This window comes from Capra hircus, chromosome 7 (genome assembly GCF_001704415.2).
Source record: "Capra hircus breed San Clemente chromosome 7, ASM170441v1, whole genome shotgun sequence".
NCBI lineage: Eukaryota > Metazoa > Chordata > Mammalia > Artiodactyla > Bovidae > Capra > Capra hircus.
Window position 1 is genome coordinate 99654494 of NC_030814.1, and position 72089 is coordinate 99726582.

General features: G+C 38.3%; 3 protein-coding genes and 1 pseudogene across 3 annotated transcripts; all 4 read left to right on the top strand.

The window, feature by feature from the left end:
• Positions 18097 to 19077, top strand: LOC102186677 (olfactory receptor 7A17-like). The gene has a single exon (XM_013976816.2). The coding sequence runs from the start codon at positions 18097 to 18099 to the stop codon at positions 19075 to 19077; it is 981 nt and encodes a 326-aa protein (XP_013832270.2).
• LOC102186946 (olfactory receptor 7A17-like) lies at positions 21874 to 30181 on the top strand. Its single transcript, XM_013976817.2, has 3 exons — positions 21874 to 21913; positions 24414 to 24577; positions 29201 to 30181. Exons 1-3 carry the CDS (start codon positions 21874 to 21876, stop codon positions 30179 to 30181), a joined length of 1185 nt encoding a protein of 394 aa, XP_013832271.2.
• LOC102187207 lies at positions 34230 to 37555 on the top strand (annotated as a pseudogene).
• On the top strand, positions 44544 to 51403 carry LOC102187473 (olfactory receptor 7A10-like). The gene is made up of 2 exons (XM_013976818.2): positions 44544 to 44621; positions 50390 to 51403. The coding sequence occupies exons 1-2, from the start codon at positions 44544 to 44546 to the stop codon at positions 51401 to 51403; spliced, it is 1092 nt and encodes a 363-aa protein (XP_013832272.2).

Genomic DNA, 72089 nt, shown 5'->3' on the forward strand with positions numbered 1-72089 from the left:
TTGGAAGGATAGTCATGAAAGCATAAATGCTTGAATTAACATTAATAGAATATAATGGGGAGGGAGGTGGGAGGGGGTTTCAGAATTGGGAACACGTGTACACCTGTGGCAGATTCATGTTGAAGTATGGCAAAACCAATGCAATATTGTAAAGTAAAAAATGAATAAAAAAATAAAGAAAAAAATGAAACAAAAATATTTGCAACAAAGCGAAAAAAAAGTTTAACAGGAAGATATAAAATAGAATGTGTTATCTTAATTTTGATAATGATTTACTTTTTTTTAATCTTAAATTCTCCAAGATCTTAAAGTCAGAACTATATTTACATTTGTTGTTATTGTTTAGTCCCTAAATTGTGTCTGACTCTTGTGACACTGTGGACTGTAGCCCTGTAGGCTCCTCTGTCCATGAGATTTTCCAGGTAAGAATACTGGAGAGAGTTACCATTTCCTTCTCCAATATTTATATTGGGCAATGTGAAATTCCCTGTACCAGCTAATGGGGCAAAATTTCTCCAAACTGACTCTAGTTGTCTTATATTTAAAATAGGAATTCAGCACAGAATGCCTTTTAAGAGAGGCTCACTGACTGTATTGAAAAGCTTAAACTCAGAGCAGAGGGACAATATCTGATTGAACAAATATCTGTATTAGATTCATCTTGCTCCTGTAATAAATTACTACACCAGTAGTTTAGAATGAATGTCTATCTTGAAATTCTAGAAGGTCAGGAACCTGAAATGGGTCTCTTTGGCTAAAATTGAAATGTTGGCAGGTCTCTGATCCTCATGGACACCCAGAAGACAAGTATTCCCTTTCTTATTTTATTTACATTGGCCACCAGCATTCCTGGGCTCATGGTCCTTCCTCTATCTTCAAACCTAGGTGCATAGCATTTTTAACTGCCTATCTCACTTCACTTCTTCTTTCACACTTTTAAAGTATTACTGTGATTACATTAGTCCAACTTGGATAATCTGTGCCTATCTTCTTATATCAAGATTAATTAACAATCTCATTGCATCTGCTATTGTAATTTTTCTTGCAGTGCAAGCTAGGATATTTAAAAGTTCTTAGGAATATGATGAGGACATAGTTTTTGAGGATTTTATTTTGCCTGTGTTTTGTCACTCTGACTCTTTACAACTCAGTGAACTGTAAGCCAACAGGTTCTTCTGTCCATGGAAAGAATGTTGGAGTAGCTTGCCATTTCCTGCTCTAGGGGATCAACCCATGCCAGGGACTGAAATTGCCTTTCTTGCTTCTGCATTGGCAGGCAGATCCTTTACCATGAGCACAACCTAGGAAGCCCCTTTATTCTGCCTACTGCAAAGTATTTTTCAGACAGAAATTATTTGATGTCACTCATTTATTTTGCATAAATAAAAAATCAAATAAATTTGTCACTATAAAGTAAGTGAAACTATTTTCTTTCAAAATTATCTACATGAAATATTTCTGGTAAAGCCCTAAGACTACCAACACATGGGTCAAATTCATGACCACTGTCTTGCTGTTCAAATTGTGGTCCACAGACCAGGATCTGCAGCATCAATAACGTTTAGCATCTTGATAGAAATGCAGAGATCCTGGGCTACCTGAATCAGACTTGTTGAATCATGATTTGAATTTGAACTACAACCTTTAGCAATTTATGGAAATAGTGAATTAGAGACATGCTGGTCTAGAATAAATTTTCTCACCTTCTCACTGTTGACATCTGGGGCAGTATAATCATCTGTGTTGGATGCTGTCCTGCACAGATTTTCAGTGGCAGCCCTACAGACAAGCCAAATATCACCAGTTGTAAGATGGTCTTTAGTTAACAATCACTGTCTTAGAGTTTGAAAACTGGAAGCATCCTGAGAGAGTCTAGTCAAGATGCATTTTCTTACTTGTTTAAAACTTTGATCAGAACATTAAACCTGTCTGAATCTCTTTTGTACAATGGAGAATGAGGTGCATAAGAGGACAACATCACAGAATGAACTTCTATAAAATTAAAGCAGACTGTAATTTCCAAGGAAGGTAATGGCATATAAAAATATTTAAATATGTCTCATAATAACAAATATTTTGTAATGAGAGGCTAAATGATGGCTCTAACTTCTGGAACCAAGTATGAAATTTCTAATAGCTTTGGGAAAAGATTCAGGAATGCAAGCAGTGTAGTGCCCAAAGTTTTATATGAAAGGACAATGTTATTCCACTTGTAAAAAGGGGATTAACAGTTTTCTAGAGCTATCAAGAGCTGTCTAGTCAATGATTGGTAGATTCGAGGGACCTAATCAAGAGAGAATTCTCAGTCTTAAACTTTGAGGAAACTTTAACTCAGGCTGGGAAAATGTGCTGAGAGGTTTAGACCTCCAGATGCAGGAGAGTTCATGAAGAAGGAGAAATAAAATCTAAATTCATCCTGCTTGTAACCTGGTCTCCTAGGAGCAGAGAGTCAGCTGGAAATATTTCCTTCTGTCCAGACCTGTGTTCCACAGGGAAATCATGACACAAATGTGGGTTACAACAGAAAAGATACCTCATGAGAATACAAAGCGAGCTATGAAACTCCTCTGCTGCAATTCCCTCAGCCCGAGAAATCTTGGACTTCACAGGATGTGTTCCCTTTGGAGACCTAAGTCTGCCTGGCCTTCGAGTCTTTCCTGCTGTTTCGTGACACAGAGCTTCAGTCTCCAGTATCAACCCTCCAGGAGGCATTTGAACTTCCACACAGAGACCTTTCTCTCAGTTCCCATCCAGGTGAGTCTGAGAGCCCAGTAGCTATGCAGGAGAGGATTGGTGCTGGTGGTAAGTCACCGCAGTCATGTCCGACTCTTTGTGACCCCATGGACTGTAGCCCACCAGGCTTTTCTACCCATAGGATTCTCCAGGCAAGAATACTGGAGTGGGTTGCCGTCTCCTACTCCAGGTGATCTTCCCAATCTGGGTATCGAACCCATGTTTTTTGTGTCTCCTGAGATGTTTTACCACTGCACCACCGGGGAAGCCCATGGGAGAGGACTAGAGAAAAAGAAACCCTTGAACCTCTATCAAAGGTCACTTGTGAGCCAATCCAGTCTAGTTCAGATATCAAAGGTAATTGGCCAGAGAAGCAAATATTGGCCTCAGTAGGGCAGGCTCAGTGTTGACAATTCAATGATAAAAACATGTCCATTAAGAAGAGGGAATGGGAGGCATAAATTGCTCCCAGTAAACCAGAACGTAAGTGCTGTGATATTACTGAATAACAGGAGTAGAAAAATAGCATATTAGTGGTTGAGTGACATACAGTGAAATGAGGGCATTTCATTTTATTTTAAGATGGGCATTTTGACAGTTTCCATATTAATTAGAAAGATCCTAGCCAAGGGATTTATGCAAATATATCCCTACAACACCATTTTTGGTAACGTATGTATCCTGGTATCTCTTCTCTCTCTCTCTGGATACTCACATAAAAAATGTGAAGATGGGCACACTTAAGAGATTTACTTTGCAATTATTTTGTTATCTGTGACGTTGTATATATATTTCCATTTGTTAACCATTTGCTTTCTCCACGAAAAGTTGTCTGTGAGAGCCCTTAGCTTTTGTATAGTATGGCTGGATTATAAGCATAAAAAATAATTTGAGGTTTTATTTTTTTCACAAAATTATTGCCTGCAGTTTACTTATTTTATGTATTTATAGATATATGTATGGGGATATTTGAAATTCTAAACTATGTGTGCTTAAATTATCAATCATATGGTGTTCTTCCCATTGCTTTCAATTTTTAAAAATTTTTTCTGACTGAAATAACTGACCTATCACTTTATATTCTTCATGTGCAAAACCTTGTTTTAAACAAGAATAATAATAAATGTTCTCATGCATAATTACTGTGAATAAATAAACTTATACATATGTCTCTAATTTTATTTATTTTTCTGTATTGTTCCATTCAGTCTTTGTGATTAAATGTATTTCTAAAAGTTATATCACCTTTGGTCATCATGTAGAGAGCATTCTTCTTTATCTTTGGAATAAAAAAGGTCACCTTAATCTTCCATAGGGCTTTCCTGGTGGCTCAGGAGGTAAAGAATCTGCTCACAATGCAGGAGATCCGAGTTCAATCCCTGAGTTGGGAAGATCCCCTGGAGGAGGAAATGGCAACCCACTCCAGTATTCTTGCCTGGGAAATCCCATGGACAGAGGAGCCTGGCGGGCTACAGTCCATGGGGTTACAGAGTCAGACAAGACTGAGCGACTAACACTTCACTTCAATCTTCTGTAAATGTATTTGAATCCATGTATCTTCATATAAGAATAAATTACAACTGGACTATTCTTCTCTCCTCACATTTTTAAATCTGTTCTGCTATACTCTTTTATTTCCAAGTCTCGGACAATTTAATATTGAACTGTGGCCCATGTTAATGTCATTAAATTATTCCCATTTTATATCTTTACATAAGAGAACTGTAGACTTTCATTCAGTTTTGTTATATTCAATTATTTTGAAATCTTCATACTTAATTTCATTCTCATTGACATTTTCCCATAGGCTCTTGGCTTCTTTTAAAATTTCTCTTTCTGTGTTATGTATGCATATTTATTCATACACTTTTCTACAAATGCATGAACAGAGTCCAATGCATATCAAAATGCTCTTTATGTTTCAGTACAGTCTTTTTTCTACCTGTTTCCCATTTTCCTTATTTATCAATATGCACCAGGGGCTTTCTTCCTGTACAGTACTAGTTTATTATTTTCAATAGCTGTTTAATAATTCATGGGAGGGGATGTGCTATTTACACTATGAGTAATCTTCCATAATCTTTCCCTTTAAAGTGCTGTCGTATCATTGCTACAAAAATATCTGAGATTGTTAAGTTCTAACTATTGTTCTGAGTGGGAGCAGCTATGTTTCCAGAGAACAATGAGGAATGCTCGTACAAATGTCTGTCACACTGAGGGATGGCTGGAGGCCAGGGATGCTCTAGACATCCTATAAGTCACAGGACAGATCCCACCACAGAGAACACCTGCTTGAGATCAATAATGCTGAGACTGAGAAACTTTGGGTTAAAAAACTTCTATACTTGTAATATTTATACCATTCTTCAGAATGTTTTCCCAACATTGTAACACTGTAAATTTCTGTCAGCAGGAATAGATAGTACCTGTTTGCTCCCTGTTTCAAGGTACCACTGCAAACAGTGTGACAGCTCTTTAAGTGTTTTCCAAGGCTGTTGGGTGTGGAAAAGATTGTTGTTTTCTAAACTAGTACTGAGTTTGATCAGATTCACATATTTGATCGCCATTCTAGTTTGTCTGTTATTATCATATGAAGTGAAGTGAAGTGAAGTTGCTCAGTTGTGTCTGACTCTTTGCGACCCCATAGACTAGCCTGTCAGGCTCCTCCGTCCATAGGATTTTCCATTATAGCGATATATTATATGTATATTGCGTGTGTGTGTGCTTAGTCGCTCAGTTGTGTCTGACTCTTGCAACCCCCTGGACTGTAGCTAACCAGGCTCCTATGTCCATGGAATTCTCCAGGCAAGAATCCTGGAGTTGGTTGCCATTTCTTACTCCAGGGGATGTGAAATATTTTTATGGCCAAATATTTGTGTTTATGTATACATATACATTATATGTTTATTACTCTACCATTATCAGCCTTTCAAATAAGTTTTTAAAAGCTAGTGCTTTTCAGTTGGCATTTGGAGGATGTTCTGGCCATATAAATACTTCACCTTTTATTTAATTAAATATGGTTATCTTTTTACTTGTCAGTTTCTTGCCTTAATTAAAATTCCTTGCCCCACCTGTAGATTGTAATATGTAGTTTTCTAGATGTTTACCCAAAATTATTACTCTTACAGTGGATAGATAATCCCTGTGATTTTTTGGTAATATGAATGAGGGAGGGGGAATACTTCATTTTCTTCCAGGTACATATCCACTTTTACCAGCTTTTATTCAATAATCTAGCCTTGCCAAGTAAATTGAAATATAACCTTACCATATATTCAGTGTACATCTATATTGAGATCTAATTCCTGATTCAGTCAACAAATAATAACTGAGCATCTACTATATGTCACTATTTCTAGGAACATTGTCTATTATATTCACTTATGTCTATAGCTTTGCCAATTTAATTACTAATCCATGTGACATCATTAAGTCATTCCAATTTTTTCCATCTTTCAGTTAGTTTTTTTAAATTGAAGTATATTTGATTTACAAAGTTATATTCATTTTAGATGCATGACATAATGACAGCATTATAATAGATTATACACCATATAAAGTTTTTATAAAATGCTGGCTATATTCCCTGTGCTGTACAAAGTACCCTTGCAACTTAGTTATTTTATACATAGTAGTTTGTGCTTCTCAGTTCCATGCTTCTATCTTGACACTTCCCTCTTCCTTTTCCTCAATGGTGACAGACAAAGCAAATGTTAACCCTTATATGTAGAATCTGAAAAAAAAAAAAAAAAAAGAATATACCCAACAGACTCACAGATGTAGAGGATGAACTACTGTTTTGGTTAGTTTTTGATGCTTCATTAAATTTTGTTTAATATAGTTGCTCTGAAACTAATCTATTTTACCTGGCTTTATTCTATCTGCCCTTCTTTTTATTCCATAATTTCACATTTACTTAAATGTTTTCTTGTGTAAGTACAGATATAGTCACCCACCTTTCTGAAAATAAGAAATGAAAAAGTAGGTGAAGTCTCTAATGATTAGGATCTTACATTATAGTGGCAACATTAGGCGTGCTAAGTTGCTTTAGTCATGTCTGGCTTTGTGATCCTGTGGATGGTAGCCCGCCAGGGTCCTCTGTCAATGGGATTCTCCAGGCAAGAATGCTGGAGCTGGTTGTCATTTCCTCCTCCAGGGGATCTTCTTGACCCGGGTATGGGACCTGCATCTCTTATGTCCTGCATTGGCAGGCAGGTTCTTTACCACTAGCGTCACTTTATTTTCAGATGGCAACATCATAGTACAGTGAAATAAGCATGTGTGTGACATAGTGTCCTCGGGCTTAAATCATTTGAAGAAAGTTATCCACAATAAGATAATGGATATTCAGGATGTGCTCAAGATTTACAGAGCAGGGTCTGGAAAAGTCTTTGCATTTTGGACAAAGACAGGAACCAGGATTAAAGTGTACCCATGGATTTATAAAAGAAAAATAAGACAAAATATTAAACCCAAGAATAACAGACAAGCAATCGCCTATAGTCTATAAATTCATTGAATGCAAAACAAAAAAAGGGCTTTATTATTCTTTGTAAATCACATCAAGTTTGATAACAATGATGAAAAACCTGGCCTCTGGACTCAGACACTTTGGGTTAAAATGCCAACTGTCTAGCTTTGAGACCCTGGGAAAATCATTTCATTGCTCTGTGCCTCAGTTTCGTATCATGAAAAACTAAGATAATAATGAAACTGCTTCATAAAGTTATTGTGAAGATCAAGTGAAACAATCCATTTAATGCATTGATTCATGTTAAATATTCAGTGAAGTGTTAGCCATTTGTTGTTGTTAGCCGTAAGTCATGTCCATCTCTTTTGCCACCCCATGGACTGTAGCCTGCCAAGCCCCTCTGTCCAGGGGATTTCCCAGGCAAGAATATTGGAGTAGGTTGTCATTTCTTCCTCCGGAGGATATTCCTGACCCAGATATTGAACCCGAGTCTGCTGCATTGGCAGGCAGGTTCTTTACCACTGAGCCACCAGGGAAGACCTAAATATTAGCCATTAATGTCTTTTACAACATCATGCTCAATAGATATTTATTAAACAAATGAACAGTGAAACAGTGAGATATTAAATTCATGTTTCAGGTTTATCTGTATTGGATCAATGTTATTTGAAGATATATAATATGAAAAATATTTATTAAAAATGTTAATTTAAAACATGCTTACAAAAACAAACAAACAAAAAAAGCAGTGCCCTATAAGAAAACTGAGACAGGGCTTGCTTCATTCCCTATCAGACTGTTCTCAGAGAGACAGTAGTCTTGAAGCAGGATCTTATTTCCCTGTCCTTGTATTGAACTTAGCTGTTAGTCCACCAAAAAGTGAAAGTGAAAGTCACTCAGTCATGACTGACTCTATGGAATTCCCCAGGCCAGAATACTGGAGTAGGTAGCCTTTCCCTTCTCCAGGGGACCTTCCCAACCCAGAAATCGAACCCAGGTCTCTCACAATGCAGGCAGATTCTTCACCAGCTGAGCCACAAGGGATGCTCAAGAATACTGGAGTGGGTAGCCTATCCTTTTTCCAGCAGATCTTCCCGACCCAGGGATCGAACGGGAGTCTCCTGCACTGCAGGTGGATTCTTTACCAACTGAGCTATTAGGGAAGCTCTAGACCGCCAAGGCTAGAAACAAAGTTCCCTGATTCTTACCCTATTTGAAAGCAAAAATGTTTCAAGGAGGCAAAAACTGCAAAACAGGCACAGAGTTTATTATTAAGAGACACAGCACAATAAAGGGAAGGACACCCAGAGAAGCAGCTTATTTATTTAAATCAGCGCAGAAATACACCCCCAGGGAGGAGTGCTGGTGTCCTGGATGAGGAGCACAGTAAAAAGGTGATTTAAAGCATATACATAGGACAGTCCTTTTGGGTCTTTGCTTACACTTGGCCAGTTAACTTTTTTCTTTTATCATGCCTGATTGGTCCTAGGACCCTCACCAAGACGCATACACAACTTTTTGCTAAGATGGATCCCATCACAGACCTGTGGGTGCGTGTCCACACTTATTTTGGGATGGCACCCCCTCCCTTCTCGACTCCCAAGGAGCTTCCCTGAACATGTGCAGACACAGAAGTCTTCCTTGACCTCAGGAGTGGGCACTTTATCTCTTTACTTCAGCAGAAATCAGCTTCTGCCTCTAGCTTTGTCCTTGGAGTATCTGGGTGAGAACAAAACTTCAATTTTACTCCACTTGACCAACACCAGCTGTCCAGTCCAGGGGCGGGGCTCATCTATCTCCTACTTCAAGACCACAAAAAAGAAAAAGTCTAAAAATATGGAAAAGTCTCAGGACAAATCTTATACTGCTTAATATAAGACATACTAAACTCTTACTGTGTCTGTATATACCCTTTTGTGAACTGTTGATTTATTTCTTTTGCTTATTTTTTCTTGGAAATTCAATCTGTATGGTGTTTCACATTATACACATATCACTGTCTATGTTATTGGAATAAAGGAAATTTTCCCTCTTGACATCAAGGAGATCTTACAGGGGCTGGAATTTTGCCAAACCGAAGAAGTTATTCTTTGTCACATTGTCTTAGAGAACCTTTGAGCTTACTAGATCATTTTCCGGCAATATCCATTTCATTTCTTTTAGTCTCTCTTGTACTTAAATATGTGTATATATATATATGGCTGCCCTGCATCCTCCTTGCTGCATGCGGGCTTTTCCTAGTTGTGGCACTGCTACTCTTCGTTACGGTGCACTGGCTCCTCATCGTGGTGGCCTCTCCTGTTGCTGAACATAGGTTATAGGTGCACAGGCTTCAGTAGTTGCGATGAATGGGTTTAGGCGCCATGTGGCATATGGGATCTTCTGGGAGCAGTGACCAAACCTGTGTCCCTCAGGTTGGCAGACAGATTCTTAACCACTGGACCATCAGGGCAGCCCCCTCTCTTACTTTTTAATATGGGGAGGGAGGAGGGAGGGGTTCAGGATGGGGAACATGTGTATATCTGTGGCGGATTCATGTTGATGTATGGCAAAACCAATACAATATTGTAAAGTAATAAACCTCCAATTAAAATAAATAAATGTATATTAAAAAAATAAATTAAATACATGGCAGAAAGACTCATACCTAAAAAGAACCCCTAGTTTATTGGTCCATGGAAAGCTTAGAAAGTGGAATTTCTGTGTACTATTTATACATTCATTTTTTTTTAGGAGAAAGATAATCTGATTTGACCAGCCTCAATGTAATGACACAGACAGGTAGTTCTAGGTGAGAAGTGCATGGTAGTAACACAGCCCAGGAGGATTTGGTATGTGTCTGTGCCCTGTGGCTTGAGAGCAGTTCTTAAAGCGGAGGCACCTGGGCTTATGTATTAAGGTCACATAACACAGAGGTCAGAATGACGGATGGTATGGGGAGGGAGGTGGGAGGGGGGTGCAGGATTGGGAACACATGCACACCCGTGGCAGATTCATGTTGATGTGTGGCAAAACCAATACAATTTTGTAAAGTAAAAAAATAAATAAATAAAAGGAAGATGCCTTAAAGACCTCGAAAAGAAATAATTCAGTCAGCAGATAGTATTAAGAAATTTGTTTGAATTCACAGAAAGCCTTGGCAACAAATTAATAAAATGCAAGAAAGAACATACAAAAAGGGATTCTGTGTGGACTGAAGTGTCAGCTGCAGCTACCTTGCTCCTCAGCATCCCTGGCGCCATCTCTAATCACTCCCCATCTTGCTCATCGCTCTGCCCCAGCGGCTTCCTTGTTTGCATTTGAACATGTGGAACAAATATCTTCCTCATGTCCACGGCAGTGGCCATTCCCTCTGCCAGATGCACGCTCCTTCTGACATCATACTACATCATTCTCTTTCTTTCTTGAGGTACCTGCTGAATTATCACCTGTTTGCCAGCCTTATTTGAACACTCAGCACAAGGTAATATCTCCTACCAAGATTTTGTTTTCAATACATGGATTTGTTTCCTTCATAGCATTTGTCACCATCTGACATACTTATTTGCATATCATTTTCACCATCATTGGATGGTGGGGTATTTATTTTTTGAGAGATAATTTTTATTTTTAATATAAATTTATTTATTTTAATTGGAGGTTAATTACTTTACAATATTGTATGGGTATTTATTTTTAAGCACCCTATGCTTATTGCCTATGTGTTCTTGGAACATGGTTGGCACTTGAAATATGTTCCTCAAATACATGCAAGAATTTCTTCTTGCAATTGTAGCATATATGATCTTTTTGAGAATATGGTGAGAATGGGGCAAAATTTCCTATGCAGAGATGAAATGAGTGGGGCATAATCTCAAGAAGAACTTATCTATAACCAATTAAAATCAATTTATTGACAGCAAAATAAAAATTGTCCAGGTTCAGTAACATGGGTAATTCCCATTGGTGTGAAAATTATTCATGTTCTGTTCTGACACCTTTCTTAATAACTCAGTGATGTATTTTGCATCAGTGCTGCTGGCTGGTGATCCCCTTGTTAAGTTGGTATCCTCCATATATGCAATCTCTTCACCTCAGTGAAAGAATAAAGCATTTTCCACCTGTGCATCTCAGCTCTCAGTTGTCTCTTTATTTTATTGTTGGAGCTTAGGACTATACCTTAGTTCTGTGGCTACCCATGGCTCAAACTTAAGTGCAAAAGCCTCAGTGATGTACATAGGTGTCACACTCATGATGAGCCCATTTCTCTAGAGCTTAAGGAATAAAAACATAAATGAAGTTCAGAAGAGTCCCTATGTGATGACAAGAATAAAATGGACAGATATCCTGGGTGTGATGAAGTACTCTCAACTGCACAGTTCAAAGCCTTGGAACTGAAAATTGTGGTTCTTTGATCATTGTAGAATCAGCTTTGCTCTGTCCATTTACTTCCTGGGATTTTTTTTTTAATTAAAATTCTTTATGCAGTGTCAGTAACTCATTTTTTAATATAAATTTATTTATTTTAATTGGAGGTTAATTACTTTACAATATTGTATTGGTTTTGCCATACCTCAACATGAATCCGCCACAGGTATACACGTGTTCCCCATCCTGAACTTCCCTCCCTCCTCCCTCCCTGTACCATCCCTCTGGGTCGTCTCAGTGCACCAGCCCCAAGCATCCAGTATCATGCATCGAACCTGGACTGGTGATTCATTTCATATATGATATTATACATGTTTCAATGCCATTCTCCCAAATCATCCCAAATCAGTAACTCATTTCATTAAGCTTTCTCCTCAGCCTAATAGAAAGCCATTTTTAAAATTTGTATAGTTTTACGATGAACATTGGGGTACATGTGTCTCTTTCAATTCTGGTTTCCTCGGTGTGTATGCCCAGAAGTGGGATTGCTGGGTCATAAGGTAGTTCTATTTGCAATTTTTTAAGGAATCTCCACACTGTTCTCCATAGTGGCTGTACTAGTTTGCATTCCCACCAACAGTGTAGGAGGGTTCCCTTTTCTCCACACCCTCTCCAGCTTTTATTGCTTGCAGATTTTTGGATCGCAGCCATTCTGACTGGTGTGAAGTGGTACCTCATTGTGGTTTTGATTTGCATTGAGGGAGAGGGAGAGGGTGGGATGATTTGGGAGAATGACAGTCTAACATGTATACTATCATGTAAGAATTGAATCGCCAGTCTATGTCTGACGCAGGATGCAGCAAGCTTGGGGCTGGTGCATGGGGATGACGCAGAGAGATGTTATGGGGAGGGAGGTGGGAGGGGGGTTCATGTTTGGGAACGCATGTAAGAATTAAAGATTTTAAAATTTAAAAAATAAAAAACTAAAAAAAAATAAAATAAAAAAAATAAAATTTGTATAGTTTTAAATTTACAAACTCTTCCTATCTTTGCATAGAAACATATGGAAATTTTCAATTCTTTATAGGGTGAGACATCAATTTCTCAATGATAATTTCTGTGCTGACATTTCTCTTAATAACATGGTGATGCATTTTGCTTCCCAAGTAATTTTTTCTTGTTTTCCCGAAAGAGTAGTTGTTGTCGTATTACTCATTTAAAAAATACAATTAAAACCCAAAATAATTTGTAGAATTTTTTACTAGAGGCAAATCTGAGACTGTGATTTTTTTCACCTTTGTGTAAACCATTCCTTTGTATGACATATCTTAACTGTTTTTTCTGATAAAGTGAAAGTGTTAGTCTCTCAGTTGTGTCAAACATTTGTGACCCCATGAACTATAGCCTGCCAGGCTCCTGTGTCCATGGCATTCTCCAGGCAAGAGAACTAGAGTGGGCAGCCATTTGTAGACTTAAATAATAGTGTGTGTATATGTGGGCATTGAGTTTTATTCTCCTCAAAAGGATCCTGTTCTCTTATTCAGCTCCATGTCCTCAGTGCCTGCTCTAGTGACTGTTGAAATGGTCACCAAATACACATCAGCAGGTGGAGTCTACATTGAAACAAATTTGAGTAAATGAAATTTATTTATTTAATGTTACTTATTATACTTAATTTGGCTTTTGAGTTAGGGATAACATGAATACAAAGAAAAATTTTAAATTTGCTTTGTATTACTAACTGAAATATTTATCATGCTATACATCTACACATTGAAGTATGGAAGATTGATGTCCCTGTGAAAGGATGTGTTTCACTGGGGTGATGGTTTGATGTGCTTAAGTTGTTTTTTATTGAATTTTCTTCCTGATTTCATCTTGAAATATTTCAATGATGCCTGTAGATGCTACTCTTTCCATTGCTCTAAACAAAATTAAAGTTTTTATGATCATTAAATGTTCAGTGATTAACAATATAAATATCATTCATTATTACATATAATAGATACATAATATATACTATATAATATACACTACATGTTGTAAAATACATATTCTATAGTATATACACCATACACAATATATACTGAATAATGTATTATATATTATGATATATAATATATATGTATTATATATCGTAATATATAATATGTAGTATTGTTTATATTTGTGTGTGTGTGTGGCGTGTGTGTGCACTCAGTTGTTTATGACTCTTTGCAATCCCATGGATTACAGCCGTGAGGTTGCTATGTCCATGGAATTTTCCAAGAATAATGGAGTGGGTTGCCATTTCCTTCTGCAGATGATCTCCCAACCCAGGGATTAAACCCAAATCTCCTGCATTGCAGATGGATTCTTTACCACTGAGCCATAAGGAAAGCAGAGGCCCTGTGAGTCCCACCCATATCACCTTGATCCTTTATATTTCTGAGGTTTTCAGAATAACTGCCAACAATTACCTCCTAAATCTCTTTACTTGGGGGCTTTACCTGACCAACAGAATTTCTCTGCTTACTTGCATGGTTATCTGACAGTGACAGTGGTACAATAATTGCACCCTCAGGAGAGGAATTCTGAATTTTCATTTATTTTCTTCGGCTCCAAAATCACTGTGGATGGTGACTGCAACCATGAAATTAAAAGATACTTCCTCCTTGGAAAAAAAGCTATGATAAACCTAGACAGTGTATTAAAAAGCAGAGAAATCACTTTGCTGACAAAGGTTCCATAGTCAAAGCTATGGTTTTCCAGTAGTCATGTACAGATGTGAGAATTGAACCAGAAAGAAGGCTGAGCACTCAAGAATTGATGCTTTAGAACTGTGGGGCTGGAGAAGACCCCTGAGAGTCCCTTAGACTGCAAGATCAAACCAGTCAATCTTAAAGGAAATCAATCCTGAATATTCATTGGAAGGACTGATGCTGAAGCTGAAGCTCCAATATTTTGCCACCTTATGTGAAGAGTCAACTCATTAGAAAAGACCCTAATGCTGGGAAAGACTGAATGCAGGAAGAGAAGGGGATGACAGAGGATGAGATGGTTGGATGGCATCACTGACTCAAGGGGCATGAGTTTGAGCAAACTCTGGGTGATAGTGAAGGACAGGGAAGCCTGGAGAGCTGCAGTCCGTGGGGTCACAAAGAGTCAGACATAAGCTGGCAACTGAACAACAACAACAACAACAACAACAATATGAACTAGATTCTCCTGACATCTAACCTGGTCTCCTGGGAACAGAGTATCATAAGAATAATTTCCTGTCTAACTAGACCAGTGCCCACAGGGAAGTGCTGTGCTCAGAGGTGGGAGTAACAGTGGAAACAGTGCCTAATGAGCAGACATGGGGAGCAGTAAGTATCTCCTCTGCTGCAGTCCCTCAGTCTATACAACCTAGAGCTACACAGGACACGGTTGTTGATTTTGAAGTCCTACATCTGAATAAGAACCAATGCTTCCCTCTTTCCTTCTGACCTGCCTGGGAACAGAGCTCCAGTCCGTCATTCACCAGCCAGGGAGAAATCTGAATATCCACATAGGAACTTTCTTCTCACAGTCCCCATCTAGGTGAGTGTGAGAGTTCTATAGGTACTTCAAGAAAGGTTCAGAAAGAATGGAAGTAGAAAACTTTTACCTGAGGTCACCCGAGTGCGTAATCATCTTATATCAGAGCAGAGATATTTGTCATGCTGTTTTGCTAGGTTGACTAATTATAATTTGTTTATTTAACATGTTCAAAGGAGAAGAGTCTGATAGACTCAGCAACGCAAGCGTCTTTGCTGACAGTTAAGCGATGGAATGGAAGTCTGATTCGGAGACATGAATGAAAGAGGAATTGGGAGCTCAAACTGGTTCCGGTAAAGTAGAGCAGATTAGAAGTTTACAATGACAGAGAAAAAGAATCCTAGGTTTGGAGGCATGAGTGGTGAAACATACACCTTTTTTCAGCATTCTAAGATGGGATATATTTGGCATCTTCCTTTTTTCCCCACATCTATTGAATTAGGTACTGCCTTGGAACAGAATTCTTGAGAAACATTTCACAGTATCTTCTCTCACATTGAGTGTTCACATGAAAAAGCTGTATTTGGTATGCAAGATGGTATACTACTGAGCTTTAGTTTGCAACTCTTCATTACCAAGTGGTGGGAAGGCAACGGAGACATTTGTGAGGTAGAAGAAAATAATCAGCCAAACTCATCACAAGTTATAATCATTCACTTAGTGACATGAAACAAGTATGTTAAGTTTTGTATATACATTGAGTAAATTTGTCTACCAACTTAGAGGAATGGATACCTCTCCACCCACTTTTTGTGTAAAGATATTAATGGTTAGAATGAGTCTGTAGTCTCACTAAGTACAAACAGCTGATACATGGTAGTTCTGAGATTCAAACAGGGGTTTTCTGACTCAAAAGTTTTCATTTAAAATCATTTAGAACCTCTATACCACTTACGTTTAAAATTCTCATCTATTGTTGAACATCGTATATTTTCTGTTGTAAATTGTGGGCCAATTCCCTTCGCTCCTTTCTCTAGTAGAGCTCAGTTAGTAAAATGCTTTATCATTACAAAGATAATGATTCATGTTTCCTTTGATAAATTCCTTTAGGGTACCTTATTAAGTATTCTGGGCATCAAGGGAGTATAACTGGGTTTGAGATGCTGCTGGAAGCAAGGAGTCTCTCTTTTTCACTGTCTCCCAGAGACTGCCTGAGCTTATTAGATCTTGTTTTGCAAATAAAGGGGTTCAGCATGGGAGTTACCATAGTGCAGATCACTGAGGCCATCAGACGTATCCAAGAAGATTAAATACTTGCAGAACTGAGATACACATACTCCAAGGACAGTGCCCTAGAGCAAGGCAACCACTAAGAGGTGGGATCTATAGGCAGTGTTTATTTTCCTCCACATGCTCTATTCTTTCTTCTCTCTGTTTTTTTTTTTTTTTTTTAACTTGTCCAGGGATCAAACCTGGGTCTCCCGCACTACAGGCAGATTCTTTACCATCTGAACTACCAGGGCAGTTCAGTATAAATTTTCTTTTCAGAGAGGGCAAAAAAAGAGCTCATATTAAATGGAATGCCACTTCCTCAAGAGGCTTTCCAACTTTAATTTAGGTACTATTTCTACATTCTTTATGGTAAAGATAATTTGCTATTAATAGATAGCACAATGTCCTAATTATTGTGACTGGAAGTAGGAAAAGCCAAGAAGTAACAAACCCAGCAGACCATAATGTGCTGTATTTGTGTGTGTGTGTGTGTGTGTGTGTGTGTGTGTGTGTGTGTTTGCAATGAGTATTTCTCTGGGCAGTGATACTTGAGTTTATGTACTCCAAAATGGACACATCCTGCAATGTTAACAGCAGAAGGGCATAAGGAGTGGATCCAGTGCTACTCAGAGGAATGAATCAAAGCAAACAAAAAAAAATATGAGAGGAATAACATGCGAATTAAGGTCTCACCTGTAGCAGGGAGGTCACCTTGTTCCTCAGCAGCCTCTGACATCATCTCTCATAACTCTCGCTGTTGCTTATTCCCCTAGACACTTTGGCTTCCTTTTAAGTCTAGAATTTGAAACAAGTGACATACTTAGGACCTTTGCACTGACTCTTTCTCCAACAGGGCACACTCTTTCACCAGGTAATTTTGTGTCTCTGCTTTGTCTTTCTTCAGGCTTCTGTTCAAATTTCTCCTAGTTTGCAGATCTTCAACTTGCATTAAAATGTAACACCTCCATTCACTCCATTTATACTTATTTTTTTCCCCTAAAACCTGTCACCTGGTATATGCTCTTTGTTTGCTAATTTATATTCTTTCTTTATTATTTATCATTGGGAGTCTCATCAGCATCCTATAATTTTAGCCCAGAATACAGTAAATTGTTGTAGTTTAATAGTTAATTTATGTCTGACTCTTTTGCAATCTCATGGGCTTCTCCATCCATGGGATTTCCCAGACAAGAATACTGGAGTGGGTTGCCATTCCTTCTCCAGGGGATCTTCCTGACCCAGGTATTGAACTCTCATCTACTGCATTGGCAGGTGGATTCTTCAGCACTGAGCCACCTGAGAAGGAAAAGACACAGTATTCAACACAAATTCCTCAAATGTATAAAAGAAGTTTGCATTTAAACTGTGTAATAAGATTACCTGTTGGTGGAAAACCTGCCTATGGGAATTTCTATTCACTGTTGTCACAGCTTCCCTGGTGGCTCAGACCATAGAGTTTGCCTGCAATGCAGGAGACCTGGGTTCAGTCCCTGAGTCAGGAAGATCCCCTGGAGAAGGGAATGGCAACCCACTCCAGTATCCTTGCCTGAAGGATTCCATGGACGGAGGAGACTAGTGGGCTGCAGCTATGGGGTCGCAAAGAGTAGACACGACTGAGCGACTGAACTGAAATGAATTGATTACACTTATGATGTCACAGAAGGCCATTTAAAATGACCGAATATAATTTACAGCATTTCACTATGTTAAGGTCTATATGTGCAAAAATTAGTCATTTTTCTTTCTGTCCTAGTAGTGATCACTACCGCATGGTACCAGGCAACAATACACAAATTTCAGAATTTGTTCTTCTGGGATTTTCAAAGGAACCAGCATTGCAGCCCCTCATATTTGGCCTTTTCCTATCCATGTACCTGATCACTGTGTTTGGAAACCTGCTCATCATCCTGGCCATTATCTCAGATTCCCACCTCCACACCCCCATGTACTTCTTCCTGTCCAACCTGTCCTTTGTAGACATCTGTTTCATCACCACCACTATTCCAAAGATGCTGCTGAATATAATAACTCAAACCAAAGTCATTACCTTTGAAGACTGCCTCACCCAGATGTATTTTTTTCTACTGTTTGTACAGTTGGACAACTTCCTTCTGACAGTAATGTCCTATGACCGCTTCATAGCCATCTGCCACCCTCTGCACTACACAGTCATCATGAACCCTGTTTTCTGTGGACTGCTGGTGCTGATATCATGGCTAATAGGTGCCTTGAATTCCTTGTTACAAAGCTTACTGTCATTACGACTGTCTTTCTGTACCGTCTTGGAAATCCCCCACTTTTTCTGTGAATTCAAAGAGGTGATCCAACTTGCCTGTTCTAATACCTTTCTCAATAATGCGATGATGTATTTTGCAATTGGGCTGTTTGGTGGTGGTCCATTCACTGGGATATGTTACTCTTACTCTAAGATAGTTTTCTCCATAGCTGGAATCTCATCAGCTCAGGGGAAGTATAAAGCATTTTCCACCTGTGCATCTCACCTCTCAGTCGTCTCCTTGTTTTATTGTACAGGCTTAGGAGTGTACCTTAGCTCTGCTGCTACCCATGGATCACACTCAAGTGCAACAGCCTCTGTGATGTACACAGTGGTCACACCCATGCTGAATCCCTTCATCTACAGTCTGAGAAATAAAGACATAAAGAGATTTCTAAGAAGATTCTTTGGGATGGTGGCTATAAAAGGGCCAATTGTCCTGGGGCTGAAGAAGTGTCAGTTATTACAGCACTGAAAGCATTAGAGGCAGAAATTGTGATTCTTGATCAGATTGCAGAAAGAGCCGTTATTCCTTATATATATTTCCTGGTGTTTCTATTTCTTTGATTTCAACTTCTTCATATAATTTAAGTAAGTCACTTAATTAAGCTTTCTATCCTGTTTGGTATATGTATATCTTTCCTTACTTCTCTAAGTTTTTCTGAAATTGGATAAGAAATATTTGAAAATTTCCATGTATTTCATGGGAAAATTTTTGTTCCTTAGTTTTTCCCTTTAAATGAGAACTATCTTCCCAAGTAATTTTTTTTTAATTTCCATAAAGAATTGTCTTGAGTTGTATCACTCACATAGAAAGACCACACTTAGCAGCTAGAGTAACCTATATAATTCCATTGCAGAGTGAAATTCAAACCAGTTTGTTATTTTGAGTCTTTCATTTTTTGTCTATATCATAACCTTATTTCCATGATATCTTGATAATATCAACTTTATTCATACTATTTGAGTTTTATAACTGCTCTTCTGGGGTTATATGCTGCTTGTTCAACCAGTATCCCTAGTATCTACCATAGTCATCTATTAAAAATCATCATTAAATGTGTATGTCCCAGTAAAATCTATATTGAAATGCAGATGGGAATAAATAGACTGACCTAATATGGTCTTTGTGCTCCAAAATAACTTCTAACGGTGACTGCAGCAGTGAAATTAAAAGACTCTTGCTCCTTGGAAGAAAAGCTATGAAAAATCAAGACAGCATATTACAAAACAGAGACATTACTTTGCCGACAAAAGTCCATATAGTCAAAGCTATGGTTTTTTCAGTAGTTATGTATGGATGTGATAGTTGAACCATAAAGAAATCCAAGCACTAAAGAACTGATGCTTTCAAATTGTGGTGTTGGATAGGACTCTTGAGAGTCCCTTAACAGCAAGGAGATCAAACCAGTCAATCCTAAAGGAAACCAAACCTGAATATTCACTGGAAAGACTGATGCTGAAGCTGAAGCTCTAATACTTTGGCTACCTGATGTGAAGAGCCGAGTTATTAGAAAAGATCTTGATTCTGGGAAAGATTGAAGGCAGGAGAAGGGAATGACAGGATGAGATGGTTGGATGGCATCACCAACTCAATGGACATGAGCTTGAACAAATGCCAGTATATGGTGAAGGACCGGGAAGCCTGGCCTGCCACAGTCCATGGGGTCACAGAGTCAGACATAACATCAACTGAACAACAGCAACAGTATGGTCCTATTGTCACAGATAACTTTAAATAAGTCATAGCAAGTTTTCAACCTTACAGGTAAAAGAATGCTATCTATACATCTACTCATTGAAAAGTGGAAAATTGGTGTCCAAGAGAGAGGGAGTCTAGAAACTGGAGTTAGTGATTGGTTGGTGTGTTTTATAATTGTTTTCCTGGATCACTCAATTTTGGCTTTAAAATTTCCTGTCCTGATTACAGTTATGACTCCTCTGTTGCTCTGAATGAAGGATTTTCACTTTTCTAAATTTCATCATAACCACTAAAGAATCATGAGCAGTGAATGAACAATATCAAGCTGAACCATTTCATATGTCTTTCCTCCTCATGAATCTTCAGTCTTCATGATCAAGGATGACTCACAAGCAAGCTGAAAGTTCTTCTTAGTCATGTGATTCCAGATCACCATTTGCTTTGGCACAATGTGCATATCCTTCCAACCATTCCAAGTTTCTTAGAACAGAACTTGAATTTCCTCATTAAGGAGAAACCAATGAACCAACTGATAATCTAGTTATCTGAAACAAGTTTAAATAATAATCATGAATATTGTCCCCAAATCAAACGTATGCCAAAAATAAAAAGCAGTAGATTGTTATGTGTGCTCTCATTACTGTTTGCTTTGTTGTTTCAGTTAGCTATTGCTGCATAACAAGATATCCTAAATCATATAGTTTATTACAATGCCTTTTTTATCAAGTGAAATTATATAGCTGGATATGCTCTGATCACTATTCAGATGCTCATAAATCCATAAAGCTGAGTACAACATTGTGTACATTGTGTATGATTCTATCATCCCAATGTGCTCACTCCATACCTGTGTGCTCAGCTCACATCAATAAATTCAAGAATAGTAGATTTTCAACAAATCCCCAAGGGAGGAACCACGCTATTTATATTTATATTAGATACTGGTGTGTCCCACATGTATCATCTTGATTCTTTCCATACATGAGATTTATCAGCCCAACTACAAACTGCCAGCTTCTGGAGTCCTTTGCCCAAGAGCTTCATTTGACAATCAGCTTTGTCTGGTCTGCCAACTAGCATCACTATCTAGTAGTTGCAGTGAAATAATACCCCCTGCAATGTACTTCTTCTCATACAGCAAATCCATACCTGACCTCTAGAAATTGATTAATACTTCATGCAAACACATAAAATATTACATATTTTGCTGCTTCTATGTTAGTCTTTTGCAGGCAAGTTGTTTCTCACATCTGCATTCATGACTCTCATTGAGGGTGTCTGCCTTTCTTTATGTTTCAAGTTAGTTAGTTTCTCTGGCATCATGCCTCCCCTGAGGTGGAACAGGTCAATGCCATGTGCAATGTTTCGTCCTGTGATTTCTCCCACAAAAAACGTGAGAGCAAATGAGTGACAGTCCAGCTTCCCCAGCTGTGCAGGAGACTGAGTTATTACATGCCCATCCAGGAAACTGACATAAACTTCATGACAAGGGGGTGGGGAGAGATTGGAATAACAGCAGCCAGGACTCTTGAACGGCATCATAGATAAGCAGATTCTAACAACGGCATCATGAATTCTATCAGGAAATGTTCTAAAACTGTTGACGGTTGTAGGTATCTAAGAATGTGTTAAAAAATTGAATTATACATATAAAATTGGTGAATTGTTGTCTCAGTGCACCAGCCCCAAGCATCCAGTATCATGCATCGAACCTGGACTGTGTGATTGGTTTCATTTATGATATTAGACAATCCAGAGGAATGGTATGGGGAGGGAGGAGGGAGGGGGTTCAGGATGGGGAACACGTGTATATCCGTGGTGGATTCATGTTGATGTATGGGAAAACCAATATAATATTGGAAAGTAATTACCTCCAATTAAAATAAATAAATTTATATTAAAAATTGGTGAATTGTATGGCATATGAATCATATCTCAATAAAGCTATTTTTAAAAGTTCAAAAATCTTTAAAGAAGGAAAAATGAAACTACAGTCCAATATATTGGGTGAATATACATGAAAATTTCTAAACAAGATACTTGTATCCACAAAACCAAGTTTTGTGGAGCATTAAATGGATCATAACCGAGGATCACATGGGATTAATCTCTGGGACACAAGTGTGGTTCAACAAAAGCAGATCAATCAATGTAACACACCATATGAATGGAATTAAAAGTAAACATCATATGTTAATAACCATAGATGCAGAAAAATCATTTGACAAAATTCAACATTCTTTAGTGATAAAAATTGTGCCAAAGTGAATATAGAAAGAATGAACCTCAACAGTAAAATGACCATATATGAAAAGCCCATAGATGACATTATAGTGACTGGTGAAAAATTGAAAACATATTCTTTAAGATCAGACACAGACAAGAGGGTCCACTCTTACCACTTCTATTCAACATAGTCCTGAAAGTTCTAGTTAGAGTACATAGGAAAGAAAATAAGGCATCCTAATTGAAAAGAAAAACATTAATTTGTCTGTTTGAAGAAGATAAGTTTCTCTATCTATCTATCTATATGAAAACCTAAAGGCTCCATCAAAAAGCATTAGAACACATAAACAAATTCAGTAACTTTGCAGGATAGAAAATCAATATGTAAAAATCAATTATGTCTATATACACTACAATCAACAATCTAGAAAAGAAAACTCTCAATTACAATAGCATCAAAAAGGATGTAAAAATATTCAGAAATCAATTTAACCAAGAGGTCAAATTCCTATACACTAAACCGTTTTTAAGACTTTAATGAAAGAAGTGGAAGTAGGCACAAATAAATGGAGCAATATCATATGTCCTTGGATCAGAAGAATTAATATGCATAAATGGTAGACAACAAATTAAATAATTACTCTTCCTATATTAGTATATCAGGGACATCACAATCTAAAGCACATTTACATTTATGAAATGAGAAAATCTCTATCGTCTAGAAAGTGTGAATATCCCCAAATTGAATTTAAATTTCCTCTTCTACTCAAGATAAGATTACAACACAGTATGTCTTTCCCCAGGGGAAGTTAAATGAATAAATTCAGAAATGTAATCTCAATTTCTTGAACCAAATTTTATTGGCTAAATGTCTATGGTGTTGGTGGTGGTTTAGTCAATAAGTCGTATCTGACTCTTTGTGACCTTACAGACTGTAGGCTTCTCTGTCGATTGGATTCTCCAGATAAGAATACCGGAATGGGTTGCCATTTCCTTCTCCACCTGATCTTCCCGGCCCAGGGACTGAACTGGTATCTTCTACATTGTAGGTAGATTACCAACTGAACCACCAGGGAAGCTGAATAAATATCTATAGCAAATTCTTAATGCAAATGTAAAATTACCACATTAATGATTTAAACAAACACATTTGTGCTCCTACAATTCTGGAGGTCAAAAGACTGAAATGAGTCTCATTGGGTAAAGTCAAAATGATTGTGGTACTGGATTTCTTCTGGAAGCTATAAGGAAGAACATAACTACTTTCCTATTCTGAGTAAATATTATAGAGGAAAAAAATCCAAATGTATACCTTATGATTAACAAACATTTCAATGTGAAGGACTAAATGATAATTCTTAACTTGTGATATAATTATGAAATTCCAAATGATTTTGGACAATGTGGCATGAAACTGAGGTGTGCAGAGCTCAAGGTTTTTATCAAAGGAATAAAGTTCTCCTCCTTGTCCTTGTTAAAGAGAAGAGCAATTTTCTTTAGACATCAGGGGCTGTGACTCTACTACAAAACACTTTATAGACTCAAGGAATCTAATCTATACAAGTATGTAATGTAGTCTTAAATTTGGAGAAAATCTTAAGCCAGTATTGGGATGAGGTGCTGGAAGATTAGACTGAATAATTCAGAATGTACCCGAGGAAGAACTATGATAATAAACTGTGGATTCTCTTGACTCTAACCTGGTCTCTTGGAAACCCAGAATCTCCAGGACATTCCCTTTCGTATTCAGACTAATGTCCCCCTGGGAAAGCATTTGCTTAGGGTTTGGAGTAATAAGACAGAAATGTGCTGATGAGCAGACAAGGGAAGCTATAAACATCTCCTCTGCTGCACCCCTTAGCCTGTACAACCTTGGCCTGCAGGGGGCGTGGTAGTTGCTCTTGGAGTCCTAAGTCTGGCTGGGAGACTCTTGCCACTCTCCTTCCTGCTGTCTTTTGAGGAGCCAGAGCTTCAGTCTCCATCATTAACCATCCAGGAGGAGTTTAGAGTTCCCCTTAGTGACCTTCCTCTCAGAGTTCCCAACCAGGTGAGTTGGCGAGTCCAGGAGGTACTGCAGAAAAAGATAAGAGAAAATCAAATCTAAGTGCATATCCTTGAGGTCACCTGATAGCCACTTGCTGGGCCCAGTGCTAAGAGATTTCTAGTTGTTAGCTTTTCTGATTAATAAATTAATATATTTATTTATCATGCTGAAGAGGGACGTGAGCATGAACTTCACAGGCGAGACTGTTGACTATTAAATGAAGGTAACCCATTAGAGTCAAGAATGGCTGGCATACAGTGCTTCTAGTAAAACCGGGACTTATCTAAGGGATTTTGCAGAAAAAGGAAGTAAATATAAAGCATTTGGTGTGGAGGTAGTCCAACGAATTGTGGGTATTTCTCTTTTTTTAAAATTTTTAAGATGGGCTACTTTTGAAACATTTCTATATTTGTAAGAAAGATCCAGACCAATGTATTTCTTGCAAATATTACTTTGTAATAAAAGTTCATGATACATTAATGTCACATTATCTCTTTTTCACTTTGGGTATTCAGATTAAAAAATATCTTTGAGAATTAAAAAGCAGTATGCTAAATAGCTTTATTTTGCAATTATTTTTCTGTGAAGCTGAATACTATCTATGGATTACTTTTTCATTTGTATTCCCTATTATAGTCTATAAAAAATCTTTACATTTGTGTAGGAAGTGTTGGAGAATTTTTATTCTTTTTTTTTTTTTTTACTTTACAATACTGTATTGGTTTTGCCATACATTGACATGAATCCGCCACGGGTGTACATGAGTTCCCAATCCTGAACCCTGCTCCCACCTGCCTCCCCATATCATCTCTCTGGATCATCCCAGTGCACCAGCCCCAAGCATCCTGTATCCTGTATCAAACCTAGACTAGCGATTCATTTCTTACATGATAGTATACATGTTTTAATGCCATTCTCCCAACTCATCCCACCTTGTTTTTGATTACATTGTTCCAAACAAGGAACTGGAGTTTTTCTACTAAATCTCTGTTTAAACCTGAGTTCTTTTATGAATGTACAAGTGTATATGTAAGGGATTCTGAGTGTTTATTCATAGTGTGTGGTCAAATATATCACTCAGTCTATTCTGTTTTCTCCATATTTTTCCTTACTGAAAAATTGAGCTGTCACTTTAGTATTCTTGAAGATCTTTGATAGAAACAAAAATGGAAGTGAATATTCTTCTGTATGTATGGAAGCGTGCTCAGTCACTAGGTCATCTCTGACTCTTTACGACCCTATGAACTGTAGCCTTCCAGGCTCCTCTGTCTCTGGATTATCCTTACAAGAATATTGAAGTGGGTTGCCATGCTCTCCTCCAGGGAATCTTCCCAAACAAAGGATCAAATCCTCATCTCTCGTGTCTCTTGCATTGCATAAACTTATATGAATCAGTATATTTTCATATAGGATGAAAATAAACCAGGCACTGCACTGCTTCTTCCATGAGTTTAAAACACCTTCCCATATATCCTTACACTGCACTGCTTCTTCCATGAGTTTAAAAGACCTTCTCTTATATCCTTACATTTCCAAGCCAGAGACCCATGATGTTACTGTCAAATTTTTATTATACAATTTTGCTGTATGAGTTAGTTTTGGATGGATTCTCATTCAATTTTGCTTCATATGGTTGATTCAGTTCAGTTCAGTTCAGTCACTCAGATTGTGTCCGACTCTGCGACCCCATGAACTGCAGCACGCCAGGACTCCCTGTCCATCACCAACTTCTGGAGTCCACCCAAACCCATTTCCATTGAGTCAGTGATGCCATCCAACCATCTCATCCTCTGTCATCCCCTTCTCCTCTTGCCTTCAATTTTTCCCAGTATCAGGGTCTTTTCAAATGAATCAGCTCTTTGCATCAGGTGGCCACAGTATTGGAGTTTCAGCTTCAGCATCAGTCCTTCCAATGAATACTCAGGACTGATTTCCTTTAGGATGGACTGGGTGGATCTCCTTATAGTCCAAGGGACTCTCAAAGAGTCTTCTCCAACATCACAGTTCAAAAGCATCAATTCTTTGTGCTCAGCTTTCTTTATAGTCCAACTCTCACATCCATACATGACCACTGGAAAAACCATAGCCTTGACTAGACAGAGCTTTGTTGACAAAATAATGTCTCTGCTTTTCAATATGTTATCTAGGTTGGTCATAACTTTCCTTCCAAGGAGTAAGTGTCTTTTAATTTCATGGCTGCAGTCACCACCTGCATTGATTTTGGAGCCCAGAAAAATAAAGTCAGCCACTGTTTCCACTATTTCCCCATCTATTTCCCATGAAGTGATGGGACCAGATGCCATGATCTTATTTTTCTGAATGTTGAGCTTTAAGCTAACTTTTTCACTCTCCTCTTTCACTTTCATCATGAGGCTCTTTAGTTCTTCTTCACTTTCTGCCAAAAGGGCGGTGTCATCTGCATATCTGAGGTTATTGATATTTCTGCCGGCAATCTTGATTCCAGCTTGTGTTTCTTCCAGTCCAGCGTTTCTCATGATGTACTCTGCATAGAAGTTAAATAAGCAGGGTGACAATATACAGCCTTGATGTACTCCTTTTTTCTATTTGGAACCAGTCTGTTGTTCCATGTCCAGTTCTAACTGTTGCTTCCTGACCTGTGTAAAAACCACTAATTCTAGTCTAATTGAATTCTTACTGACACTCTCTACATTATAAATTCTTTGTTCTTTTTAAACTTCTTTTCCTATAGATGTATAATCTATATATAATATATACATTTGCATATATATATTAAAGTATATTTTCATATACTTTTATTCAAATAAATAAATAGAATTATGTGCATGTCATACACACTCTTTATATTTTAGTGCAGTCTTATTTCTTCCTTGTGTCCACTGTTCCTTCTTACTCATTAATACCTCATGGACTTGCCTCCAGTCCACTAGTGTTTTGCTCATTCAATATTTCAATGTCTGCCTAATATTCGATGCTATGGCTGTGCTACTCACATTTTGAAAACTCCTGGATACTCTTTCACACTTTCTTTCATCATTTTGCCCTTTGCACATTCATCTTGCAGGGTCAGCTTCCTATTTATTGTTTAAACACTTGCATCAAGCAGATTTTTCTTTGCCCTGTCATCCACAGGACTGAATGTGGAGACTCATCACCACTGACAACCATTCTTTTGCAAATAAGAAGGTGAGGCTAATCTTTTTGCATATATTGTCAGCCACCTCAGGAAGATAAATACAACTCTTCCCATTATTTGGGTAAACACGTAAAAATATAGAATTATTAAATTGCCTCTTATAAATAGATACTATGTAGTAGATCCAAGATTTGATGAAAGGTTTCCTAATTTCAAAGATATGTGTTTAATACAATTTAGAAGTGTATTTTACCATTTCCCTTTAAAATCCTTTCACTATTTTTGTATATTGTGCATTTCCATTTGCAAGTTCTGGGTTTACTCTCTTCACTGATTTTTCTAGTGAGATGTTGAATTGATAGGATGACTTGCTATCATAAAGATATAACTCTTTTTTTTCAATCTGGAGATGTATATACATATATTTCCTAGTGGCTCAGACAGCAAAGAATCTGCCCCTAATGCAGGAGACCTGGGTTTGATCTCTGGGTCAGGAAGATCCTCCCCTGGAGAAAGGAATGGGTACCCTTTCCAGTATTTTTGCCTGGAGACTTCCATGGACAGAGGAGCCTGGCAGGCTACAGTCCATAACGTCACAAAGAGTCAGACACAATTGAGAGACTAACATATATATATATAGATAGATAGATAGATAGATAGATGTATATGCGTATATATACATTATACACATATATTTGCTTTATTAGTTATTCTGAGCATCAAGCAGATGTACAGAGAGCAAGGAACAATACATTGGATGATGGATTCCCTGTGTCTTGAAGTTTTAGTGATAGCACAGAAGTCACATTATTTTTCAGCATCCTCTGACACAACCCTTTATCACCCTCCCTCTTACATTCCCCTGAACACTGGCTTACTTTTGAGCTTAAATATCTAGAAAAAGATCTTCAGTATCATTGCAGGTTCTTTTACCTACAGGACATGTACATGACCTGATAAACTCTTGTCACCTGTTGTGTCTTCCTTAAATTCTGTTTTCAAACATCATCTAGTTAGCAGATTAACTGAACTCTCCGTGAAAAATAAGTGCCATCCACTCACTTTTATACCTGCTTCTTTGCTTTATTCATAGCACCTAACACCACCCAGTGCGGCATATATTTGCTTACAGTCTTTCTCTGTGATTGGACTATAGGGATTTTTGAAAGGCAAAGTCCAAGACAAAAATTCATAGACAAAGAAGTCATAGAGACCCATTTAACAGGGTGAATTCCATAGCAAATATATATATTGGCAACCCACTCCAGTGTTTTTGCTTGAAAAGTTCCATGGACGGAGGAGCCTGGTGGGCTCCAGCCCATGGGAGTTGCAAAGAGTGGAACACAGCTGAGCCAATTAGTATGCATGTACACACACACACACACACACACACACACACACATATGTAGCTTAACTTAAAAATATTAGTTGTAAAATTCCACCTATTTTAGTAATACCCATTTGTATGAAAATTAGTCATATATATATATATATATATTTTTCTTTCCTAGTTGTCACATCAATATTATGGACCTAGTAATAATACACAGATTTCAGAATTTCTACTTCTGGGATTATCAAATGAACCAGAACTGCAGCCCCTCATATTTGGACTTTTCCTCTTCATGTACCTGATCACTGTGTTTGGAAACCTGCTCATCATCCTGGCCGTCAGCTCAGACCCCCACCTCCACACCCCCATGTACTTCTTCCTCTCCAACCTGTCCTTTGCAGACATTTGTTTCACCTCCACCATCATCCCAAAGATGCTGTGGAACATCCAGACTCACAGCAAAGTCATAACCTATGAAGGCTGCATCACCCAGGTGTATTTTTTCTTACTGTTTGGGGGATTGGACGTCTTCCTCCTGACCATGATGGCCTATGATCGGTATATGGCCATCTGTCACCCTCTGCACTACATGGTCATCATGAAACCCCGGCTCTGTGGTCTCCTGGTTCTGTCATCTTTTATTATGAGTTTCCTATATTCCCTGATGCAAAGCTTAATGGTGGTGCAGTTGTCCTTCTGTACAAAGCGGGTAATCCCACACTTTTTCTGTGAAGCCAACTTGATGATCAAACTTGCCTGTTCTGACACCTTCATCTGTGACATGGTGGTATATTCTGTATCAGTGGTGCTGGGTGGTGGTTCCCTTGCTGCTATTCTTTACTCTTACTCTAAGATAATTGCCTGCATAAATGAAATCTCATCAGCTCAGGGGAAGTATAAAGCATTTTCCACCTGTGCATCTCATCTCTCAGTTGTCTCCTTATTCTCTTGTTCAGTCCTGGGAGTGTACCTTACCTCTGCTGATACTCACAGCTCACATTCAAGTATGATTGCCTCGGTGATGTACAGTGTGGTTACACCCATGCTGAATCCCTTCATGTACAGTCTCAGGAATAAAGACATTAAAAAAGCTCTGAAAATATTTGGGAAGGAAACTAATAAAGAGTTAAGTGTCCTGGGGCTGAAGAACTGCCACTGATTGCAGGGCTTAAAACTCAGAGCCATAAATGCTGAATTTTTAAAATTTCATTTTGAAGGTAGAACTTGCTCTTTCTATTTACTTCTGGAATTTTTATTTCTTTGGGTTCTGTTTATCTATACAAGTTAATTCACTGTATTAAGCTTTCTTCTCTCTGTGATATTGAGAGTTTTCACCTTTGTTGTCTTCCTATTATTCCTAATTTATTTGCAATCTTGAAAAAGAAATATTTGGACATTCCCATTTATCTCATAGGACTATATGCAATTCTTAATAATTTTTCTCAAATGAAAAATGTAATCCCATGCAATATTTCCTTAGGTTTCCTAAGAGTACTAGGTTGTACAAACTCTATGAAAAAACACACTTGGCAACCGAGACAATTGATAGTTTAACAGTTCAGTTCAGTTGCTCCGTCATGTCTGACTCTTTGTGACCCCATGGACTGCAGCATGCCAGGCTTCCCTGTCCATCACCAACTCCCAGAGCTTGTTCAAACTCATGTCCATCAAGTTGGTGATGCCATACAACCATCTCATCCTCTTCCATGTTGTCCCCTTCTCCTCCTGCCTTCAATCTTTCCCAGTATCAGGGTCCTTACCAAAGAGTCAGTTGATAAGTTTATATGACAGGAAAATCTGAGACCACAGTTTTTCACTATATGTTCACCAGTCATAGTGTATTATTAACTTAGCTGCTTTTCATAATAATATAAATTAACATACAGTGCTTTATAACAGGTTATTTGTTTTTATTCTCCTGACTAGGGTACTCCTCTTCTCTAACTCACCTTTGTGTATACAGCACCAACACTAGCTCTTGATTAAAATCGATTATCAAATACATGTCTCCTAGTGATTTCTGCACAAAAATTAGAATAAAAGCGTGAATTGATATTACCTTGAACTGTTGTTGTTGCTTAGTCACTAAGTTGTGTTTGACTCTTTTTTTGACCCCAAGGACTGAAGCCTGTCATGTTCCTTCTATTGATATTGCTGATAATATGGCTCCTCCTTGCATTGCTCTGAATAAAATAACTCCCTGATTTAAAAGGTATCCTGATTAATCATTATCAGTATCTTTCATTAAATACCCCCTTAATGGTCAGAAATCTCTTCATCTTTCTGGTCAAAGCATGCCTCAAGCAAGAGCTTGAATTCTTGTCCAGGCATATAAATCAGGGTCACTAGTTTTCCTACACAAAAATGCATATCCTTTCAATCATTCTTGGTTACCTGGAAAGGAATCCTAATAAGATAATCATTTTAATACAGCTGTCTGAAAAGAAGCTGTGAATGTTGTTTTCATATATGATAACAAGCCAAAAGTAAGCAGCAGCAGATTATTATCATTGCCCTCAATTCTGTTCACTTTGATTAGAGATAAGTTAGCTAATGTTGTGCCAGATATCCAAAAAGCCAGTGATCAGATTCTATGGTGAAATGTTGTCATGAGCTCTGCTGTTCTCCTCAAGAGTCTATCTGGGTCTCTACCCTGTGCTTCTACGTCTCATTAATGATGTAGGATGTGGTCATGGTGCTCTTCTCTCTTGAACAAATACATTATCAGTTTCTGCTATTCACCTATTTTATCTTCTATTTTATTGTAAAAAAAGCGCATCAAGTATGAATTGCCTTAATTTAGTACTAGAGTCCCTATATCTACATTTTCCTTTTTCACAGGCAGAGGAGACATCCACTACCTCTGCTCAGTATGAATCGGGTACCCAGGGTTCAGGTTCCTCTTTGATCCATGCCCAGCTGTATTTTATTTCCTGAAGGCAATGGCACCCCACTCCAGTACTCTTGCCTGGAAAATCCCATGGATGGAGGAACATGGTGGGCTGCAGTCCATGGGGTCGCTAAGAGTCAAACATGAATGAGTGACTTCACTTTCACTTTTCACTTTCATGCATTGGAGAAGAAAATGGCAACCCACTCCAGTGTTCTTGCCTGGAGAATCCCAGGGATGGGGGAGCCTGGTGGGCTGCCATCTATGGGGTCGCACAGAGTCAGACACAACTGAAGTGACTTAGCAGCAGCAGCAGACTTATTTAGTCATGTATGGATGTGAGAGTTGGTCCATAAAGAAGGCTGAGTGCCAAAGAATTGATGCTTTTGAACTGTGGTGCTGGAGAAAACTCTTGAGAGTTCCTTGAACTGCAAGGAGATCAAACTAAATCCTAAAGGAAATCAACCCTGAATAATTCATTGGAAGGACTGATGCTGAAGCTGAAGCTCCAATACTTTGGCCACCTGATGCGAAGAGCTGACTCATTGGAAAAGTGGAAAAGAAACTTATGATGGGAAAGATTGAGGGCAGAAGGTGAAGGGGCAACAGAGGATGAGATGGTTGGATGGCATCATTGACTCAATGGACATGAGTTTGAGAAAACCCATGAGATAGTGGAGGACAGATGAGCCTGGCGTGCTATAGTCCACGAGGTCACAGAGAGTAGGACAAGACTTAGTGACTGCACAACAACAATGATAGACTCACTGGCATTATTTACACCCTATAATTTGCACATAGTTAAAATGTACTTTTTAACAAAATATAGAAGTCTTACAGAAATAACAGGACACACTGCACAGTTCTGTTTATGTATAGCTCAAGAAAGTTCACAATAACCCTAATATCATTTTTAGGAAATTGTCAAAAATTTAATCTCCCAGGTCTTACAGTCCTTGTTTCTGAAGAAAATGTGGGATAGTAAACATAGCTTCAGACAAATGTTGTAAGAAACAATTGAAATGTGTGAATGTATTTTGATGGGTCCAAATAAAATCTTCAAAGAAGATAGTCATGTGTATATGTGTTCCTTTATATAAAGTTTTATTTCAAATAAACATATGCACACTGACTTGTACACAGTCTCATGTTTTATGTGATAGGAAATGTGAGAGAAAGATGGAGAGGATACATGTGTAAAAATAATGAATACTAGACTGAATATAAAAGCAAATAATGTAAAAATTGGGCACAAAATATAGTGTAAATGGTAGACAACAAATTAAATAATTACTTTTCCTATCTTAATGCCTCATGGACATCACAATATGAAGCAAGTTTACATTTATGCCATGAGAAAATCTCTGTCAGATAAAGAGATTGAATATCCCCAGATTGAAATTAAATTTCCTCTTCCCACTTAAGATGAGATTATAACACAAAATATCTTTCCCCAGGGGAAGCTCAATAAATGAAATGAGAAGTGTAATCTCCATTTCCTGAACAAAATTTTACTGGGAAAAAAATCTGTATTCAATTTCTAATGTTAAGATAAAATTACCACACCAGTGATTTAAATAAATAATTTATGCTCTGACAATTCTGGAGTTTGGAAGCCTGATATGGGTTTCTCTGGACTAAAATCAACATGTTTGCAGGGCTGGATTTCCTCTGGAAGCTAGAGGGAAGAATCTATTTATTTCCCTACTTTGCATTCAGACTATAGTAGGAAAAGAATATAAATATATTCATTACAATGAGCAAACATTTCAATATGAGGGATTAAATCAGAACTCAACTTGTGATATAATTAAGACATTCCTAGTGATTTTGGACAATGTGTCACCAAGCCAAGATGTACAGTGCTCAAGGTTTATATCAAAGGAACACGGTTCTCCTCCTTGTGTTTGCTGAAGAGGAGAAGAACAATTTTTTCTAGACATCAGGGGTTGTGTCTCTACTACAAGTCAATATTTGAAGAGTCAAGGGATCTATTCCAGGAAGGGATGCAATCTATTCCTAAACTTGGAGAAAATCAGGTTTGGGATGAGGCATTTTTCAAAGGTTAGACTGAAGAAGTTAGCAAAGTGCATGAGGAAGAACGATCTTAATTAGCAGTGGATTCTCTTGACTCTATCCTGGTTTCTTGGGAACACAGAATCTCCAGGACATTCCCTTCCCTGTTCAGACCAGTGTCCCATAGGGAAATCATGGGCCTAGAGATTGGAGTAGAAAGAGGGAATGTGCTGATTAGTAGATGGGGGAGCTGTAAATATCTCCTCTGCTGCATCCCTCAGTCTGTACAACTTTGCACTGAATGGACCGTGGTTATTGCTGTTACAGTTCTAAATTTGGTTGGGAGACTCATGCAAGCCTCCTTTCCACTGTCTTTTGTGGGGCCAGAGCTTCAGTCTCCATTATTACCATCCAGGAAGAGTTTGGACCTTCTTGCAGTGATCTTCCTCTCAGAGTTCCCAACCAGGTGAGTTGGCGAATCCAGGAGGTACTGCAGGAAATGGTCCAAGAAGATCAAATCCATGCATGTTTACCTGAGGTCTCCTGAGAGCCACCTGCTGGGCCCAGAGCCCAGAGTTTGCTAGCATTGACCTATATAAACTGTCAAGAGTGGTAATGGGGAGCTGCTATATAACACAGGGACCCAAGCCCAGTGTTCATGCTAATCTTTTTACATAGATTGTCAACCACCTCCTTAGGAGAATAGGGGCTTCCCTCATGGCTCAGATGGGAAAGAATCTGCCTGCGATGTGAGAGAACTGGGTTCGATCCCTGGGTTGGGAAGATCCCCTGGAGAAGGGAATGGCAACCCACTCCAGTACTCTTGCCTGGAGAATTCCATGAACAGAGGAGCCAGACAGGCTACAGTCCATGGGGTCACAAAGAGTCAGACACGATTGAGTGAGTAACACTTTCAGGAGGATAAATACCCCTATTCCCACTATTTGGGTAAAAATGTAAACTTTTGAATGGTTCAGTTGCCTCTCGAAATTCAAACAGTTAATATGTGGTAGATCCAAGACGCAGTGCCAAGTTTTTAATTTCAAAAGTTGTTATTAATATAGTTTAGAAGTTTCTTTTACCATTTCACCTTAAAAATCTCCCACTATTGTTGTATATTATGCATTTCCATTTCTAAATTGTGGATTTATTCCCTTTGCTTATTTTTATAGTGGGATTTGAATCGATAACGTGACTTGATATCATAGTGATATCTCTTTTATCATTTACATATTTTTTTCTGCTTTATTAGTTAATCTGGGTATCCAGGGGATACACAATGCAAAGAACAGATGGACAAGGGACTCCCCGTGTCTTGAAGTTTCAACAATAGCAGGGAAGCCACTTTATTCTTCAGCATCCTCTAATACAACCCTTCATCACCCACCTCCTTCTTACATTCTCCCAAACAATGGCTTAAGTTTGAAACTTGGATATCTGGGGAAAAAATGACCCTCAGGTTTTTTCACAGGTTCTTTTCCCTTAAGTACACACATGGCACCCTGGTAACTTCTTGTCACCTGCTGTGTTCTCACTGAAGTATCTTTTAAAATATCATTTTTTTTTACAGAATTCCTGAATTCCCAATAAAAAATAACAGCCCTCTCTCTTACGAAAGTGAGTGTTAGCTGCTCAGTCATGTCCAATTCTTTGCTATCCAGTGGACTGTAGCCTGCCAGGCTTCTCTGTCCATGGGCTTCTCCAGGCAAGAATACCGGAGTGGGTAGCCATTCCCTTTTCCATGGAATCTTCCCAACCCAGGGATGGAACCCAGGTCTCCTGCATTGCAGGCAAAATTCAAAACCATCTGGGTGAACACTTCATAGCAGCTGCCACTACCTGGCATGAAATATATTTGCTAATATTCTTTCCTCATTCATGATTAGATTGTAGGACTTTTGTAGGACAAAGCTGAGACTAGACCTCAGACAGGGAAGCCACAAAGACTCCTTTAAGGGGATGAGATTCAAACTCTATGTGTGTGTGTGTGTGTGTGTGCGTGCGCTCACTTAGTTGCTCAATTGTGTCTGACTGTTCTGAAACCCTTTGGACTGCAGCCCACCAGACCCCTCTGTCCATGAGATTTTTCAGGCAAGAATACTGGAGTGGGTTACTGTTTCTCTGTCTCTCTCTGTATCTAGATATAGACCTCCCTCTCTCCATATATATATTAGTTGAGCTTCCCAGGTGGCACCATTAGTTCTAAAGAACCAGTCTGCCAATGCAGAAGACATAAGAGATGCAGATTTGATCCCTAGGTTGGGGAAGTCCCCTGGAGGGCAACCCACTCTGGTATTCTTGCCTGGAGAATCCCATGGGCAGAGGAGCCTGGTGTTCTACCATCCATAGGGTCACAAAGAGTCAGACATGACTGAAGTGATTTAGAACGCATGTAAGTTTGCAGTTTAGCCCTATATACAAGTGCTGCTAGGCAGTGGCTTCCTCATTGGTGTGTGTGTGTGTGTGTGTGTGTATATGTATAAACATGGCTTAATTTAAAACTTTAATATATGCAAGCTATATATATATAATTAATTGTAATATTTCATCTAGCTAGTAATGCCCAGTTGTATGAAAATTAGTCATATTATTTTTTTCTTTTCTAGTCATTACATCTACCTTATGGAACCAGTAATAACACACAGGTTTCAGGATTTCTTCTGGGATTATTAAAGGAACCAGAACTGCAACCCCTCATATTTGGGCTTTTCCTCTCTGTGTATCTGATCACTGTGTTTGGAAACCTGCTCATCATCCTGGCTGTCGGCTCAGACCCCCACCTCCCCTCCCCCATGCACTTCTTTCTCTTCAACCTGTTCTTTGCAGACATCTGCTTCACCTCCACCACCATCCCAAAGATGCTGTGGAACATCCAGACTCACAGCAAAGTGATAACCTACGAAGGCTGCATCATCCAGATATAGTTTTCCTTACTGTTTGGGGGACTGGATGTCTTCATCCTGACTGTGATGGCCTATGACTGGTATGTGGCCATCTGTCACCCTCTGCACTACATGGTCATCATGAAACCCCGGCTCTGTGGTCTTCTGGTTCTGTCATCTTACATTATGAGATTTTCCTGTATTCCTTGTACAGAGGAATACATTTCATTTCTTGTATTCCTTGCTACAGAGCTTAATGGTGGTGCAGCTGTCCTTCTGTACAAACAATGAAATCCCTCACTTTTTCTGTGAAACCAGTCAGTTGTCCTACTTGCCCTTTCTGACACCTCCATCTGTGACTTGGTGATGTATTTTGCAGGAGTGCTGATTGGTGGTGTTTCCTTCACGTGTATTCTTTACTCTTACTCTCAGACAGTCTCCTCTGTATGTGGAATCTCATCAGCTCAGGGGAAGTATAAAGCATTTTCCACCTGTGCATCTCACCTCTCAGTTGTCTCCTTATTTTACTGTTCAGTCCTAGGAGTGTACATTGTTTCTGCTAATACCCATGGCTCACAGTCAAGTGCAGTCACCTCAGTGATGTACACTGTGGTCACCCATGCTGAACCCTTTCATCTACAGTCTCAGGAATAACGACATAAAAAGAGCTCTGAAAATATTACTTACAAAGGAAACTGTAAAAGAGATAATTGAATTGGTGTTAAAGAACTGCTGTAAATTGTGATTATTTGAATCACATTTCGAAACTAGAACTTGCTGTTTCTATTTATTTCCTGAATTTTTATTTCTTTTGCTTCCATTTATCTAAAAAACTTTAACTACCATTATTATGGGTTTTTTTTTTCTTGATGCTTTTTTTTTTAATTTTTATTTTTACTTTATTTTACTTTACAATACTGTATTGGTTTTGCCATACATTGACATGAATCCACCACGGGTGTACATGCAATCCCAAGCATGTACCCCGCTCCCACCTCCCTCCCCACAACATCCCTCTGGGTCATCCTCGTGCACCAGCCCCAAGTATGCTGTATCCTGCATCGGACATAGACTGGTGATTCGATTCTTACATGATAGTATACATGTTTCAATGCCATTCTCCCAAATCATCCCACCCTCTCCCTCTCCCTCTGAGTCCAAAAGTCCACTATACACATCTGTGTCTTTTTGCTGTCTTGCATACAGGGTCATCATTGCCATCTTTCTAAATTCCATATGTATGTGTTAATATACTGTATTGGTGTTTTTCTTTCTGGCTTACTTCACTCTGTATAATCAGCTCCAGTTTCATCCATCTCATCAGAACTGATTCAAATGAATTCTTTTTAACGACTGAGTAATACTCCATTGTGTATATGCACCACAGCTTTCTTATCCATTCATCTGCTGATGGACATCTAGGTTGTTTCCATGTCCTGGCTATTATAAACAGTGCTGCGATGAACATTGGGGTACATGTGTCTCTTTCAATTCTGGTTTCCTCAGTGTGTATGCCCAGCAGTGGGATTGCTGGGTCATATGGCAGTTCTATTTGCAATTTTTTAAGGAATCTCCACACTGTTTTCCATAGTGGTTGTACTAGCTTGCATTCCCACCAACAGTGTAGGAGGGTTCCCTTTTCTCCACACCCTCTCCAGCATTTATTGCTTGCAGATTTTTGCATCGCAGCCATTCTGACTGGTGTGAAGTGGTACTTCATTGTGGTTTTGATTTGCATTTCTCTAATAATGAATGATGTTGAGGATCTTTTCATGTGTTTGTTAGCCATCTGTATGTCTTCTTTGGAGAAATGGCTATTTAGTTCTTTGGCCCATTTTTTGATTGGGTCGTTTATTTTTCTGGAATTGAGCTGCATAAGTTGCTTGTATATTTTTGAGATTAGTTGTTTGTCAGTTGTTTCATTTGCTATTATTTTCTCCCATTCAGAAGGCTGTCTTTTCACCTTGCTTATATTTTCCTTTGTTGTGCAGAAGCTTTTAATTTTAATTAGATCCCATTCGTTTATTTTTGCTTTTATTTCCAGAATTCTGGGAGGTGTATCATAGAGGATCCTGCTGTGATTTATGTCGGAGAGTGTTTTGCCTATGTTCTCCTCTAGGAGTTTTATAGTTTCTGGTCTTACATTTAGATCTTTAATCCATTTTGAGTTTATTTTCGTGTGCGGTGTTAGAAAGTGATCTAATTTCATTCTTTTACAAGTGGTTGACCAGTTTTCCCAGCACCACTTGTTAAAGAGATTGTCTTTACTCCATTGTATATTCTTGCCTCCTTTGTCGAAGATAAGGTGTCCATCGGTGTGTGGATTTATCTCTGGGCTTTCTATTTTGTTCCATTGATCTATATTTCTGTCTTTGTGCCAGTACCATACTGTCTTGATGACTGTGGCTTTGTAGTAGAGCCTGAAGTCAGGCAAGTTGATTCTTCCAGTTCCATTCTTCCTTCTCAAGATTGCTTTAGCTATTCAAGGTTTTTTGTGTTTCCATACAAATCTTGAAATTATTTGTTCTAGTTCTGTGAAAAATATGGCTGGTAGCTTAATACGGATTGCATTGAATTTGTAAATTGAATTATTATGTTTTATTCTCTCTCTGATATTGAACATTTTCCCCCTTTTTTATCTTCCAATTATTCCAGATTTATTCCCAATCTTGAATATTAACTATTTGGAGAATCTCATTTGTCTCATGGGACAATATGCATTTTTCAGGATTTTTTTTTTTCTCAAATGTCATATATAATCCTATGTAACCTTCCCCTAGTTTTCCTAAAAGCATAACTATAGGCTGTACTAAACCTATGGGGGTAAAGAAGAACACATTTGAGAAAACAAGGTCATTTACATAAGTTTATAGGAGAGGAAAATCTGAGACCACCATTTTTCACTATATAAGCACAACTTCTTGTGTATCAATAACAGTTGTTTTTCATAATTATATAGATTTAACATATAGTGCATTTCAGCTAATCATTTATTTTAATTAATTAATTTCAATTAATTAATACCCAGCAAGAATAATGAAGTGGGTATTCTTTTTCTCTTATACACCCTGTATATGCAGTGCCAACACTAGCCCCTGACTTTGTCTACCAAATACATGTCTCCTAGTGATGTCTCCACGAAAACAGATTTTTGAATAAACCATTGGATTCATATGACCTTGAATATGATGAAGCAAGCTTTAACTTATACTTTGTATCACTCTGCATAGTATTTCTTTTTCAAAATATACATTTACTTTTTGTTTTTTTTTTTCTTTTTTTTTCATTTACTTTTTGAAGTAAGATATACATCACTTGTTTAAGGGGGTTTATTCTTTGGTGTGAAGTTTTGGAAGGTATGTTTTAAGGTTTTTCATTGAATTACTGACTTTTTTTTCTTGAAATCTTCCAGTGATGCATACAAACATGATTCTTTCTATTGCTCTAAGTAAAATAACTCATCCTTTTCTATATTTCATTGTGAACACTAGAGGGACAGTGAATAACCACAATCATCTACTATATATCTCCTATACAGGGACATTTCTTCAGTATTTATTATCATAAATGATTCCCAAGACAATGTGAATCTTCTTAGTCATGTGATTCAGGGTCAGCCGAGTTTCTGCACCAACGTGCATGTCCTTCCAAGTTCTCCTAGGTGGCTGGAAAGGATATCAGTGTAGTCATTTTTTACTATTGTTACTTGTGAAAGTGAAAGTTGCTCAGTTGTGTCCAACCATTTGTGACCCCATGGACCATAGAGTCCATGGAATTCTCTAGGCCAGAATACTGGAGTAGGTAGCCTTTCCCTTCTCCAGGGGATCTTTCTGACCCAGGGATTGGATCCAGGTCTCCCTCATTGCAGGCAGATTCTTCACCAGCTGAGCCACAAGGGAAGCCCAAGAATACTGGAGTGGATAGACAATCCCTTCTCCAGTGGCTCTTCCAGACCCAGGAATTACAGGCAGATTCTTTACCAACTGAGCTATCAGGGATTTGATATAAACATAAATAATGATACAATCAGAAATGCTATCTTCAAATATCAGAATAAATGTCAAAAATAAGATCAAGTAGATTATTTTCATTGCCCTCAGTTCTGTGCCTTTGGGTTATTGTATCAATTATTGTATCAATATCAGTTATTGCAGCATAACAAACCAACATATCATAAAATAACTTCTCATAATGACTTTATTTTTGAATGAGACAGTATGATGGGGAGTGGTTCTGAGCCCTGCTTGCCACTTGATGAGTCTTTATTCAGCTAGAAGTCTCTTCATTGTGTTTCTAAGGCTCATCTGTGAAACTGTGTGACTCGTGTTCTTTTGTCTTGAACATATTTATGGTCAGTTCACTCCTTGTCTATATCCAGTTTATCCATTTACAGAAAAAATGAGTTTCTGAAATGTGAATCCCTTTACCTAATGTCACAGTTCCTATATTCATATATAGCACTTTGCTTTCTTCTCAGTTAGAAGACCTATATTCCATACTTCACTCTAAATATTATCTGACATTAATTTTTAACTAATACCTCAAATTTAATTTTTTCCTTTTAACTAATTTATTAGAGTATCATGCTGTATGCTCAGTTGTGTCCAACTCTTTGTGACCTCATCAGGCTCCTCTGTCCATGGGATTATCCTGGCAAGAATACTGGAGTGGGTGACCATGTCCTCCTCCAGGGTATCTTCCTAACCTAGGGATCGAACTCACATCTCCTGAAGCTTCTGAATTAGCAGCTGGATCTGTTTACCACTAGTGCCACCTGGGAAGCCCTATTAGATACATTAAACAACACATATTTTAAAAGTACAGGTGATAGATGGAGGAGAATGATTTTCTCTGAGTAATGTCAGTAATGTGGTATATGATGGTTTGTGTGTGTGTATGCGTGCGCGTCATTCAGTCATGTCTGACTCTTTGTGACCCCATGGACTGTAGCCCACTAATCTCCTCTGTCCTTGGGATTCTCCAAGCAAGAATACTGGAGTGGGTTGCCATGTCCTTCTTGATATGAGGTATATAGGGATTTCTAGCATTCTACCACTGGAAACATCAATTTGAATAACTGTCTGTTTACAATAATGCCTTTGTAAGTGTCAGGATTCTACACCTTTGATTATAGTACATTAATACGAGAAAAAAAATTAGTAAAGACATTTTTCTGTTATCCTCATTACAACTTTTCCACAAGTGGGCAACAAAGCATGGAGAGAGACACCCTCCCCATGACAGAAAGAAGCTGAAGTGTTTGTCTGACCTCATTGTAACCTATGCACCAGGCCACGCCCTGCAGCCTCAGGCTCCAGGCAGACTTCCCCCGACTGAGGCTCCAGTAGAACAATGTCCATGCTCCCAAGCCTGAGCACATCCTGCATTGACCCAAACTGTAGGCCAGTCCTGAGAATAGGATACCATATGATTGCTGAGACCCTAGGCTCCACGCTCATCTAAGCACCAAGTCAGCCTGACTCCTGTTAACCAGAGCTTTCAGTCTACCCCAGCATGAGGCCAGCTCTTGCAGCCCAACTGCCAGGCCCATTCCAGTGTTCCCTGATGCCTCGTCAACCCCTACAAACCCAAAGTCCAGGTCTATCCCCAGGGGTCCAAGCATCAGGCCTTATCAATCACCTGCCCAGACATAAGACCTGCCCATTTTAGGACTCCAGAAGGAAGCCGACCAAAAGACATAACCATCTGGCTCATCCAGAAACATGACAGGCTGTCTGGTGAAGGACTTTCTATGCCAAGACAGGAAGAGATACCAACTTCTTTAAATGTACACTGATGCAAGGCTGTGAGGATCACAAGTACTCAAGGAAAAAAAGAAACTACTTACAGGATTTCCCAGGTGGTGCCGTGGTAAAGAATCCAGCTGCCAAGGCAAGAAACACAGGAGACATGGGTTCATGCCTGTATCCAAAAGACCACTGGGTAGGAAATGGGAAGCCACTCCAATATTCCTGCCTGGAAAATTCCATGGGTGGAGGAGCCTGGTACGAGACAGTTTATGGGATTGCAAAAAGTCAGACATGACTGAACACGCGCAAACTGCAAGGAAACTAATACAGCTCCTATGAATGCCCCTAAAGAAATAGAGATCTATAAACTGTCTAACTAAATATATATAATAATCCTCTTAAAGAAATTTAAGAAAATGCATGAAAACAAAAAACAGAAAAAATCAAGCAAGGAAAACAATGACTGTTTCATTTCTGTGCAGAAGTAACTGGGCTTATATTTTCAAGATGACCCTTAATAATACAGAGGCCAGAACTCAACCAACAGATGGTAACAATTCATGGGATGTCTTTGCAACCAGATTAATAAGGTGTAAAGGTACATGGTGTGGAAGAGGGACATCTGTGACTTGAAATTACTTCAGCAAGGAGGTCACTTTGTTACTCAACATTCTCTGACATGATCTCTCATTGCCCTCCATCTTTCTCACTCCCCTACCAGACACTGCCTTCCTTTCCTATACTTGACTGATTGAAACAAGCACCTTCCTCAGGACCTTTGCAGGGGCCATGCCCTCTGCCAGGCATACACTTCCCCAGATGAGTTCATTCTCCCTGCTGTCTCTTCCTTGAGGTCTCTTTTGAAACATCATCTTGACTGCAGTCCTGCCAGAACACCAAATAAAAAAATAGTGGCTGCTCTTCACTCTCTTTTATACCTGCTTTTGTTTTCTTCATCACACTTATCACTATCTGACCTATTATATCATTATTTTATTTGTTTGTATGCTTTCTCTGTTGCTGGATTATACAGATTTTTTTTTCTCAGTATTCAATATCCTTGCCTGAATAGTGCCTGAAAAATGTCTGATAGTCAATATATATTCCTCAATTAAATGAAAGATATTTTAAATAAAAAATGGTATAAATTATGCTTGAAAAAGATCCTGAGATCAGTAAAGGAATTCTTAGCAAGTTATGGAAATGGAATGTCCCAAAGGGGCACTGATCCATAAAGAAAATATTGAAATGAAATTTCTCTGCTTTCACTGTTTATAATAGCCAGAACATGGAAGCAACCTAGATGTCCATCAGCAGTCAAATGGATAAGAAAGCTGTGGTACATATACACAATGGAGTATTACTCCGCCATTAAAAACAATACATTTGAATCAGTTCTAATGAGTTGGATGAAACTGGAGCCTATTATACAGAGTGAAGAAATCCAGAAAGAAAAACAACAATACAGTATACTAAGGCATATATTTGGAATTTAGAAAGATGGTAACAATAACCCTGTACGTGAGACAGCAAAAGAGACACTGATTTATAGAACAGTCTTTTGGACTTTGTGGGAGAGGGTGAGATGATTTGGGAGAATGGCATTGAAACGTATAATATCACATATGAAATGAATCGCCAGTCCAGGTTTGATGCATGATACAGCATGCTCGAGGCTGGTGCACTGGGATGACCCAGAAGGATGGCATGGGGAGGGAGGTGGTAGGGGGCTGCAGGATGAGGAACACGTGTACACCTGTGGTGGATTCAAGTTGATGTATGGCAAAACCAATACAATATTGTAAAGTAATTAGCCTCCAATTAAATAAATTTAGATTAAAAAGGAAACTTCTCTGCTTTAAAATTATATCAGTGCTTATTTGAGGTTACTAACATGAGCTTGTGTGAATATTAATCTTTAAAACATTTTATTGGCAGTCACTTGTACCACATGGAACCAGAAGAAGTTACCTGAATTTCAGAATGACTTCTGGAATTTTCAGAGACACCAGTAGTGCAGCCGCCATATTGGGACTTTTCCGCTCCAAGCACCTGATCACTGTATGCATAAAACTGTTTGTCACTGCAATCATCAAATCAGATTCTTATTTCCATACCCCCATGTACTTTATCTCTTGCTGACCATTATCAACATCTGTTTCACCTCAACCAATGTTTAGAGTCATATGTAATTAAGGAAGAAAGTCATGACCTATCCAGGCTGCATTATCCAGATGTATTTTTTCACAGTCTTTTCAGAGTTGGGCGATATTCTCCTGAGTTTGATGTCCTGTGACTGGTTTGTGACCATTGACTAGTTTATGACCATCAAAGTACATGCGTCTTTTCAAATTATGGTTTTCTCCAGATATATGCTGCAGGAGTAGGATTGTGGGATGATACGGTAGCTCTATTTTTAGTATTTTTTTTTTTAAGGAATCTTCATACTACTCTACATAGTGGCTGTACCAATTTACGTTCCCATTAATAGCATTGGGGCTTCCCAGGTGGTGCAGTGGTAAAAAATCTGCCTGCCAATGCAGGAGATGCAAGAGACATGGTTTTAACCCTTGGATTGGAAAGATCCCCTGGAGGAGGAAATGGAAACCCACTCCAGTATTCTTGCCTGGAAAAAGTCTCCTGGACAGAGGAGTCTTGCAGGCTACAGTCCATGGGGTCCCAAAAAGTTGGACATGACTCATCGACTAAACTACATCAACAGTGTGCCTGTGTCAACTCAATCTCCCAATTTACCCCTCCCTTTCCCCCCTGGTAGCCATAAGTTTGCTTTTTACATTTGTGACTCTATTTCTGTTTTATAAATAAGTTCATTTGTACAATGTAAGTGATACCATATGATGTTTCTCTTCTGATTTACTTCACTCAGTATGATAATCTCTAGTTCTATCCATGTTGCTGCAAATGCCATTATTTCATTCTTTTCCATGACTCAGTAATATTCCACTGTGTATACATAGCACATTTTCTTTATTCATTCCTCTGTCAATGGACATTTAGGTTGCTTCCATGTTCTGGCTGTTGTAAATAGTGCTGCAGTGAACATTGGAGCACATTTATCTTTTCAAATTATGGTTTTCTCTGTATATATGCCTAGGAGTGAGATTGCTGGATCAAATGGTAGTTTTATGTTTAGTTTTTAAAGACACCTCCATGCTATTTTCCGTGGCGGCTGTATCAATTTATATTTCTTACACCAACAGTGTAAGAGGGTTCCCTTTTCTCCAAACCCTCTCCAGCATTTATAGTTTTTAGATTTTTTTTAAATGATAGGCATACTGACTGGTGTGAGGTGATACCTTATTGTAGATTTGATTTGCATTTGTCTAATAATTAGCTATGTTGAACATCTTTTTATGTGTCTCATGACTATCTTTATGTCTTCTTTGGATGAATGTCTATTTTAATGTTTCTCTTGTAATTAATGCATACTTTATAATAAGGGGCTAAGCCACAGCTTTTATCTTGTGATATAACTATGAGTTTTCTAATTGCTTTGGTCAAAATGTCAGGAAGCCAAGGAGTATACTACTCAAGGTTTTATATTAAATTTTACAATCTGTCCGTTTTTAAAACAGGGGAATAATAATTTTGTGGAGTTTCAGGGACACTATCCCAATAAAAAATCAATCTGTGAAATTCCAGGGAACCTAAACAGTACAGGATCTTCAGTCTTAGGCTTTAAGAAAATTTTAACTCCAGGTTTTGATGAGGACATTAAGGTTTAGACTTCTGGAAGGAAGAAGAGTTAATGGAGGAGTGATCACCTGGCTCATAACCTAGTCTCCTAGGAGAAGAGAATGAGCAGAAAAAATTTCATGCTTTCTAGATGAGTGTCCCACTGGGAAATCACCTACATGGATTTGGTAGTAAAGGAGGGAAGTATACCTAATGAGCAGAGAGAGAGCTGTAAACACCTTCTCACTGCAGTTTCCCATGAGTACAAACTTGGATTGGGTGGGGCACAGTTAGCACTTTTGTTGTCCTTAGTCTGGATCAAGGAAGGATGCCTGACCCTTAACAGCTGACTTGTGGGGACTGAGTTCAGTCTCCATCATCTACCATCCAGGGAGGACTTCCACACAGAGAGTTTCCATCCAGGTTAGTTCTGCTACCCAACTGATACAGAAGGTATCAGATAATATGGAAGCTAACTGCTTATCTGAGGTCATCTGAAAGCCAATCCAGTCTAGCCCAGTGCCCAGAGATCACTGCGGTTGTTCACTTGTTTGATTGATGTGTGTGTGTGTGTGTGTGTGTGTGTGTGTGTGTGTGTGTGTGTGTACTGTGTATGCACTCAGTCACTCAGTCATGTCCGACTCTGAGACGCAGGCTCCTCTGTCCATGAGATTTTCCAGGCAAGAATACTGGAGTGGGTTGCCATTTCCTACTCCAGGGGATCTTCCCAACCCAGCGATGAAACATGTCTCCTATGGCTCCTTCATTGGCAGGCTGATTCTTTACCGCTTGCCACCTGAAAAGCTGTTTGATTAATAGATCAATGTATTTTTATGATGCTGTAAAGAGACATGAACATTGAACTCAGCAATTTGAGGGTCAATGATACCAATTAAATCTTAGTGATAGAAATCCAGTTAGAAGGGGAAATGGGGGGGTGTTATGTACTTTGAGTAAAGTGAAATTTATGTCCAAGATCCTATTAATTAATAGGAGTAAACAGATAGAATATTAATTGTGGAGAGATGTTCAGGGAAGTATGGAGTTTCCTTTCATTTTTAAGATAGTGCCTATTTGACTATATACCCATATGATAAGAAGATTAAGACCAAGGAATGACTGCAAATTAATCTTTACAATAGCATTTCATGAGATACATGTTTCAGAATATCTTCTGTCACTCAGGGTGTCCATGTGAAAAAGAATTATTTTATATGTCAAAGAGGTATACAGCCAGCTTTATTCTGCAACTATATATTATCTTGTGAGGCTGAATATATATGTGAATTTGTTAGACATTTACTTTCTTGATGCAAGTTACATATATATGGCATTTGATTCGATATACTGGGTTGGAATATTTTCATTCCTGCTTTTCACTGAGTTCTTTCAAAGAACTGAAGTTTTCCCATAAACTGACTGCTTGCCGCTTAGCTCTTTTACATATTATAAATGCGTCTGTGGGCCACTGTGTTTACAACTTTTCGTGATCAAATCAATCCATCAGCCATAGAATGCTCCCTCCATTGCATTTTAATTTTTTGTTTTCATTGCTGAAATATTTGAGGTTTCACTTTAACATTCTTCAGTCTTAAATCATTGCTTTAAACAAGAATATTAGTGAAATTTCCTCTATCTCCTTAGTGCTAATAAATCACTTGTGTACCTATTTCCAGTGTGGCAAGAAGATCCCCTGGAGAAGAAAATAGCAACTGCCTCCAGTATGCTTGCTAGGAGAATTCCATGGACAGAAGAGCCTGGTGGGCTATAATCCATGGGGTTGCAAAAAGTCGGACATGACTGAGTGACTAACACTTTCACTTTCCAGAGCTGAAGTTATTGAATTGCAGTCTCTTTCTAATTATTTCCGATGAAACTCCATTCTGTTTTATATAATGGCTATTTCACAAATTACACAGATTTCACAAATTGTATTAACACCAATAGTGCACAAAGTTCACTTTTCTCCACATTCTTATGATCACTTCTTAGCTCTAGTATTTTTGACAATCACCATTATAACAGGAATAGATAATATTTCATTCAGTTTTGACTTGAAGTTCCCTAAAGAACAGCATTGTTGTGTGCCTTTTCATGTACCTGTTGACCATTTGAGTATCTCTTTGGAAAACATCTACTAATATCCTTTCCCTATTTTTTATTTGAATTTTTTTTGCTACTGGGTTGTATGCTCAATAGTCTGCATTGTGTCTGACTCTTTGCAACACCATGAACTGTAACTCTCCAGGTTCCTCTGTCCATGGAGTTTTCCAGGCAAGAATACTGGAGTGGGTTGTCATTTCCTCCTGCAGGAGATATTTTTGATCCAGGGATCAAACCCACGTCTCCTCTGACTCCTGCATTAGCAGGCAGATTCTTTATCACTAAGCTACCAGGGAAGCCCTGCTGGGTTGTATGAGTTCCTTTTATAGTTTGAATATTAACTCCCTTTCAGATATCTTGTTTGAAAATATTTTTTCCACTTCCATATCTTTTTTTTGGTCATGCTGTTAGGTTTTTTTTTTTTTTTTTTTTCCCTGTAGATGCTGTCTAGTTTGATGTAGTGCCACTTGGTTATTTCTTATTTTGATACTTTGTTGACATGTCAAATCCAAAATAAATATTTCCAAGAACTATGCTAAGAAATCACTTCCATATGTTTTCCTCTAGGATTTTAATGGTTTCAGGTCTACTTATGTCTTTAATTCATTTAGGAGGAATTTCTTTGACTACCATAAAGTAGTGGTCCAATATCATTCTGCTTTACGTAGCTGGACAATTTTTCCAGTATTACTTATAGAAGAGGCCATATTTTCCCTATTTTATATTAATGTGTTCTTTGTCATAGATTAATTAACCATCTAAGTGTCATTTTATTAATGGGATCCCAATTTTGTTACATAGTTATACATGTCTGTTTTTTTGCTAGTACCCTGCTGTTTTGATGACTGGAGCTTTGTAGTATATGTTTGAAAGCAGAAAGTGTGATGACTCTAGCTCTGTCCTTCTTTCTCAAGATTACTTTGGATATTTATGGTTTTGTGATTTCTTATGAATTTTAGGATTGTTTATCTGTTTCTGTGAGAAATGCCATTGAAATATTGACAGGGATTGCATTGAATCTGTAGATTTGCTTTGACTAATATAAACACTATAAGAATAATATTTTTTTGAATCTAAAAACATGGGATATTTTCCATTTATTCGTATCTTCTTCGATTCCTATCAACAATGTCTTGTGATTTTCAGCATAGAGATACTTTACCTCGTTGGTTGAACTTATTCCTAAGCATTTGGTTGTATTTAATGCTATTGTAAATACTACTGCTTTCTTTATTTCCTTTTTGATAATTTGTGGTTAGTATATAAAATTGCTACTTATTTGTATATGTTAATTTTGTATCCTGCATTTTAGTGAATTTTTTAATTAGCTGTAACATTTTTCACAGATTTTTTTTTAGGATTGTATTATATGTAAGTCATCTGCAAAAAAAAAAAAAGACAATTTTACTTATTTTCCAAATCTTATGTGTTTTATTTCTTTCTTTTTTTTTTTTTTTGCTTTAATGCTCTGACTAGGGACTTCTAGAACCATGTGGAATAGGAGTGGTGAGAGAGAGTACCCTTGTCTTGCTCCTGATCATACAGGTAAAACTTTATTTTTTTTTTCACCATTTAGTATGAAGTTAGCTGTGGGTGCATCATATGTGATGCTTTTATGCATGTTAGGGCATTTTTGCTTTTCATCTTCTTCCACTCAAAGACCAGACAAGAACGGGAAAATTGTCAGCAAACAATATGAATTCCAGAAGTAAATGATAGAATTTCTCATTAAGGGTGGAACATAACATGGTGACAAAAAAGCTTTAAAAAATGGGAAAAAAGAAATAAAGACATAAAAAAAAACAAACCAACATCAAAAAAGAAATAAAACACATAAGATTTGGAAAATAAGTAAAATTGTCTTTTTTTTTGCAGATAACATACATATAATACAATTTCCTAATCAGGGATAGCAATAGGGAATCCCACAGAGGATTAGGTCCATACACAAAACTATTGATATTAATTTTGTTACTGCAAAATATAAACTAACCATTTTAATTTTGTGGGTGAAAGCCATTTGTATAAAGATAACTAATGATATTTTTCTCCTTTCTTATACTAAACTTCAACAAACGGAAGAAGAAAATCTTACAGTAGTTTCAGGATTTCTTCTTCTGGGATTTTCAAATGAACAAGAATTGCAGCCCATCACATTCATGATTTTCTTCTTCATGTATCTGATCACTGTGTTTGGAAATTTGGCTATCATCCTAGCCACCATTTCTGACTCCCACCTCCACACACCTATGTACTTCTTCCTCTCCAACCTGTCCTTTGTAGACATCTGTGTTACCTCTACCACCATCCCAAAGATGCTGTGGAACATCCAGAACCACGGCAAGCTGATAAGCTATGAAAGCTGCATTACTCAGATGTACTTTGTCATACTGTTTGTAGGGTTGGATGACTTTCTGGTAACAGTGATGGCCTATGACCGCTTTGTGGCCATCTGTCACCCCCTGCACTACACAGTCATTATGAATCCATGGCTTTGTGGCATTATGCTCCTGGTCTCCTGGATCATCAGTGTCTTGCATTCCTTCTTACAAACCTTAATGGTTTTGCAGCTTGCCTTCTATACACATTTAGAAATTCCTCATTATTTTTGTGAACTTAATCAGTTAATTCAACTAGCCTGCTCTGATACCTTTCTTAATGACATAGTGATGTATTTTGCAGCCCCACTTCTGGGTGGTGGTCCCCTGGTTGGTATCATTTACTCATACTCTAAGATAGTGTCTTCCATTTGCAGAATTTCATCATCTCAAGGGAAGTATAAAGCATTTTCCACCTGTGCATCTCACCTTTCAATTGTCTCCTTATTCTATTGTACATGCTTAAGAGTGTACCTAAGCTCTGCTGTTACCCACAGCTCACGCTCAAGTGCAACAGCCTCGTTGATGTACACAGTGGTCACACCCATGCTGAACCCCTTCATATACAGTCTGAGAAATAAAGACATAAAGAAGGCTATGAAAAGATATGTGGGGATGGCAGCTACACAGGGTGCAAGTGTCCTGGAGTTGAACAACACCATATGAGTACAGGGTTCATAATCTTGGAGCCAGAATGTATGATTTCAGCAGTTTTGCCTCTTATCATTTTCCTGCTCTCCCAAATTATTTTCTATTTCAAATCATATAACTTTGGATTTCTTTAAAAAGGATTTTTCTCAAATAAAAAATATAATATCAAGCCTTATAGCAGAAAATGAAGAAGCACTAAAGAGCCTCTTGATGAAAGTGAAAGAGGAAAATGAAAAAGTTGGCTTAAAACTCATCATTCAGAAAACCAAAGTCATGGTATCCAGTCCCATCACTTCATGACAAATAAATGGGGAAACAATGGAAACAGTGACAGACTTTACTTTCTTGGACTCCAAAATCACTGCAGATGGTGATTGCAGCCAAGAAATCAAAAGACACTTGCTCCTTGGAAGAATAGCTCTGACCAACCTAGACAGCATATTGAAAAGCAGAGACATTACTTTGCCAACAAAGTGAGAGGGTAACAGGCAGGAAGACCAGGGGTCTTAAAATGGAGGAAATAGGTTGCAAGTGTCAGACATTTTTTTATTTCTCTCTTAAGTGTCAGAAAACAAACTAGTGATATATATATTTCCCCTTCTGTATACAAATTAAAAAGAGGTTTCTCTTAAAATACTATGTTGCCATAATGACACCTGGTTCCACGTAAACTTAACTTTTCTCAGATCTTGAGCTAACCAATGCATTTTTCTTGTGGAAATGTTTGTCTTAAGCTATGTTAATGTACTATATATTTACCCCAAACTCTGATGTCAAGTAGGTTTCCCCTAAAGGCGCAGAACTGACTTGACAAACCAGTATGTTATCCTCATATATTGTTCTCCTTATCCATGTAAATGGAACTATTTGTATGGTAATCTGCCATTCTACAAGATTCAAGTGAATCAGTTTATGGCCCAAGGTGACCAGCCTGGTGCCAAGATTATCTCAAAATGCATCTTGTGGGTGAGGGGCCTGGTGCCTTCTCTGAGTTTTTAGGCATTCCTCTTTCATTAACAGACTGCTAGTAACTATATAACATCCAGCATATAAAAACTAGCTATCTGGCATTGAAACATGTATAATATCATATATGAAATGAATCACCAGTCCAGGTTTGATGCACGATACAGGATGCTTGGGGCTGGTCCACTGGGATGACCCAGACGGATGGTACAGGGAAGGAGGTAGGAGGGGGGTTCAGGATGGGGAATACGTGTACACCCGTCGTGGATTCCTGTTGATGTATGGCAAAACCAATACAATATTGTAAAGTAATTATCCTCCAATTAAAATAAATAAATTTATATTTTTAAAAAACTAGCTATAAAAAAACTAGTGGGTATTCTTTCTGTCCCCTTCTGATGTCTATGTCAGAAGCTTTCTCTATCTCTTTTATACTTTAATAAAACTTTATTATACAAAAGCTCTTAGCAATCAAGCCTCATCTCTAGGCCCAGATTGAATTCTTCTACTCCAGAGGCCAAGAATCCTGGCATCTTTTGTGGTTCAGCAACAACCTTTCAAAAAGTATATCTAGTCAGAGCTATAGTTTTTCCAGTAGTCATATATGGATGTGAGAGTTGAACTATAAAGAAAGCTGAGCACTGAAGAATTGATGCTTTTGAACTGTGGTGTTGGAGAAGACTCTTGAGAGTCCCTTGAACTGCAAGGAGATCCAACAAGTCCATCCTAAAGGAAATCAGTCCTGAATATTCATTGGAAGGACTGATGCTGAAACTGAAACTCCAATACTTTGGCCACCTGATGTGAAGAACTGACTCATTTGAAAAGACCCTGATGCTGGGAAATATTTAAGGCAGGAGGAGAAGGGAACGATAGAGGATGAGATGGTTGGATGGCATCACTGGCTCAATGGGCATGAGTTTGTGTTGGCCCTGGGAGTTGGTGATGGACAGAGAGGCCTGGCATGCTGAAGTCCATGGGGTCGCAAAGAGTCAGACACAATTGAGTGACTGAAATGCCTGAAGCCATGTTTTGTTTTGTTTTTTTAAGTAAAAGATTAGTCATGAGTTGTACGCTCCCTTGGAAAGAAATACACTCAGAAACAATCATATTTATATGTTTCTATAAGATTTAAAGGAAAGTCTCAGAGAATTTGCTGCCTACATATATAAATCCTTCCACTTCTCTAGATGATATGCCTCAATCTTTTCTAAATTGCAACATCATTTCTAAAGGAGTAGTGGACTAACATATTATTCATTCCATGTCTACTTGTAGAATGAACAAGATGTTAATCTTCATGAGAAGTTACGATTCACAGGAGAGTTTGAATTCCTTTCCAATCATGTGATTCAGGGACAGCAGGTTTTCTGCATGAAAATGCAACTCCTTCTCACCTGTCCAAATTCCCTGGAACAGAACTTCACTTTTTAGTAAAGTTGTCTGAAATAAACTATATCAGAGGTATCATGAATAGTGCCCTCAAATATCAGAACAGGGATCGCTGACATAAGAAGTAGTGAACTCTTAGAACTGTCCTCAGTTCAGATGACTTTGTTATACCAGTTAACAATTGTTGTATAATAGGTCTTCATAAAATCAAGTGGTTTAATTGAATGCCTGTATTATTAAAAGGCGCTACATGATGTGAAGTTGTTCTGAACTCTACTGGGTTCCTTATGCGTGTGGAGTCAGTCGCCAGGCTCTGCAGTGGGTTCTAAGGTTCGTCCTTGTCCCGTGTGTCTATAGTGCCTTTTGGTCTCGAACCAATTTATGGTCAGTTGACTTCATTTCTGTTTTTAAAGTTCTATTTACAGGAAAAAAAACCCATATTTAGCATATAAATGACTTTGACTTCAATGCACTGATCCTATATGTTTGTGACATTTTGCTTTTGTCATAGTTAGAAAACATACCTTCCACTCATTTTAAGGGTGAATCAGCTACCTTTGTGCTTTCTAGATCCCACTTCAACCATGAGATTTATTTTTCATTTAAAGAATCCTAATTAAATAAATTAATTAATTTACAAAAAATAAAGAATTCATTGGCATATAATGAACATAATAAACTGCACCCGTCAAGTGTAAATTTTAATGAATTAAAGAAACTTTACAGAATCAAGAGGGCATACTGCAGTTTTGCATTTGCACATATTAATAATTCAAGAAAATACAAAATAAGCTTTAAGGGTTTTGTATGTAATCAGTAAAAATTTAGTTTCCATAAATCTCAATTTTCTTATTTCTGATGGTGCAAGCATGCTAAATTGCTTCAGTTGTGTCTGGTTCTTTGCACCCCATGGGCTGTAGCCTGCCAGGTTCCTCTGGCGGGATTTCCCAAGCAAGAATACTGGAGTGGGTTGCCATTCCCTTCTCCAGGGAAGCTTTCTGACCCATGTTTCCTGCATTAGCAGGTGGATTCTTTACCACTGAGCCATCTGGGAAGCCTTTATTTCTGAAGGTACTGTGGGATTAAAAAAAAAATTAAAGAGATATGTATGGTGAATTTAAAAAGTGTGGAAATATATCATTATATTCAAAGAAAGCATTCATGAGAGTGGTCTGTGTATATGCATTTGTACACATTCTTCTTTCAAATAAGCACACACACATTTACATACAAATGCATAGACAACTATGATCTCTTCTTTTATGGTGAAAGAGAAATTGAGAGGAAGTTGGAGAGGATAAAAATCAGAGAATGAATATTTGAATTAACATGAACAACAAGGTAGAAATTTAGAAACAGAATTAATTAGAATGCTGCTAAGTCGCTTCAGTCGTGTCTGACTCTGTGCGACCCCATATGGGTGACCTTAATTTTCATAGTAAATTATATTCCTGTATTTATTCCTCAAAAGCCTCAGAATCAGACCATCAGACTCATACTTACATTTATGAAAAGGCCATTTACTGAGCCAGCTAGAGCGGGTAGCCTGTCTCCAGAAGTGCTTAAAACTTAGTCTTCTATTGAGATGGAATTGCAAGGTAACATAGCCTCACCCAAGGTAGGTTAAACAAATGAAATGAGAGGCTTAACCTTAGTTGTCTGAGACAAAATTTTATTTAATATATAATAAAATTTATATAATATATAATATAATTATATAATATATAAACTAACATATTCTAAGGTTTTGGGGATTTGTAGCTAGACATCTTTTGGAAGTCCTTATTTTGTTTACTGGTTTCCCAAGTGGCTTTACTGGTAAAGAATTCACCTGTCAGTGCAGGAGATGCAGGTTTGATCCCTGGGTCAGGAAGATCCCCTGAAGGAGGAAATAGCAGCCCACTCCAGCATTCCAGCCTGGAGAATCCCATGGACAGAGGAACCTGGCGGGCTGCAGTCCAAAGAGTCTGATGCAACTGAGTGCAACAACACATTCTGTTAACTACGCAGTCTTTTCAGAAGTATGCTAAATGAAGCCCCTTGAGGTTTGTAATATAAATCATACGCAGAATATATGGTAGCCTCTGAATTGGTTGAATATGTTTTCCATTAAAGTCTTATATTAGCAAAATATATGGTGAAGAAAAATTGAACCCAGCTGACTCTTAACACATGACCACAGTCTTGCAACTCAGACAGTGGTCCATAGATTAGGACCTGCAGCATCAATATCATCCAGGAACTTGTTGGAAATGCAGAGTTTCTGGGATCACAGGAGACATGCTGAATCAGAATTTATATTTGAACTAGCGTCCCTAGTTCCCTAGTATACTAGTTACTCCTGCGCGCATCAAAAAGTTGAAGTGTCGGTCCAGAATTGATATTCTTTCCATTGATATTTGTGCTTGATGATTATTTGTTGGTGCTATTCTCTGCATTGCTAGTGTTACCAGCCTGTCCCTCCAGACAATGTCAAATATCCCCAGGAGGAAAATCGTACATGGTTGATAAACGCTGGTACAAAGTTTGAGAACTGAAAGCATCCTGACATATTTCCAATCAAGATTCCATTCGTCAATCAGACTATAACCTGAGCAGATCAAACCAATACAATATTGTAAAGTAATTAGCCTCCTATTAAAATAAATAAATTTAAATTAAAAAAAGAAAGTTGTTGAAAGAGTGATCAAAACAACAAAAAAAAAATCCCTCTAAACTCCACTCTTGCATGAAGAACAGAGATCATAGTAGTAACTGTTCATAGACAATAGGACTTCCTCAGTGGCTCAGTGGATAAAGAATCTGCTTGCAATGCAGGAGACACAGGACATGCATCTTCTATCCCTGGATCAGGAAGATCCCCTGAAGGAGAAAATGGCAACCCACTCCAGTACTTTTGCCTGATAAATCCCATGGAGAGGAGCCTGGCAGGCTACAGCCCATGGTGTTACAAAAGAGTCAGATACGACTAAATGACTAGGCATGCATAGACAAGACGTTTCAAAACAAAATTAGACAATACATATTAAGTGCTAAGGCCTAAATATATCTCTTGTAATTAACAAACTTTTAATACTGAGCTTTAAGTAATGCTTCTACGGCTATATAAATATGAAATCCCTCATTATTTGGCAAAAGTGTCACAAAGCTAAGGACTGTATTATAAAAGTTTTACGTCATAGAAAAAAAAATCCCCCTTGTTAAGGAGGGAAAAATCAACCTTTTAGAAAAATCAGGAGTTTTATCCCCATCACAAGTCAAAGCTTTCGAAGTCCAAGAAATGTAAGCAAGATGAGTTGCTCAATATTATAAACTGGAAAAAACAACTTAAGTGTAGACCTCTGGAAGTCAGGAGAAGTATTAGATGAGGAATAATAAAAACTGAATTCACCTGGCTTATAGCCCAGTCGCTTAGGAACAGAGATTCAACAAGGAAATTATTCTTTCTGTTCAGACTAGTGTCTGGCAAGAAGACCAATTATTTAGAAGCATTTGTAACAGGAGAGAAATGTGCTAATGAGCAGACAGGGAGTTGTATATAGTCCCCTACTGCATCCCTCAGGATGGACAGGATGTGGTTGCTTGGTGAAAATTCAGAGTAATTTTTAGATGCTGAAAAAGAGACACAAACATTGAACTCAGTAAGGTAATGTTCAGTGATAAGAATGAAATATTAATAGGAATGAAAGCTCCATCAGAAAAGAGATGAGAGGCAAAAAAGTACTTCTAGTTAAAGTAGGACTTATGTCAAAGTATCTTATTATTAACTGGAGTGGAGAAATAGTGTACTAGCTGTGGAGAGGTATAAAATGAAATGAAAACATTTCTTTATAAGTTTTAAGATGGCGTATTTGACCATGTTTACTTATTGATAAGAAAGATCCACACCAAGGAATTCTTGCAAATGCATCTTTGCAAAAATCCTTGTGGTTGTGAGAAACATATTTCACAGTATCTTCTGTGGAAAAAAATTTTAGATGTGAGAAGAGGTATGCTAATTATCTTACTTTGCAATCATTTCATTACCTAGGAGGGTAGTTATGTTTGTAGATTTATTAGCCATTTACTTTCTTTATCTCTAATTATCTGTATGACTCCTGGCTTTGGCAGAGAAGAATCAGAGAAACTTTGTTCCTATTTTTGATTGCAACTCTTCAATAACAGAATTGGACTTTTTTGGGTGGCTGTTTGTCATTTAGCTCTTTTAGCTGTATATAATGTATTGGGGGGGAACTGCGAGTGTTTATAAATTTTGTGTGGTCAAACCTATCCGTCAATCACTGTGTGTTCTCCATTGTTTTTTTATTTTTAAGTTTTTTTTTTTTTTTCCTGAAGGAGATGAGCTGTCACTTTAATGTTTTCCACTTGCAAATCATTGTTTTAAGCAAAAATGATGCTAAAATTTGTGACTCATTAGTGCTAATATGGGGCTTCCCAGGTGGCCCTAGTGGTAAAGAACCTGCCTGCCAATGCAGGAGACATAAGAGACGCGGGTTTGATGACTAGGTTGGGAAGATTGCCTGGAGGAGGGCATGGCAATCTTACAGTATTCTCGCCTGGAGAATTCCTGTGGACAGAGGAGCCTGGCATGCTGCAGTCAATGGGGTTGCAAAGAGTCAGACTGAAGCAACTTAACACAGCACAGTGCTAATACATCGCCCTTTACACTTTTTCCATGTCAACGAAAAAAAGTGCACACCATGAGAGTTGCAAATTTTTTTTTAATTTAAATTTATTTATTTTAATTGGAGGCTAATTACTTTACAATATTGTATTGATTTTGCCATACATCAACATGAATCTGCCATGGGTGTACACGTGTTCCCAATCCTGAACCTCCCTCCCACCTCCCTCCCCATACCATCCCTCTGGGTCATCCCAGTGCACCAGCCCCAAGCATCCTGTATCCTGCATCGGACCTAGACTGGCGATTCACTTCTTAGTTAAGTTTTATTTGTAACAACAAGAAGTCTGCAGCCCAGAAGACAGCACCTCAGATAGCTCCGAAGACGTAGCGGGGAAATGATGGCATATATGTGATTTTGGTATGCAGTCGGGCACATACTTTTTTGTAGATAGTTTCTGCTGGTCTTATGAAGCTTCTGCTATTCGCAAGAAACAACTGTCACTATGAAGGATTTTAGTGTTTTTCTAGATATGAGGAGATACAAGACTTGGGCTCATAAAATCATTTCCTGAGAGTATCTAATTATCTGGAGACCTGTCCCACCAGTTCCCCCTGTTCCCTGCTCCTGCCACCAGCACAGAGTGCCTCATTTCTCCTCTCTACCCTGAGCTCCTTCAGGAGTGTTGGAGGTCAGCAGCTGCAACAGTGCACTTGTCAAATGGCAAGTGCCAATTTGCATTTGACATCCAACACATTTTTACATCTCTGTTATTTCTTTTATTTTTATTTTTAAATATAAATTTATTTATTTTAATTGGAGGTTCATTACTTTACAATATTGTATTGGTTATTTCTTATTGATCTTTTTGTCTGTTTTTATTAGATCATGTCTAAAAGTTGCATCACAATTGGCCATCACGTGGAAGGTTTTCTTCTTTACCATTTGACTAAAGATAATCTCTATTCTCTTTTAGCACATTGAAATCCATGAATCTTCTTATAAGATGAAATTCTAACTAAATACTGTTTTCTCCCTACATTCTAAAAGCTCTTCTGTTGCATCATTTATTTCCAGGTCTTTGCTAGTTTAATTTCATGTTAGTAACTACCACACAATTGCACGCATCTCACATGCTAGTAAAGTAATGCTCAAAATTCTCCAAGCCAGGCTTCAGCAATATGTGAACCATGAACTCCCTGATGTACAAGCTGGTTTTAGAAAAGGCAGAGGAACCAGACATCAAATTGCCAACATCTGCTGGATCATGGAAAAAGCAAGAGAATTCCAGAAAAACATCTATTTCTGCTTTATTGACTATGCCAAAGCCTTTGACTGTGTGGATCACAATAAACTGTGGGAAATTCTGAAAGAGATGGGAATACCAGACCACCTGACCTGCCTCTTGAGAAATCTGTACACAGGTCAGGAAGCAACAGTTAGAACTGGACGTGAAACAACAGACTCCTTCCAAATAGGCAAAGGAGTACATCAAGGCTGTATATTGTCACCCTGCTTATTTAACTTCTATGCAGAGTACATCATGAGAAACGCTGGACTGGAAGAAACACAAGCTGGAATCAAGATTGCCAGGAGAAATATCAATCACCTCAGATATGCAGATGACACCACCCTTATGGCAGAAGGTGAAGAGGAGCTAAAAAGCCTCTTGATGGAAGTGAAAGAGGAGAGTGAAAAAGTTGGCTTAAAGCTCAACATTCAGAAAACGAAGATCATGGCATCCGGTCCCATCACTCCATGGGAAATAGATGGGGAAACAGTGGAAACAGTGTCAGACTTTATTTTTGGGGGCTCCAAAATCACTGCAGATGGTGACTGCAGCCATGAAATTAAAAGACACTTACTCCTTGGAAGGAAAGTTATGACCAACCTAGATAGTATATTGAAAAGCAGAGACATTACTTTGCCGACTAAGGTCCGTCTAGTCAAGGCTATGGTTTTTCCAGTAGTCATGTATGGATGTGAGAGTTGGACTGTGAAGAAGGCTGAGCACCAAAGAATTGATGCTTTTGAGCTGTGGTGTTGGAGAAGACTCTTGAGAGTCCCCTGCACTGCAAGGAGATCCAACCAGTCCATTCTGAAGGAGCTCGGCCCTGGGATTTCTTTGGAAGGAATGATGCTAAAGCTGAAACTCCGGTACTTTGGCCACCTCACGTGAAGAGTTGACTCATTGGCAAAGAGGCTGGGAGGGATTGGGGGCAGGAGGAGAAGGGGACGACCGAGGATGAGGGGCTGGATGGCATCACGGACTCAATGGACATGAGTCTGAGTGAACTCTGGGAGATGGTGATCGACAGGGAGGCCTGGCATGCTGCGATTCATGGGGTTGCAAAGAGCTGGACACGACTGAGCAACTGAACTGAACTGAACTGAACCAATGTTGATGTCATTAAATTACTATTAGTTCATATGTTTATATAACTTAGTTATAGAATTTCATTTCATTCTGTCTCATAGTTATTTTTTATTTGGAGGATAATTGCTTTACAATGTTCTGGTTTCTGCTGTAGAACAACACGAATAAGCCAGAATTATATATATTTTAATAATTATACCATATATAAATATATAATATAAATATAAACATATATCCTTCCTCTTGAGCCTCCCTCCCTCCCCTTGCCACCCCACTCCTCTAGGTCTGGGCTCCCTGTGTTATACAGCAGCTTCCCAATAGCTAGCTATTTTACACATGGTAGCGTATATATGTCGACGCTACTTGCTCAGTTTATCCCCCCCTCTCCTTCCCCTGCTGCATCCACAAGTCCATTCTCTATGTCTGCATCTCCATTCCTTCCCTGCAAATAGGTTCATCAGTACTATTTTTCTAGATTCCACATATAACACATAGTTGTTTTTAAACCACTCCACTTAACCTAATTGTATTCTCACTGACAATTTTCCATAAATTTTTAGATTCTTTTAAAACTTCACTTTTTATGTTATCCACACATGCTCCATATACTTCATAAGTACTCTTTTGTTTGAATGCAGTCATTTTCCCTACTCCCTGCTCCATTTTAATATTTCCTCATGGGCTTGCCCCCAATCACTAGTCTAATGATGATTCATTGTTCATGGCCATTCAACATTTCGTGGTGTGCCTGCGTTACCCTCACTTTTACTCTTATATTCTTTATCATTATGTTGCTTCTTTAATCAATGCTACTAATAAATGTTGAGATAGTGATGTTTGAACTGTGGTTGGAATCATGGATGATTTTGTCACCCAGGATACACTGAGCAATATTCTGTTTTTTTTTTTTTTTTTCTTTTTTCTTTTTTTTGTCTGTTACACAGGTGGCTCCACAGGGGTCACAATGTATAAGACAGATTCCGCCACAATGATCTGGACTTGAATGTCAACCATGCCAACTCTGAAGACCCTCAAATTAAAGACTATTAGCATTTTAAATGTTGACAGCTGTCTTCAGACTGTTTACCTAAAAAGTTGTAACGCTCATGTTTCTGCCAGAAAAATTAGAGTATGCCACTGCTACTAATTCAAAGCTTCTCACTCCAAAGTGTAAGCTCTTTAAGTTTTCCCCCAAGATGATGCTATGAAAGAGATTTCTTCTTGTTTTCTTAAATTATATACTGAGGTAGAGTAAATATCTATATATTTGGTCACCACTTTGATTTGCCTATTATGTACCCATATGTATTATGTACCATTATGTATTATGTACCCATAAATTATAAGTCAAATTTTCCACAGTTAATAGCCTTTCAAATAATTTTTACAAAAGGTTGGTTTTCAGTTGACTTTTAGGTGACACTGGCAATAATTTTAAAAATATTTACTTAGTTAAATGTGTTTATTGTCTTACTTTGAGTTTCTTGCTTTATCTAAAATAGTTTTATCCACCAACTATTTTATATGTAGGTTTCAATACGTTCAACTCTTTACGACCTCATGGACTGCAGTGTGCCAGGCTTCTCTGTCCTTCACTGTCTCCCAGAGTTTGTTCAAACTCACGTCCATTGAGTCAGTGATGCCATTCGACCGTCTCACCTTCTGTTGCCCCCTTCTCCTCCTGCTGTCCATCTTTCCCAGCATCAGGGACTTTAACAATGAATCAGCTCTTTGCCTCAGGTGGCCAAAGTAGAGCTTTAGCTTGAGCAACAGTCCTTCCAATTATTATTCTGAGTTGATTTCCTTTGGATTGACTGGTTGGATCTCCTTGCAGTCCAAAGGATTCTCAAGAGCCTTCTCCAGCACCACAATTCGAAAGCATCATTTCTTCAACACTCAGCCTTCTTTCTGGTCCAGCTGTCACTTCCCTACGTGACTGCTGGAAAGATCACAGCTTTGACTATATCAGTTCAGTTCAGTTCAGTTGTTCAGTTGTGTCTGACTCTTTGTGACCCCATAAATTGTTGCACGCCAGGCCTCCTTGTCCATCACCAACGCCCGGAGTTCACTCAGACTCATGTCCATCGAGTCAGTGATGCCATCCAGCCATCTCAACCTCTGTCGTCCCTTTCTCCTCCTGCCTCCAATTCCTCCCAGCATCAGAGTCTTTTCCAATGATTCACCTCTTCACATAGATCTTTACAAAACTCACTTGATTAGGCTTTATGATCTCTCCCATTTTCCTAAGCTTTTCCATTTTTTCATTTCCCACTCAAATTTATTCTCAAACTTAGATCAGAACAATTAGGAAATTACTGTTTATGGTATGCCTAGACGGATTTCTTGAGAAAAATTTATTCTGAAATAAAATACATAGTAACAAGTCTTCTTCCTTTGTTGTAGTAAAAGGATAGTCAAGCTTTTTGCCACTCCTGTGGCAAAAATATACTCTAGGCACCTGTTGCTATTTTTATGTTTATAGAAAGGAAAATCTCAGCCCATAGAATTTCACTTTTGTTTATATCGTTCCCCTGTGGGTCACTATGTTAACTGCTTTTCCTAATATCCTAGACTCTACATTCAGTGTATTTCACAAGGTTTCAATAAATTTTATTTTTCTCATTAGGAATCTATCATCTTTTTCAGGTCTGGGTCCACGATTCCTACCACTGTCACTGGAAAAAGTAGATTATCAAATACATGTTTCCATGTGGAGTCTCCAAGGTAACACTTTTTGATTTTTTTTTTCCTGATTTTTAAGATGTAGTTGATTTCCAATACTATATTAGTTTCAAGTGTACATCACAGTTATTCAATATTTTTACAGATTTTATTTCTTTTTAAAAATATTTATGTATTTATTTGGCTGTGTCAAGTCCTAGTTGCGGCATGTAGAATCCTCATTGCAGGGCATGGGCTCAATAGTTGTGGCACAAGGGCTTAGCTGTCCCACAACATGTGGGCTATCAGCTCCCTGAACAGGGACCAAGCCATGCCCCCTGCATTGGAAGGTGAATTCTTAACCAATGGACCACCAGGGAAGTCTTCAGATTATATTTCATTAAACGATGTTAGAAGAAAATGGATGTAGTTACCTGTGCTATACAATGCATACTTGTTACTCACTTATTTTGCAGTAGTTTGTATATCTTAATACCATTCGCCTAACTTGCCCAACACCATTATCTTTTAGATTCCACATATAAGTGATATAATACAGTATTTATCTTTCTCTGTTTGACTTAGCATAACATTCTTTAGGTCCTTCCACATTGCTACAAATGACAGGTTTTCATTCTTAAAAGGTGAACAACATGGATGAATAATATTCACTTTCCCAGGCAACTCAGTGGTAAAAAGAATCAGACTGCCAAGCAGGAGACACACGTTTGATCCCTGGGGTGGGAATATTCCCTGCAGAAGCAAATGGTGACATACTCAAGTGTTCTTTTTTGGGAAATCCCATGGACCGAGGAGCCTGGCAGGCTGCAGTCCATGGGATCACAAAGAGTCAGACACGACTTAGCAACTAAGTGTCAACAACAATGATATTCTGTGTGTGCATATATATATATATATATATGTTTTGTGTGTTTTTGCCTTTTTGTTTCTTGTAGAAGAGCTTCTTTCAACATTTCATTTAAGACAGTTCCATTCTTAATGAACATTTTGCAAAACCCCAAATGAGCTTTCTGGCCAACCCAGTATGAGGGGAAAAAAATCTGTGTGCAATGAGGTAATTAGACGATCTTAACTTTAAGGACTTGTATATCCAATTCCTTCCGTAGGTTTTGGAAGTTCTCTGTTTTATTTAAGTTCTTAGTTTTACTTATTTAAGTAAACCCTCCACTCTTTCCTTCCTCTGTTCTTCTGGGACACCCATTATCTCAATGTTGTCCTTCCTAAAAGAGTGTTAACTCTCATTGAATTTCCTCATTTTTAAATATCTCATTTCTCTTCCCTCTTCTACGTGTATCATTTCTAGATTTCCATCTTCAAACTCACTAATTCTGTCCCATTTCCAGTGATTTCTAATGCATTCTTCATCTGGTTTATTATATTTTTTTTCAGCTCTGGAATTTCTGTGTGGTTCTATCTGAAAGTTTCAATATTTTGGAAAAGCGTTCCCTCTAATCATTCATTTTATTCCATTGAACTGCCTATTGAGCTTCTTCATGAGCACTACCTTGTCTCTGTTAGTATTCCATGCACTGAATTTGGTTTCTGGAGAGTTGTTATTTTATTTTTGTGATAGTGTTTCTGTGGTTCTTCCTAGTGGTTTGACGAGTTGTTATTCAACTGGTGCATTTGAAAAAGGGAGCACTTTTCTATTTGCTTCTAACCATTCAGTGGTAGGGGGCTTCCCAGGTAGTGCAGCAGTTAAGTCACCAGTCCAGGTTCGATGCATGATACTGGATGCTTGGGGCTGGTGCACTGAGATGACCCAGAGGGATGGTATGGGGAGGGAGGAGGGAAGGGGGTTCAGGATGGGGAACACGTGTATACCTGTGGTGGATTCATGTTGCTGTATGGCAAAACCAATACGATATTGTAAAGTAATTAACCTTCAATTAAAATAAATAAATGTATTAAAAACAAAACAAAAACAAAACAAGAACCTCCCTGCCAACCCAGGGGACGCTTGTTGCCTCCTTTTGTTGTCCGGTAGTTGGCGCTAGACTTTTTGTTTCCTTCTCTTACAGAGGCAGCATTTGTTTATCATTTGAAAATTTGCACTTTGCAAATTCCACCACCTCTGTCAAAGGTGTTGTTCTTCACCCTTAGTTTCCTAGGCCTCTGGGGTTGTTGATGCCTTGGTGCTGCTGGTATTGTTGGAGTGCTGCCTGAGGCACTGGAATGGAGGCTTTTCCCACGTGTCTGGGATCTCCTGAGTTACAGGCTCTGCCACCCGCCTGTCAGGGGTTGGTGATTGGAGAAGTTGGGGTTGCAGAGGTGCCTCTGCTTTCCCTCAGGTCCCCATCCTATATGGACCCTTCTTAGATGTACACAATTATGGAATTCTCTAACATCCTGGTATGTTGTACAGAGCCACCTTCCTTGGGTTGTAGATTTTTTCTTGTTGATTGACAGGGAGAGACAAAGGAGCCTTTCATTAGCCATGCCATAGAAGATAAGATACTTCATATAGAAAACCTAAAATCTCCACCAAAAGTATATTAAAACTATTTAAATGAATTCAGAAAAGCTACAAGATAAAAATTTACTGTATAGATATCTGTGACTTTTCTATTCACCAGTAATCAATAATCAACTATCAGAATGAGAAATAAATAAAGGCAAGGGAAAAAGGGGGGAGGCCTAATTAAATTTAAAATCTTTTGCACAGCAAAGGAAACCAACTAAAAAGTAAAACGACAACCTACGGAATTGGAGAAAATATTTTCAGGTAATATCACTGATGGGACTTGGTATCCAAAATATAAAAACAATTCATACAATTCAATTAAAAATAAAACAACCCAGTCAAAAAATGAGCTGAAGACCCGAATAGACTTTTTTCCTAAGGAAGACAAATAGATGACTAAGCAATACATGAAAAGCTACTCAATATCATGAATGTCTAGAAAAATGAAAATCAAAACAAAAATAACATTATCCTTGTCAGGATGACTATCATCAAATCATCTACAAATTACAGTGTTGAAGAGGATGTCATGGAAAGGGCACCCTTGCAAACTGTTGGCAGGGATGTAAATTGGTACAGGCATTGTGGAAGACAGTATGGAAGTTCCTCAAAAGCTAAAAACAGAATGAACACATGATCCAGAAATTATTCTTCTGTGTATTTATTCAAAGTAAGTGAAAATACTAATTAATATGCCCCTATATTCATTATCTCATGTTTACAATAGCCAACATATGGGTTCAACCTAAGTGTTCATTGACAGAAGAATGGATAAAAATGATATGCCATATCTATACGATGGGATACTGTTTAAGTATAAATATGTGAAATTTTGCCATTTTCAGCAATATGGATATAAACTTTGAAAGTATTATGCTAAGTGGAATAAATGAGAAAAAATTCCACAATTTCATTTATATATGAATTATAAAAAACAGAAAAATAAATGATGAAGCAATCAAACATAAACACATAGATACAAAGAGAGTAGTTGTTACTAGAGGGAAAGTATGGAGGAGGAAAAAAAGGGTCAAGGGGGCCAGTTGTACAGTGACACAAGGATACTAAATGTTTTGTGGTGAGAACACTTGCTGTGTACAGAGAATTCAAAATATAATGTTGCACATATTAAACATACATAATGCTGTGAACCAACAGCACTGTGTTAGTCTTTCAGTTGTGTCTGACTCTTTGGGACCACATGGGCTAAAGCTCACTAGGCTTCTCTGTCCATGGAATTTTCCAGGCAAGAATACTGGAGTGGGCTGCCATTCCCTTCTCAGGGATCTTCTCAACCCAGGGATTGAACCAAGGTCTCCCACATTGCAGGCAGATTCTTTACCCTCTGAGCCACCAGCAAAACCCATAAGACAATATTACTTCAAGAAAAAGAAAAAAAAAGATTTGAATACTAGTATTGGTGAGAATGGGCAGAAAAGTTAAACATGTGCAGTACTGGTGTTGATATAATTTATGGTATAGTCCCTATGGAAAACAGTAACTAAATTACTCAAAAAATGAAAAAAAAAAAAAAAGAATGGGAATATGTTACAACAATTTTACTTCTGGGTATATTTCCAAAGAATTGAACTCTCCATAAAAATATATGCACCCCTTTTCATTGCAACATTATCCAACCTGATGAAACATATGGAAACAACCAAAATATTAATTGTTGCCTCAATGCCTCTGACTGTCGTGTTCAGTCATCCAATCTTGTCTGATTCTTTGCAACCCCACGGATTGTAGCTCACCAGGCTTCTCTGTCACTGGAATTTTCCAGGATGAATGCTGAAGCAGGTTGTCATTTTCTACATTAGGAAATCTTCCTGACCCAGAAACGGAACCCAGGTCTCTTGTGTCTCCTGCACTGGCAGGTGGATTCTTTACCACTGAGCCACCTGGAGAGCCTCATTTTGTAAATGGATTTTTAAAAATATTGTATATATTGGAATGTTGTTGTTCAGTCACTCAGTCATGTCCAACTTTTTGCACCCATAAACTGTAGCACGCCAGGCCTCTCTGTCCCTCACCATTTCCCAAGTTTGCCCAAGTTCATCTCCATTGCATCAGTGTTGCCATCTGGCCATCTCATCCTCTGATGACCTCTTCTTCTTCTGCCCTCAATCTTTCCCAGGATCAGGGACTTTTCCAATGAATCAGCTGTTCACATTAGATGACCAAAATACTGTACTTTCAACTTTAGCATCAGTCCTTCAATGAATATTCAGGGTTGATTTCCTTTAAGATTGACTGATTTGATCTCCTTGCTGTCCCAGGGACTCTTAGAAGTCTTCATCAGCACCACAATTCAAAGGCATCAAATTTTGGGGGCTCCACCTTCCTTATGGTCCAGCTCTCACGATTGTACATGACCACTGGGAAGAGTAATGTCTCTGCTTTTCAGTACACTGTCTAGGTTCATCATACCTTTCCTTCCAAGAAGCAAATGTCTTCTTATTTCATAGCTGTAGTCACCATCAGCAGTGATTTTAGAGCCCAAGGAGAGGAAATCTGTCACTACTTTCACCTTTTCAGCATCTGTTTGTCATGAAGTAATGGGGCCAGATGCCATGATCTTAGTTTTTTTTTTTTTTAATATTTAGTTTTAAGTGAAAGAGCTGGCTTAAAACTAAATATTGGAATGTATTTGACCATAATAAAAGGAAATCTTGCCATCTGTGACAAGATGGCTGGACGCTTAGAGCATCATGCTAACAAGAATGATCTAGACACTGAAAACTAAATACTGCATTGTCTCACATCTATGTGAAATATAAAAAAGCCAAAGTTATAGAAATAGAGAGTAGAATGATGATTTCCAAGAATAGAGGTGTGAGGGATTTGGAGGAATGTTAGTCAAAGTGTCCAAACTTCCAGTTAGAAGATGAATAAGTTTTGAAGATCTAAGAGACAGGGTTGTGACAACAAGTAACAAAATTCTTATTGGATATACATCTGTATTAAGTTCCTATTGCTTCCATTAAAAAATTACAAATTCATACTCATGTTTCTGGATAGCAGAAGTCTAAAATTGTTTATTTTGAGTTAAAATAATGATGCTTGGAGCTGGTGCATGGGCATGACCCAGAGAGATGTTATGGGGAGGGAGGTGGGAGGGGGGGTTCATGTTTGGGAACGCATGTAAGAATTAAAGATTTTAAAATTTAAAAAAATAAAAAAATAAAAAATAAAAAAAAATTAAAAAAATAAAATACAGAAAAAAAAAAAAAAATAAAATAATGATATGAGCATGGCTGGCTTTCTCCTGGAGGCTCAAAGTAGTAATTCACTTCCTCTCCTCTTCCAGGTTCTAGAAGCCACCTGTATTGCTTGGCTAATAGCAGCATCTTCAAAGTTAGCAGCTTCAAGTTTTCAAGTCCCTCTGTGACTCCAGCACTTCTCATCCACATTTAGAGAGCCACTGTGATTAAGTTAGTCCCACTTGCATAATCCTGGCTGAGCTCATTAGAAGCTGTATTCTACTTATATCCTTAATCATCACTTACTGGTATAAAATACAATGTTCAAAGATCATCACATCTTTTGGAGGCCCTTATTATGTACACTACACATATTTTTTTCACAGGTAGATTATTTGGTATGATTCAAGGGCCCTTGAAAGAATTGTACATAGAAAGTATCACAGAGTCTGGAATGAATCCATACAGTTTTCATCACATATTTCAACCAAAAAGTTCATTAAGAATTTCATGGAAAGATAATTTTTGGTGGAAAAATGTAAAACTCTGTACCCATGACTCAAAAAACATAACCACAGCCTGGCTTACTCACAGAATGGCCATAGTCCAGTACCTGCTTCATCGGCATCTCTCAAGACCTTGTTAGAAGAATAAAGTCTCATGGTTCACCGGGTTTGAGCAGAATCAGGACTCTCATCAGGTTTACTGAGGGCTTCTCTGGGGCTCAGTGGTAAAGAATCTGCCTGCAATGCAGGAGCAGCAGGAGGTGCAGGTTCATTCCCTGGGTTGGAAAGATCCCCTGGAGGTAGAGCATGGCAACCCGCTCCAGTATTCTTGCCTGGAGAAGCCCATGGACAGAGGAGTCTGGTGGGTCACAAAGATTCTGACACGACTGAAGTGACTTAGCATACATGCAAAGGTTGATGGATATGCACAATGAAGTAGGAAAAGTGCTAGTCTAGAAGAGGTTTACTCATTTTCCCACTCTTGACATTTTGGAGCAAGGTCATTATTTCTGTGTGGTACAGTCCTGGAAACATAAAAGATGTGGGTTCAGTCTTTGAGTTGGGAAGATCCCCTGGAGGAGGCAATGGAAGCCCACTCCAGTATTTTTACCTGCAGAATCTCATGGACAGAGGAATCTTGAGGGCTACAGTTCATAGAGTCAAAAAGAGTCAGACACAATTGAAATGACCACACACACACACACACACACACACACACACACACACACACACAAACCCTGAACATTGCAGTTGTTTAGCAGAATCCCTTCAAACCATGCCAGATATTATCGAGGCCAAAGACATTTCTGGTTGAGAACCACTGGTGCAGAGTTTGAAAACTAGAAACTATCTGACAAGATTCCAATAAAGGCCTCATGCCTTACTCAGATTATAACTGGCAGATCACTAATTCCCATGAAGCCCATTTCTGCAACTAAAAATTGATTTCATAATAGTACCATCTCATGGAATGGTCTTTACTAAAATTAAATTATTATATAATCCCTATATGGTGTTATGATCCAAAAATATCTTCTATGATTAACAAATATTTTAATGAGGGACTGAACAACCAGTTTTAACTTGTGCTGTAAGTATTAAATTTTCACATGTTTTGGCAAAATTATGAATTGATGCAGTGTACTGTCCAAGGTTTTGTATTAAAAGAACAAAATTATCCCACTGCTTGAAGATGGTAATAGTCATTTTCTAGAGATAGCAGGAGTGGGGCCTCATCAGGATCAATGCTTTGATTAGGGACCTAATCAAGATAGAATCCTCAGACTGAGATTCTGGAGAAATTTGAACTCAGAATTGGGATGAATGGCAACCCACTCCAGTATTCTTGCCTGGAAAATCCCATGGACGGAGGAGCCTGGTGGGCTGCAGTCCATGAGGTCGCTAAGAGCCGGACAGGACTGAGCGGCTTCACTTTCACTATTCACTTTCATACGTTGGAGAAGGCAATGGCAACCCACTCCAGTATTCTTGCCTGGAGAATCCCAGGGACGAGGGAGCCTGGTGGGCTGCCATCTCGGGTCGCGCAGAGTCGGACACGACTGAAGCGACTTAGCAGCAGCAGCTACAGTCCATAAGGTTGCAAAGGGTCAGACGCAACTGAACTGACTTAGCACACACAGTGCAACTTTAAGGTTTATTCCCATAGGCAAACAGGAGCGGTCATGAAGGAATAATAAACACTGAATTCATCTGCCTTGTAACATTGTCTCCTAGACACAGAGAATGAGCAGGAAAACTTTTCTATCTGTCCAGACCACAGTCCCTCAGGGAAATCAGCTATTAGAGGTGGTGATACAAGAGGGAAATGTACATAATGAGCAGACACTGGGAGCTGTAAATATCTCCTCTGCTGCACCCCTCCTCCTGCCCATCCTTGGGCTGGATAGTGCACGGCTGTTGCTTGTGGAGTTATAACTCTGGTTGAGGGGACAATGATTCACTCCATCCTCCTGTCTTGTCTGGAAACTGAGCGTCTATCTCCATCATCAACAAACCAACAGAATTTTCGACATTTATGTCCAAATGTTCCTCTTAGAGACTCCAACCAGGTGAGTGCAAGAGCCCAGGAAATAATGCAGGATATGATCAAACGGAATGGCAGGCAAGAATATTTTACCTGAGTTCACTTGAGCGCCAATGCAGACTAACCCAGAGCTATGATTTCTGTAGTTGTCTGTTTGCTTGATTAGTTATGACTATATTAATTTATGATGCTCAAAATATTCAAAATATTAAAATCTACAATCAAGGGTCAATGTTGACCATTAAATGGCGCACATAAGAGCCCAATTAGAATAGGGAATGAGATATGAAAATTACTTCTTAAAAATAGAACCTAGGTCCAGGGAGCTTCGAGATTAATTGGAGTAGAGAATAGCGTATTAACTGTGTTTGGATGTACAGAGATATAAGGACTATTTTTAATATAGAGCATATTTGACTACTGATGAGAAATATACAGACCA

Coding starts and splice junctions, on each gene's coding strand:
- LOC102186946 (XM_013976817.2), top strand. CDS start 21,874: ATGAATTCTATCAGGAAATGTTCTAAAACTGTTGACGGTT. Junction 21,914..24,413: donor TTCTAAAACTGTTGACGGTT/GTAGGTATCTAA, acceptor CTTGGCCTGCAG/GGGGCGTGGTAGTTGCTCTT. Junction 24,578..29,200: donor CTCTCAGAGTTCCCAACCAG/GTGAGTTGGCGA, acceptor TTTCTTTCCTAG/TTGTCACATCAATATTATGG.
- LOC102186677 (XM_013976816.2), top strand. CDS start 18,097: ATGGTACCAGGCAACAATACACAAATTTCAGAATTTGTTCTTCTGGGA.
- LOC102187473 (XM_013976818.2), top strand. CDS start 44,544: ATGACTTCTGGAATTTTCAGAGACACCAGTAGTGCAGCCGCCATATTG. Junction 44,622..50,389: donor GCTCCAAGCACCTGATCACT/GTATGCATAAAA, acceptor ATTTGTATAAAG/ATAACTAATGATATTTTTCT.